This window comes from Corvus kubaryi, unplaced genomic scaffold, assembly GCF_017639235.1.
Source record: "Corvus kubaryi isolate FWS band 111438036 unplaced genomic scaffold, C.kubaryi_AGA036_p1.0 37391, whole genome shotgun sequence".
NCBI lineage: Eukaryota > Metazoa > Chordata > Aves > Passeriformes > Corvidae > Corvus > Corvus kubaryi.
The window spans coordinates 7,381,839-7,436,851 of NW_024581130.1; the positions used below are offsets into that span (position 1 = coordinate 7,381,839).

The 55,013-nt window shown below is 46.5% G+C and overlaps 1 protein-coding gene across 4 annotated transcripts; it reads right to left on the reverse strand.

Moving 5' to 3' along the window:
- Positions 1 to 7,058: 7,058 nt before the first annotated feature.
- Positions 7,059 to 46,499, reverse strand: ILDR2 (immunoglobulin like domain containing receptor 2). Of its 4 annotated transcripts, none has more exons than XM_042038109.1 (10): positions 46,357 to 46,498; positions 37,325 to 37,657; positions 36,120 to 36,239; positions 25,945 to 26,001; positions 21,177 to 21,323; positions 20,271 to 20,447; positions 14,965 to 15,081; positions 13,339 to 13,549; positions 11,725 to 12,418; positions 7,059 to 10,853 (listed from the first exon to the last, which is right to left on the reverse strand). In XM_042038109.1, the coding sequence occupies exons 1-10, from the start codon at positions 46,400 to 46,402 to the stop codon at positions 10,818 to 10,820; spliced, it is 1,938 nt and encodes a 645-aa protein (XP_041894043.1). In that variant the 5' UTR covers positions 46,403 to 46,498; the 3' UTR covers positions 7,059 to 10,817. The 4 variants fall into 4 exon arrangements, with proteins under 4 accessions (XP_041894043.1, XP_041894045.1, XP_041894047.1 ...); XM_042038111.1 differs by lacking the exon at positions 46,357 to 46,498 and adding an exon at positions 44,363 to 44,722 and having other exon boundaries at positions 11,671 to 12,418; XM_042038113.1 differs by lacking the exon at positions 25,945 to 26,001 and having other exon boundaries at positions 14,965 to 15,078; positions 46,357 to 46,499.
- Between the last annotated feature and the right edge of the window lie 8,514 nt (positions 46,500 to 55,013).

A 55,013-nucleotide genomic window follows, 5' to 3' on the forward strand; every position in this document is an offset into this window, starting at 1 on the left:
TGCTGCTGGGCAGCCCCTGTGCCCTCACTCTCCACTCCGGCCATGACAAGCCAGGGCACTTTGTGCTCTCTCTGTTCAGTCACTACAAACCCCATAGTTCAGAGCCCACTGCATCCAATTCAACTTCATTGCATGGTTAATTCAGATTCCCTTAGCTGGGAGCCAGGGGGAGTGGGAGAATTACGAACATCTGAGGACATTTTCTGTCCCACACTTTCCGTGTTCTCTCTTAGTCATTCATTGAGGTACAGGAAGAACGGGCAGCGGGCCATTTCGGGATCAGCCTCTTTCTAGAAATGACAAACAAAACTGCTGTGAGGACTTGCCTGTATGCCTGGTGCATGACTCCTCAGAGAGTTGGCTGTCAGGTTCCCAAAATCCCAGGTTGCCACCTAACTGTGGCCTGGACCACATGGTGGTTTTGGTGCACCTTGTGCCCTGGTCTTCTAGACTTGTAGCTCTTGCTGCAAGTGCCCCCATGGACAGCCTTGTTCAGCTGGCAGCGAGAGTGACTGAATGTGGGCTGTGGCAAACAATTTTACTCCAGAATATACAGTATATATAGAAGAGAGTACACTAATCCCTTACGCAGAGCAGATGGGCAGGGACAGCACCCAGGTTCACTCCTTGGGGCTGTATTACACACGGGTGTAGACAACATAAGGGTCCTAATCAGCTAAGATGTAAGATGATCGGTGTCCATGCAGCATTTTTGTGTTGCCACTCGATGTGCTGAAGCACACCAGCGTGTTACCCTTCACTTCGCTTGAATTTAGTGTTAATCTGCAGGCAGCTGTTTTCCTTTTCCAGGCGCTCCCTACTGGCCGCTTCACAAACACCAGTGTTCTTCATTCTCCTAAACAGTTCGTCCAGTATTTTGACCATGATTTTTTTTTTTGTTTTCCCATTAATCTGAACACGTTTAATCATGAAACCAAATGTCACTGAGATGCTCAAACAGGAAATCAGTTAAGCTTAGCTGCAAGGGCAGCTTCTTAATTGATTTGCTTGCAAGTAAGGTTGAGCTTTTCACAGAAGTGTGTGGATCTCAGATCTTCCCAACAACACTGTGCTGCCTTTCAAAGATCTTTGAAGTAGTACAAAACTAGGCTTCTGCTCTTCAAACACTTTTTTGAAATGTGTTCTCTGCATGCTGCACATGCTTGAGTGTTGAACTTTCAGACTTAAAATTCTCTTGAAATCCTCTAAAACCCCTTGTTGTTGGGAGCTCTTTAACTCCAGGCTCATTGATATGATGAGGGAAGTTGGTACACTTAGGAATTGTTTCATCTACAATGCAGCATCTTCTCTTAATTAAGAAGTGTCTCTCATCAGGATGACAGGCTGTCCATAGAGACCTCTTGATTACAGAGCTCTGCTACAGTAACTTTCCTTTTACAGCTATTCACAAGAACCAGTCTAGACTGCATTTTACTGAAACTGGGGAGTGAAATTTTCCATTCAGGCATCATACTGGCCTGAACAGAAGGCAGCCTCAGATCTCTCTTCTGAGGAGCAGAGACAAAAATTTATATATATAAATATATATTTCTATTTAAAGAAAAAAAAAAACAAAAAAAACCCCCACAACTCCCAAACCCATTTCATCATTTCACTTCCCCAGTTCTAATTAAAACATACCTTGGGCTCAGAGGCTGCTACCCACTCAAGTTCTGTCATTCTGCCCATTGGGTGAGGGCCTATTTGTGCATGGGACCAAGTGCTCTCCAAGCCTTGGCAGCTCAGCTCCCCAGAGATGCAGGTTCCAAATTGCATCAGTTGGTTCTGGCTGCCAAAATTGCACATTGCAGTCTCTGTAAACTGGCTGCACTGGGGTGTTGTGTGCACTGTGGTTTTACCAATTTGAGTAGTTTTACTTTCTCAGAAATCCTGAATACTTGACTGTGCTGAAAGTGTCAATTCAAGAAACTGGGACTCCAAGTTCTAAAGAAAAATGTTCCAGGTACCAGGTCCACACATCATTTCTGTATTCACTCAGTAATTGTGGCCAAGTTCATGCATGAAGATTTGTAGAACCTGCATTTTAGACAGGTACTGCTCAAACTTTAACTGTGTAGGCCTACTCTTCAAAGTCTAACATGGCCAAAAACCTGAAAGAGAAATCCAGGAGGAGTTTACATAGCTAAGATAGCCTTCATTTTAGTGACCTCACCCTTCTTGCAGAATCAGTGATGCGAAGATGGTATCTTTACACTTTTTACACACTTTACACATCTTTTATGCACTTCACACAAGGTAAAGCTTTTAGCTTTTTCTGCTACTGTTTTACCTGATCTCCACCCTACTGGATGTTAAAAGTCCTTGCGAAAACTTGTAATTCCAAGGTGAGCAGGCCTGAGGCCTGTAGAAACACACATTCTGGTTTTGCCAGGAAGCAGAGCACTTTGAGAAACTAAATGAATTAATCATTTAGCAGGCTCTTGAGTGTAAAATGCAACCAGTTGGAGATCTGCCTCTCACTACCCTGGAGTACCTATTCAGACACAAGTGCACTGAGTGATCTTTTGCTCAAAGAGAAGATCTGATAACTGGGACAAGAAAATCACTCCCACCTGCTCTGGAGAGGCTGATGGAAACGAACGTGACATGTTAGCAGAAAGGATTTCTGTCACACAGCAAGGACTAAATGAAAACACTACACCTGCTGTAGTAAGTAGTGCTGTGCAATTTTAGGCAATTCTTTCAGACTCATTTCTCTAATTCAGAAATGGCCCTGAATCACAAACCTGTATCCATGAGCCAAGTGCTCATGGGTAGCTGAGCATGGAAGAGTGCAAGTTGTAAGCAGGAATTACGGTGGGAGCTGTAGGGCACCTCTGCCTTGCTGGCACAAACACTTCCCCACCCAGAAGTGACTTCCTGCAGAGCTGGGTGACCTCTCCCTGTTGCTGTTGTCAGGTCTTCCTCACCCCCATTAGTCTTTAAGGTAGGGATGGGCACCTTTCCTGCTCCATGTTGGCTCGGAGACTTCTGCAGAGGGGGAGCACTGAGGGACAGAGGAGTGCTAAAGAAGCCCAAAGAAACACTGAGCACGTTGACAGGTGGTAAAATAGAGGATGAGTGACAATTTTCAGAGCCAAGAGATGCTGTGCCTTGCACAGAGAAATACAGAGCAGAGCTGGGAGCTGCTTCTCTTGCACCTGACTGCTGATAACACCTATCAGACACAATCTAAATGTGCAAATGCTGTTCAGGTTACACCTACAAACAGTGTGAGTCTTAATCCATTATTTACAACACAGAGACAGGATCTGAATGAAGTTGCTTGTTTATGACACAAAAATCATCAGTCCAGAGTACTGCAGACTTTAGGACAAAGAGGCCAAAAGAAAAGAACATGTCTGTACTAAAAAGATAAAAGATTTCTGAATAAAATAAAAAAAAAGTTTTACATCTGTAAGACCAGGGGAGAGTTTATCCTTTCTCTGAAGGAGTGTGGCTCCATAGGGTACCTGCATGGATTTTTTTGTATGAAAATGCTGGGCAGAATATTTTTGTATGGTATCCTGTGAATGGTATGAGATTTATGAAGGGTCTGCTGCTCCACTGGAAAATGTTTGGTTTATTGGCCATTAATCAAAAAAAATGGGTTGAAAACTACTCATGTAAACTGCTCATATCTTAGCAAAAATTGGGCAAATTATTTGCCTGCAGGATAATAAAAAGGCAGATTGGTGGTAGCTTTTCCTGCTTTTATTCTCCATGGTGACAACTCAAAAGCAATGACTTCGATACTGTATGCATGGCAAATGTATAATGCTTGGTAATTGGGGATGTGGATGTGTCCCAAAAAGCTATAGAAGTGTTACATTTTCATTACAGAGTATTGTTACGTCCTTCTCCCCCTCATATTGAAAAAGTTCATTACAGGGGAGGACAATCTAAGTAAAATAGCAGCAGCAAAGAAAGCCACTCACTCACTGTGTAATGGCTGGGAAATGGCTGTGGTAGGCAGCAACAGAGGCAGGGAAAAAGCCCAGCTCATCTGTAAACAGCAAGAGGATTGTACCCCTGGGCCAGGGCTCAAGTTTCCCTGGACTGAATTTTGCTTTTAAGCCAAGCCTGTCGACTTCTAGTTCACACTTCTAACTCACATGTCATTAATAGCACCTTGGAACACTGTTTGCTTTCTGACTCATTAAATGCTGCTGCTCTCTGCCACTGCTCTCACCAAGGACAATGCAACCTGAATGCATTTGCTCCTGCGGCTTGCACTCCACAGCTCTGACTGCAGCTGCCCTGGGGTTGAAAACAATACCGACTCGTTTTGAAATTATGTTCAGCTTTAATTTTTAAAATGTTTCCAGTAACACCCCTGCTTGGGCTTGAGAGAGTATCTAGAGGGCTTGGGCTTTTGTTGCGGGCATTCTGCAATTTTTGCTTTTATGGGGGTAAAAATGCCTTTTTTACAAAACACCACCCATTCTACATCCAAGCTGTCTGGAACCCCTAGGCACAACACTGAAGGCTGACTGGAAATAGCCAAAGGAAAGCACAGGGGTCAGAGAGGCATTACAAGCATGACAAAACATGACAGGCAAAAGAGATGGTAGCCTCCTCCCCTGGCAAAGGCCCCTGTGCAGGCAGGGGTGAATACCAGAAAGAATTATAAAGGTTACAAGAGAGTTCATATGGGAATCGTGGCAGGTTCCTTCCTTTAGTATTAGCTAACTTTATTATTTAGATTTTTGCTGTTTCTAATGCTGGTAAATCCAGCTGGCATTTCTGAGATCACATCAAAATGATAGCTGTTCCTTCACATTATACAATGGATACTTTTTCTGATCTTCCAGGCAATGGGAAAGGGACTTCAGGAGCCCCAGGTGACTATGAGGGTGGTTTCGACATCACAGCTGTTGTAGCAACCATGTACAGCCAGTAGAGCCTGGAGATGCTGCACCACAGAGATTTCTGGAATTATAGGGGCAAATCTGCAGCACCTGGCAGATGCCAAAGGCATCTTTGCTTCTGGATTCTACTTTGCTCCAGTAAAAAAATGGGCTAAAGCCCCTTTAGCTCTTATTTCCACATGTCCCAAACCCTGTACCTAGTCACAGCGAACGGATCGTCACCCACATCTTGTGTGAAAGCTACCTGGACAAAAAGACAGCTCCATGCAGTTTCTCAACAATCTCCACATCATTAAAATTATTTTCAGAATAGCTCAGGCATGATAAAACACCATGGTGCTGCATTTATATACCTGGAACAGTTTGTGGCAAGGCTTGACTCCTGAAATATTTTGTGATTGCTCCTTCTCAGGGATCTATCCCAGGGGCTGTCCTTTATCTCTCCGAGATGCAGCTCTGGGGTGCACTGCTGATGGCCACCCCTGACCCAGCTCCAGCAACGAAGGTGGGGATGTTACAGCTCCAGTCCCCTGTACCATATGCCAGCATAAAGACCTGAGTAATTCTGACTGCCTGTTTCAGCTGACAAATGCTGGGAGTTTCTCTTAAGTATTCAAAGTGCTAATTTTGTTAATTTTCCATTTCAGTGGAAATTAAGTGTTCTGAAGATATTCACACTGAAGCCATCCACTGGAACTTTTACAATGCACCTTAAAGGAATAAAGGGATTGATGAGAAGTCATTACCATTGGTATTTATCTTCCTAGTCCATTATGTCAAAATCTTTTTTTTAGTAGCCAAGATCACTTTTGTTGACAGCACAGCCAAATCTACTGCTGATGCTCAATCCTGCTTTTGCTCTAGGGGCTCTTCTAAATTTTTACAGGATTCTCTCATCATCTGTTTTCTTAGCAAGTCACCATTGTGATGCTATGATTTTAAGACCAAAAACCCTCCATGTCCTTGACATGACCCAGACATCCATACCCAGTAAGAAAAGGATTTTAATTTTATGCCAGCAATAAAAATTGATCACCGGAAAACTTATAATTTGAGACCACATAATAGCCAGGCTCATTATTATTTCCCAGTGCCAGCATTCTGCAGGTGTTCTGAAAGATGGCACAGACACAAACCATTACTCCTCTCTTGAAACATGAGGCTCCTCTCAAGCTGTCTGTCAGTCTCTGGCCCCCTGCTCCCCTGCTGCAGGAGTCACAGGTCATTAGGGTTGTGTAGCTGTGCAGGTACTCTACATCACCCCTCGCTTCTTGATTTGGTCCATTGGCTGCTGCTGCAGACATATTTCTAATGGGAAAAATAAAGATGGCCTGAGGACAGACAAGATCAGTAGCTGAAAATTCCTGGAGATTTGTACAGCAAAATACGAAATCTAAAACTTTAGAGCAAGGTTGCTGCTGCCCAGATCTGACTTCAGGTGATGCCATGATGATTTTTTGCCTTTTCTTTTATACCCGTTATACCTTTTTACAACTTCTATATTCTTAGTGCTTTTTGCCTACAAGCTGTCTCTTGTTCAGCTAAGAGACTAAACATTTTAGAAGCTTCGTAGTTAGGGATCAGTGTGCCCCAGACCCCAAGGTCCTCTCCAGAACACATTCTGTAAACTGAGACAGAACCATCCAGGGGAAGCTTCCTTGGGGAGGGGGGACTCATTCGAGCCTCTCATTGGGGAATTTTTGATAGCTATGCTAATTAGTAACACCTATAATGTTATACCAGATCTTTTGGGGGTGTGCATTGCGGTGTGCATTTCAGTGCATTCGACCTGGACATGTGTACCTATGGATCCTTAAAATAAATACCAAAGTAAAACCCCTTTTTCCCTTCTAACTGTGTTTGACTCTTGATTTTAAGACCAGGAAAAGGCATCACAGGCAATTAAGGCCTCCTTTTTTTCTTTTCTGCAGCTGAAACTTTTATCACCTGATAAAACTCATGGAATCACTAGTCATAAAATCTTCAATACTCTTCCAGGTACTTGGATTCAAGAGACATTTCCAAGTTCTCACAAACAGTTGTTTCTACAATCAAGACAGTTTTCTTAAAAGAATTAGCTTGCAACTACTTATTTATAAGCTAGATACACAAATGGCAACTTCTTACACACAGTGTGCAGATGCCCTAAAGTACCAGCACTGAACAAAAAAAACTGACTCAAATAAATGAAGACTTGTATTTTTAATACACACAACTCATTCCTGAGGGCTTGATCAAATAAACTACAGTGACTGAGATAAGGGACAGAACATAACTGATATGAGAAGATTGTAATGCTCAGGCTTTCAGTATGATTTAAAAGACAGTAAAGATTCAAAGACTGTAAAATCACTGGTTTGGCCCCTTTCTGGCATAGTCAGATGCACTTTCAAATTTCAGTGTCAACTGTTCCCTGGCTCTGCTGGATGTCTGATGGAAATGATAGCAGGCTAAGCTCCCTTGAAATTCATGGCATATGGGTTGCCAAGGTTTTCAGACGAACAAAACATCAACTTGCTAGAATCCTCATAGGTCAGGAATGAAATGTTTGATTTACAACAGCATGTAGTGAAGCTCCATAGACTTCTCAAGGCCCCAGAGTCCTCAGATGGCACCCAACTGCCCACCTCTTGCTAACTGTGCTGTGATTTTCCTAAAAACACACATTAATGATAAGAAAAGATGAAAATACTTAAGATGTTCATCTCTCCAGCCATAACACAGGGAGATGGTAAAGGCAGTTGCTAAGTTGCTCTCCCTGTTTGGAAAGTCATGGTACTCAGGTAGTCAGGTTCCCAGTGACTGGTGAAAGGGAAACATCCCACCTCTTTTAAAGAGGAATAAAACAACAGGACCCTGGGAACTCTTGACCAATCAGCCTCACCTCTGTGCCCTGAAAGATTCCCCTGGAAGCTATCTCAAGGTATATGGATGGCACGGAAGTGATTAAAGACAGCTGGCATGGCTTCACCCAGGACAAATCATGCCTGCTTACTTGGAGACCTTCTATGAGAGTGATGACATTGTGGATAAGGAAAATCCATCTGATGTCATCTGCCTTGACTTTCTGTGAGGCCTTTGACACAGTCCCACACAATACTGTAGTTTCTAAATTGGAGAGAGATGGGTTTGATGGATGGACTTGATGGACACAGAATTGGCTGGATGGACACGGAATTGGCTGGATGGCCACATCCAGAGCATCAGGCAATGGCTCAGTGTCCAAACAGACATCAGAAACAAGTGGTGTCCCTTGTGGGCCTGCACCAAGCCTGACACTGTTCAATCCTCATAAATGGCACAGACAGTGGGACTGAAGGCCCTCTCAGCAGTCTGTGGGTCACACCAAGCTGAGTGATGCCACGGAGTCACTGGAGGCGAGGGATGCCATCCAGAGTGACCCTGGGACAGGCTTGAGGAGTGGGCCCATGAGAACCTCATGAAGTTCAACACAGCCAAGTGTGAGGTGCTACACCTGAGCCAGGGCAACCCCTGGTACTGATACAGACTGGGGCAAGAATGGACTGGGAACCCTGAGAAGGACTTGGGGAACTAGATGATCTTTAAGGTCCCTTCCAAACCATTCTATGATTCTATGATTTTATAGTGGTAAAGGTTGGACATGAGCCAGCCACGTGCTCTTGCAGCCCAGAAAGCCAACCATATCCTGGGCTGCAGCGGGTGAGTGACCAGCAGGTCAAGGAGTGGAATTTCCCTCTCTTCTCCCAAGACCCCACACAGAGTGCTGTGTTCAACTCTGGGGCCACCAGCACAAAGACATGGACCTGTTAGAACAGGTCCAGAGGGACACAAAAATGGTCACAGGGGCTGGAACACCTCTTCTATGAAGACAGGATGTTCAGCCTGGAGAAGAGAAGGCTCTGTGGAGACCTTAGAGCAGCCTTCCAATGCCTAAAGGGTCCTACAAGAAAGCTGGAGAGGGACTTTTTACCAGACTTTTTTACTTTTTTGCACTGATTTTCAACTAAAAGAGGGCCATTTTAGATTAGATACAAGGAAGAAATTCTTTACTGTGAGCGTGGTGAGACACTGGAACAGGTTGCCCATAGAAGCTGCAGATGGCCCATCACGGAAGTGTTCAAGGTCCGGTTGGACGGGGCTTTGAGCAACCTGGTATGTGGAAGATGTCCCTTCCCATGGCAGAGGGTTGGAACTAGATGATCTTTGAAGGCTACCTCCTGCACAAAAAACTCTGCAATTCCACAACTGTGTGGTCCTGCTGGCCAATCCCTCTCAGGCCAGGAAGACCCAGGACTGGGCTTTCCAAAACTACAGTCATCACTAGAGGAGTGTGGGAGAAGAAAGTCATCCTTTCACCAATGCACTTTCTCACATGAAAACTGTCATCAAATCTACGGAGATTTTTTTTGCTCTCCCCTGACCATCCCTGGTGGGTGAACAATCTGGCAAAGGAGTAATGCAGAAATTAATCTATCATTTTTATGGAGAACTGCAGTGATGTTACTATACCTTGTGTTCCAAACAGTACTGCCAGTATGAGCATCTGAGGCCAGACAGCTTCCCAAATTCCCACAGGAGCAACAAAGATGTCATTTCAGAGGCTGATAAGGTCCGTAACACAACAGGGCACTAAGTTGTTTCTAGGTGTAATAGGGATCAAGATACTGGACCTTAAAATGTTCCCATCATGTTCCCTCACATGATGATTTTAGCAGCTAAATAAATGACTGCATAATACCCTATGAAAACCAGAATGTCAGGCTTCCAAATGGTGTGAAGCACTCACTTCTAAATAAAGCTATTGCTGAGACAACAGCCACTAATACCACATCCCAACCAAAGTGAATGGAATGGTTTTAACTGAAAAGGTGACTTTCAAAACTTGTATCCATCCACAGTGCTAATTCTTTTCCCACTGCTGTTCGGGCTCTCTTCAGTGCTTGGAAACAATTCCCAGAAAGGAGTGATACCAGTGGCACAGAATGAAGGTCTGCAGCTGCCCTCTCGCTGAGGCTGTCCCCTCTTTGCTTCCTTGAAACAAAAAGGCCACTCACTGGAGTAGCAGAGGTGTCTGGTGGTGCTGGAAGCAGAGCACTAGGAAGGCTAGAGCACTGCTTTTAAAACAGTGGAGTAGGTACTCCAGCTTGAAGCTCTACAGGGTCACAGTTCAGCTGCAAGGAAATGCAACTGCATCAAAACAAAACACAGTTGGAGGCAGGGGGGAAACAAATCATGCTCTCATCACAATAAAAGCTATTTTGACCCACTTTTGAAACAATACATCAATCTCACCTGCAACTCTCATCACACAACGAACAGAACTAAATATATTGAACAAACCAGCTCATAATTGTCTCTTTCCCCATTCAGCCCTTATCAAGGTAACATCTCATCAGTCATTTCTTACAGTGTCTGAAAGGATGTAGATTTTCTTTCATGATTTAGGGCCTGATCAGCTGGAGGCAGTCTGCAGCTGTAAGAACAAGGCCTCCTCCCAGCATGGGGGTGATACAGAAAAGGCTTTAAGTATGGAGACAATTTTGATCCAAACGGAGAACTGAGGAGACAGAGAGAGCAAGAGGTACACAGGCCTCCCTCTGCACATGAGACAGGGCAAGAGGCAAAAAGGCAGCCTCACTTGTAGTTCAGGGCTGCAGGGGCAGGAAGGACGTGGCTGCCGTCCAGTGCAGAATGGAGGGCACTGGTAAACACGGTGCCAAAGAGAGCCCCGGCCTCATTTTCCTGGCAGACTCTCAGAGCCGCTGAGATCGAGTGCTGTCCATGGCAGTCTGTCTCTTACAAAAGCCTCAGCTCCCCTGGATGAAACAAACAATTGAAACAGTCCATGGCTGATGGCTGCAGATGTTCACAGAGGCTTGTCTTGCTCGTTGCTCTGCATCTTCTCCACTGCAGTCACCTCATGATTGATATCCAGCCCATCAACATGACAGGTCCACAACAACTTCAAACCACAAGGGACATCCTTGTTGGGAAATCATTCTGGGAGGAAAGAGAGAAGATTAAATGTCAACAGGAAAGCACTCATTGGAACAGACAAAGGGACAGACAAAGCTTTGACAGAGACAACTAAACAGCAACGGCTTTGTCCACTCACAATCCAATCCTCTCTCCCACAGCTAAGCTACTCTAATGATAAGATCTCCCTCATGGCGAAGGCTTCCCCAGCTAGGGTAGATGGGGAAGATCCCCTTCCCCAGCAACAATGAACTCATCAGTCCTCACTAGCTTGGACCACATGTGGCAGGATGTTTTGCACTTGCTGGTATCCTGGGTGAGGAATGCCTTTGGCATGAATGGCCCCTACAGAAGCCCATGTACCCACAGGAGTCTGTGATCTCACCCCATTCAGGAAGATGTCTGTTACGCCATCCCTTGCTACCAACCCAGAAGAACAAGAGCCTCTCAAACCTTCCTTAACAAGGATTAAGGCCAAAGCAAAGCCCTATAATTTCTGTAAGGCCTGGGTAACTTCCCTACCATGATCCCCCTGAACTCTAGATAAATTCCCACCACCTTGGATTTACCAGGCCACATATGCCAAAGACACCCCTTACCTCCCCAGTCCCAGGCACATCTGGCTTTCCCCTCCATCATGGACTCCTGTGGAGGAGCTATCACCCTTTCTGGCTTCCTACACCCACAGTTCCTTTCCCCCTTCCCACAGGGAGTGACACCCAGACTCCAGGTGTCACCCACAGTTCCTTTCCCCCTTCCCACAGGGAGTGACACCCAGACTCCAGGTGTCACCCTCCTGGAAAACCCCCGTGGCCCATCAACTCTGGTTAGTAACCCCTGCCTGGTGGCTCTCCGCTCAGCCTATTTGGACCAGGACCACCAGACATGGCCTCACTGTTTTCTTGGGGTCCTTTTTCCTCTTCTTGTCAGAGGCATTGAGGTAGGCCTGTTCCCTAGCCCTGTAGGAAGGGCCTCGGCTCAGCTCCCTCTCGCTGTAGGGGGGCAGGCTGTCCTCCTCCTCCTCGTCCTGCTCAGGGGACGATGACTGCGGCGGTGGCGGCGGCTGCGACTTCTCAGCTTTGTAGGTGGAGGGTGGTGACCAGGCATAGTATGTGCTCCCTCCCCTCTGGCTGGGCTGTGAGCTCAGCTTCGAGGGGGTTGCACAGTGGTCACCACTCTCGTCATAGCTCCGGGATTTCCTCTCCAAGACGCTGCTGAGGTAGGAGTGATCATATTTCTGGCTGCCTCCGGGCGTCCGGCTCACCAGCCTGGGAAGGTGCTTCTCCTCGTGGGCCCGTCTGCGGGGCGGGCTGTAGGACCAGCCCCGATCCGAGTCCGTCAGCGGCTCCCGATTGCCCCTGCAGCGCTTGGTGTAGTATTCCTCCATGGAGCTGTCCTGGTGGGGCAGCCCCCCGCCGCGCCCGCCGTGCGACTCGGAGCGCTCGAAGCGCCGCATGTCCTGGCTGTCCGCCCGCCGCGGCCGCTGGCTGTAGGACTCAGCAAAGGCCGCCAGCTCATCCATGGACACGGCCGGCACTCCCACGGAGAAACTCTTACGGGACAGCATCTCTGACTTGGATCTCTGCTGGCTGGAAGAGGGAGGAGGTAGAGTTAGAGGGCAGGATCCAGCTGCACTCATCCCCTCAGCTGCCTGCACAGACAATGGAGGGAAACAGGCCCTCCTGGGAGCGTGAATCATCTGAACTGTTTTCATCATCTTTCATCGTAGGAAAAGATCTATCACATCCTTGAAACCCCGGGTTCTCTCTGCTGTCTGTAAAGGCAGCTTAGCACAGCTCAGGTTCTGCATGTCTAATGTTACCTGAGGTTATCCCCAGTTGCACCTGCCCTGTCCTCCAATATGCAGGGCTGCACCTGCTTCTCCTTCATCCTAGAGCTTGTAGGTGTATATCCTGCTGGAAAAACCCAAGAACCCAGCCATAGAAGCTCACAGCAGGGCAGTTTTGAAGCAGGTTTAAAGACAGTGAGCTGGTACAATAGCCCACTCCTGAAGGAAGGAAATCCCTGCCACTGCTTTTGGAACACTGGACTGCTTGTACATGAGGGAAGGTTGTGCCATCTCTCTTCTAGGCACCAGAGTGAGAGTCCTTTAGGCCTTGGTGCACCAAAGCACCAGGGTGTGACTCCTAATAAAGCACACCAGCACTGGGAAGTGCTGGAGGAATCAGGTACAAATTTCAAGAGAGATTTGCACCTTCCCACTTTGGGAAGGGTGGCCTGGTTCCCTATTGATCTCACTTTTACGTCCCACTGGGACTACTAAAGCTGTACCTAGCTTTACCCAGCTGGGTAGGCTTCAGCAGGTTTGTGGCAATCAGCTTCATTCTGACCTCATCTAATGACATATCCAGATTTCCTATTTCTTTCTAGCCCCTCTCCCCTGCTAAGCAGAACAAGAGCAGAAGGAAATAGGGGAGAGCTACCAGTCCATCTGTCCCTTCTGCTCTCTTTGCCAGATAGAGCTGCTCCACAACGTGGTGTCCCTCACCTGTGCCAGTAGCTGTCCCGCTCATCCCTGTAATCAGATACAGCCTGTGATCTGGAGGTGCTGCCCCCGCCCACAACTCCTGCCCAGTACTCGGTGTCGCCGTCCATGTCCCCCGCGGGGGGCAGAGGTTTCCTCCGCGCCTGCCGGTAGGGCTGGCGGAAGTTCAGGTCCTCCTCGTGCAGCGAGCTCAGCTCAGACACCGTGTTGTTATCTGCAGGGGAGGATGGAGGAAAGAAACGAGATAGGCATCACCCGACGGCCGCCAGGCGGGGCTTCTGAGGGTATCACACATGGAATGAGATGCCTGCGTTCCAGATAACTGAGTTCAGCCTTCAGGAAGAGCTTACCCTCAGTAACACATGTGAGCTCCCCACCCTTGTCAGGTGGGCACCAAGCTTGGTGGGACACCACTACAGCACAGAAGTTGTGCCACCTCCCCTTCTCCTGGTGTGAGACAGGCTGGCTCTGGATTTGGCCTGACTTGCCCAGCTAAAACAAAAGCAACCCCCTCAAAAAAAGATTAAGAAAAAAAGTAAAAGTCTGTCTGAATCACTGTCAGTCTCTACCCCATCAAGCACACTGACATCTGTAGGCCTGACATACCAATCTGCAGAGGTCTTTTTATAGTAAATCTTGTGGGTGGAGAAGACAGTGTGCTCAGCAATGACTGTTTTAGAAGTATATATAATTTGTTCGTTATGCCTAATCTGTACAGAGCTTTGATGTAGTGCCATTCCTTAAAGCTCTTCCCTTCAATGATTTTCAGGATCCCACATGTCTGTTTTAAGTGAGCCTCTAGCAGTGCCTAACATGGCTTAGCTCTGTGCTGCCCAGAGGAACTGAGCCCCCAGCCTGCCCTGTCCTCTGCACACAGCAGCCCCAGGACAAGGAACAGCACTGCAGGCCCTCCCCACACACCTTGTCCCACTCTGTACCTCTGCCTCCTAATGTGGGAAGATCCCCACTTGGGTTTGTGTTCTGACACACATTAAGTGCAGCCTCAGCCTTTATTTAAGGAAATAAAGCTTACCAGAGGCTATGGGAAGACAGTGAGGAGTTCCACAGAGAAGCTCAGTTCTGAGTTTGCACCACGTCCCTATTCACCACCCTGCTCCTCCTGCAGGGCAACAGCCACTCCAGACAAACTTCCTGCTTCCTTCAAGCCACACAGTGGTCACTGCAGGCCACAAAACATCCTTTCAATAAAATTACCCCTCTCCTATTTTGCTATGCTGGGAATTTACAGACACCACACTCTTAAGAAATTGTGAAAACAATATCCCAGCTATTATCACACCACAGGTTGTAGAAGGTATGGGTAGGGACTTGGCTTTTCAGATACTGATGATCCCAAAATTTAATTATATGAGTGGACAATTTTCATGAGCTTTTCAGCAACACTCACTTTGCTCTAATTAATAATGATTAGGCAAGCACCAGACCTTTAAAATCAGAACATACCTGTAGATACCTAAAATCTAGACTTTATCTGTCCCAATTACATATCCTAAACATCATATCCTAAGGGTTGATGCTGAGGCAAACCAAGTGAGCTTCTAACTATGAATTTGCAGTCTTTCTTAGGTCAGTGGGGGGGAAAAAAATCAAACCATGCTTGTTTCTCACATCGTTCTCGCATCCTTCTAGCTGGGTCAAACTGAGCCAATTCTTTCTCGACATAGTACAGCACCTTCATGGAGTCCCTGTCCTTGTCAGTCTGGATCCTGTACCCTTTGCGCACTGCTAGGGAGAAGAAAAGAAAACATTAGAGGAAAATCCATGTAAGAACAAGGAGACTTTCCCACAACTCTGCTTCTGTAGTTGAGCTCACGTCTGCAGGCAGGTAGGCTGCGTCAAAACACACTGAGTCAGTCGCTGCTTCACCAGAAATTCATCTACAGTGTGGGATGTGAAGTTGTAAGCACTTGCATCATTTTAAAAGTTTGCAGGAACAGCAAAAACGGCTTGGAAATGCCCAGTTTGTACAACCCAATACATCTGGTGATGGACACTGAGCATGGTGGGACATCCTCACAGCACAGCAGCTGTGCCACCTCACCTTTCCAGGTGGCTCAGGCTGGCTCTGGAGCTGGCTAGACTTGCGCAGCTAAAACAAAGGCAACCCCTTCCTTGCCACGGAGTGATTCCACCTCCCACAGCTGATGGCAGAGAGAAAAGCAGAACTCATTTCTCCTTCCTCAGCACTACTGAAAAGATTCGTCATGGTATGGGAGAAACAGTCCCAGAAGATCAGGCTTCCTCTAAGCTCCCCGTCTGCAGGAGAAGCAGGTGGCTGAGCATTTGGGAGCTGTCACTGTGCAAGACCACTCCACCCTCCCACCTCCATGAATTCTCCTCACATAGGTTGAAGAGCGTGTGGCAGAAGCTCCAGAGAATACAGAAGGAAACACAAAGTCCCACAAAGCACATCACACTGCTTTGAGATTTATACTGACTCCAGGGATGAGGCAAACCAGGTCACTGGTAGCTGTGAAACTGTCTGCTCTGAGATTCTCTACATGCTTTACTTTACAGAAGAGGTATGTATCTTAGACATACATGAAATGCTTGACTTCTGGGAAGTCTGGACAGCTTTTTGACTTGTCCATGTTCCTGTGTGTAGAAAAGAAGACCCTATACAACTGGAGCCAAAGCAGCTTTAATTCTGGCAGGATGGCTCCATGCACACTTTACCTGCTAACAGTAGCTACAAACAACCTGACTACCTCAAGGCAACTGTGGCCAGCAAGCAGAGAACTCCACCTTTCCACTCGTTCTTTGAAGAAAATCAGGTTTTTATAGCAGATTATTCAAGAAAGGTCTCAGCCTGGAGCTATTTCAGGATGGACAGAAATTCAGGTCTAGGTACAACAGTGGACTAAAACCCTCAAATTCAGCCTCATTAGAGAACCATCCTATGGACAATTCACTTAGCACTACAAAATGGAACCTGTCCGCCTTGCATGGGGTTAACACGTTCCCTTGAGGGAATACTGCAGTGTTGCATGAATGCTCCTGCTGGGGAACAATTTAAATACTTGGACAGTGGTTTTGAGCCAACCTGTTCCTTCTGTTTTATCCCTCACCACCGCAACACATCGAGCTATTAACATATGGCTTTGGTAGTACGTCGCATAGTATGTGCTGTGTGGGCTGAGCAAGGACTTGGCAGAGGTATTCTTAGGCACCTTCTGTCCTAAACTGCTGTGCATGTGTCTGCACAGTAGGAAATAACCATGTTCTGCTTCAGGAGTGCCTGTGCCATAGAAATGGGTAGAGTGATTCCTCTCATAACCCCACAGACTGCTTCAGAAGCAAAGTGCTTTACTGTAGGTTTGGACTGTGCGTGTGTAAAATAAGTGATTACATCCTGAAATACTACCTTGTGGGTCTGCACTTGGGAATGGTATAGGATGCAAAAACACAGTAGGGGTCTATCAAGGCCCTTCTTTTAACGTGCCTCCAGACAGCTCAGCTGACAGCAGTGTGTTCTTTATTATCCCCGTGAGCGAATGCACAGTGCCTGGAAACGCAGACAGTGGTTTACGGAACACAAGGAATCCTGCCTCTGCCCCCCGAAGTGGAAGCACAGCAGGTCTCCTCAAGTGAGGCTGGCCTGACTGGCCTCAGAAGCAATGCCTCTGGCTGCACTGCATGAGCAGCAAGGCTAGTTCTCCACCTCACCATCACAGCTGGTACCTCCCTTCTGTCTGGTACCATGCCAGGAAAGAGGCCTCTCACTATTCTTTCTTCTAATGTGCCTATTAGGAGCTCAGCTAAGCTGCCACCTCATTTATACACAGGCCACCAAACCACTCTGACCTACTAATAACCTTTGGGGAACTTGAACAGGCATCTTCCAGACTCTGTCTCCCCAGAGCCACTGCTCACACTGAGGCTGTGCCAAACATCTATTTGGGCAACATCTATAGCACCTGGAACTGATGGAGAATTAGCTAGGCTTCGTGCTAGCTTCATACTAAACTTGCTATTGCAGCTGTGTATCAAAAGACAAATTAATTTCTTGGTTAATTCTGCAACCATCTAGAAATTAATTTTGGATTTAAATCTGCAAAGATGACTGTGAACAGCTCATAAAAAGTATTTTCCATTACAGAGGAAGCATGTTTTGTCTCTATGTTTGTTTATTAAATACTTCTCATGATACTACATGTTCAACTTACTACATCGCTTCATTATTACTTCATCTGAGAACCAAAGATATTATAGCTTTCTCCTCACATTCTTCTTCATCTGTAAATTGCCATAATCCTTTAATCAGGTCTGAATAATTTTAAGCCCATTTTAATTATAAAGAAATAAAGATGCAGAGATGTTGCCCACATGTGCAGAACCATTCACTGAAGTCAAAAGGAATGGAACATTCTTCCCTGTTAGACCATATTTTCTTCTTCTGAACAGTTCATAAATTTCTAATGTTTAATTTGTATTTAACTGGACACTATTTTTATTCTTCTGTAGGTGGAACCAAGTCAGCCAAAACTGTAAGCAGTCTCCCTCCTCAGAAAGGACACCACTACCTTTTTTTCAGACAAGTATGTTTAGGAAGTAAATTATGTCTCATCCTTATACACTTCCCATGTTAAAGATCTAGGACCAAAAGCTTCCCTGTGTGCAGGGTTTAAGGGATCTATGCAAGAGCCTCTAGGCAACCACTGCACTTAAAATAGAGAATAAATCCTAACTTATGTGTTGTCAACACTCTTCTAAATAAGATAGCTAAATGGGTTTTTTTTTTCCCCTATTCAGTCCTAAATTTAATATAGAGTTCCTAAGCTTAATCTGAGCTTTGCCACATGGCTTTTATGTAAGCCTAGACAAATTTTCTAAATATCCTCATGCACAAGTTTGCTCACTAGATCCCCTCACAGGGGTCATTTATAAGCACAGAATCTATCTAGGGCAAAGGCTGTAGTTTTTAGATAGAATTACAGAACTCTCCAGTCTCTGTTCCCCAGCACTTCTGATCCCATTTTTTTAAATGGACTTGACAGAAAGGTTGAAGCCACAAAGATAGAAGGTTTCAGATCAGACCTATGCTGGCTGTGTGGAGGACACAGAGGCTTTTTATTGCTCCTTCTGAGAAAGGCTTTTATTATAAACTCAACCATTACCTGTTTTGTTTAGCTTGCTGCCTGGCCAACAAGCAAATAACTAGCTTGGAAAAGCCACACAATGTTTTCTCTTCTACAGCCTGCCATTAGGGGATATTCTGGCATTGTGAAGGACCTTAAAAGAACAGAGTACAGGCTATAACTCTTCCTCAGCTCCACAGTTTGAGCACCTTGAACAACACGTTCATGATCCCGACTAAGGGTTTGTCCACATTATTGTAAAAAAGTTTAACTAATTTTAAAAAAACCTGAAGAATCTCTGTTGTCTTGCCACAAAGGTTAGAACTCAGTGATAATGTTTTTATTTGCCATACGCACTACTTCCTGTAAGGTCCTGAGGTGAGGGATTGAATCCAAACACCTGATTTGGATGCATCATATATTAAATACATCTTTCTGTGTAAGGATCATGGGATCCTAAGAGCCATTCCATTTGGTTACCAAACGTATCCACTGGTTTTTATTCTGCACTTGTGCTCTGCTAGCAGAGACAAGACTGGGAGCTGTGATCTGACTCTTAAAAAATCCCTGGAGTTCCCACAACCAATACCACACTCTATGTGCAGTGACATTTTTCACAGGAGAAAGAACTTTAAGCACTGGGGTGTCATTCATCATTTTCTGACAAAGGTTTTTGAATTGGATACGTTCTGCGTTGGATCAGTGATTGATTTATTTCCTATTTCAAAATGCTCCATTCCAGAGCTCTGTTTTGATTCCAGTGGCCAAAAAAAAGTACGATTGTTGAAAAGAAAATACTTTTTGTAATTCCAGAAAGGTTAATATACTGACTGGGGCAGCGGAAGCATGTGTAGGGTTGTTCCAGAAGCTTCATTAATTATGCTACTTAATCTTGTCTTTTAGATGTGTTTTATCAACACACTGTCTGCTGTGAGTTAATTTAACAACTGATACTTAGTGTGGTGCTTTGAAATCAGACAAGTAGCTGGGTCAGTGATGACTCTACATTGGTGAGAGTCATTTCTGCTGCATAATGTTTGAATTTAGACAGCCGCTCTGATCCTGAAATGCATGTGGCTAAATAACTGCCCCCTTTTTTCCTTGATGGCAGCTTCCTTTGAGGCAGCAGAAGTGACCCTCACCAAGACAAGAGGCATCTCACTGACACTCTAGGTCTGACACTGATCCACAACTCCTTTCTAGTCAGAAGCCTTTCATCACTCACATTTCACAAATGCAAAGGCTGAACAAAAAAGTGACCTACTGACTTCTGTAAAGTAGAGGACGGGGTCCAGCCCCAAATGCTCTTGGGCAGAAATATCAAGGGAATAGGTTACTTTGCCCAAAATGCCATGGCAACAGTAAAACATGCTGCAGCAAAAACTGCTACCAGAGGCCAAGCAGCGCCCTACAGAGGCTTGGAAGGACAGTTTACAAAGAGAAAGCAGCTTGCAAGGCATCAGCTCTAAGGGGAAAATGGCTCCTGCCTCTGCTCCCCTGAAATCATCTTTGTCCTTTTGTCCTCTGCAAGTGAACATCTGCAGCAGTAATGAGAGGGGTCCTGTACAGGAACTGGGCCTCCCATTCCCTGCTGACCTAATTAGGCACCCACAAACTGACTCTGTGTTGATCCCACAAACTGACTCTGTGTTGATGGCCCTAGAAAAGTTAGACCATGTGGCCCTAATGCAAATGTCATTGTCAGAGACAAGATTAAAATGCAGTTTCCCTGTGTTTCTTCTCTTCACACCACTAGATCAGTGACAATTGTTTCTCCCCTTCCCAGCCCTACTCCCAGTAAGAAGACTGAATGTTGTGCCTGGCACTGCAAATTACCATTTTGGCTTCCTGCGCTGGCCTCACTTGGGGCTAAGGGAGGGGGGTGTGACTTATCCATCAGCACAGCAGGAGATGGGACACCAGCTACAGGAACACTGGGGATGTAGTATGGACCTGGCATGGCAGAGACTGCAGGAGGGTACCCAGCTTTTGCTGCTTTGCCTGCTACATACACTGAAAAAGAAAAAGAACAAGAGTTAGCATCACAGACCAGCCCCCCACAGACTCACTGGACACATGGATGAAACCTGCACCAACACTGGTGGCAACTCCACAGGAGACAACCAGACAAATGAATTAACAAGGACCAACCTGAATTTCTCTAAGCCTTAAAGGGCACTGAGGGGAGTTTAAAAAATGCACACAGCACTGTGAGATGCCCAGAAAGACACTCAGAGTGTTACAGCCAGCACTACCGCTGCCATGATCTAGTGGCAGTTCGGCTTTAAAAATAACTGATGACTCAAGCAGCAGGATGAGGCTCATGGAACCTGACAGATCTGACTGAGCCTGACCAGGAACCTGCTGGGTTGCAAGGATTTTGCACTGTTGTAGAAGACAGCTGATTTGCATTGCCAGGAAGAAACCTCCCAGGATGCTCTTAGCTCTGACCCACAACATTCACTGACACAACAACAACTTTGGAACGGGAGCATGACACTTTGGAGAAGCAGGCACAGCTGCCAAGGCAGGGAGGGCTTGGGGAATTACATTTGTAATTAACTTTGAGCATTCAACCATTGAGTAATAGGTCAGATGCTTCACTCCCTAAGAACCAGTTCTTTAGCCAAGCAAAGTGCTCAGGGCAAAGGAAGCAATATTAGCAGATTCTCCTCCTGTTCTGCCAGGGAGCAGAAGTAGTAGGGCAGAAGATTTGCACCAGGCTTGGAGAGGGTCACTCACGTGCCCGGGGACAGCAGCAGGACTCAGGACAGCAGGGGCAGCGGACGTAACAGCAGCAGCTGTGTGGGCAGCATTGGCACCAGCAGATCCCCACCAGGAGGAAGAACAGGAACGCCCCCAGGATCACCAGGCCCACAAAGACCCACTCTGGAAAACAAGGGGAGAAAGGGAGATACTTACAGGACTGCACACTGCTGTGGAAGGGAACGTCAGCAACATCCTCCCAGCGGAGAGCACAAGGACAAAACACACAGGTGAATAACAGAAGTGGACCGACTCCCCATGGGTCCAGGACTAGGTCTACTCCTCCTCTTGTGTCGAAGCAGAAATGGCAGACGACAGTGAGAAATGAGCTACACGAATGTGGTCCCTTCTGGCAGCATCTCTGGCTGGCTGAGAGGCGAGCAGCACAGAGGCAGGAGCTCTGGTTCCCCGGCCAGAAACCCTTCACCCCACAGCAGACCTGAGCCAATGCTGCAGGACGTGCTCCATTAGCATTTGGACCTCATCAAAGACTCATTCTTCTTGGCCATGTTCGTGCCCTGCTTATGTGTTTGTTCCCTACCCGCACTCTGGTTTTAATGGGACATACGATGGTGAAAAGCAGGCTATAAATAGCCCAGTAAACGAGCCAGGCCTGCCCCTTCCCAGCGAGGCCTACGCATGCAATTATTCTTGTGAATGTGCCGAACGAACACCCTATTCAGGCACCACAGCCAGCCAGGAAACCTAACAACCACTTTTTTTCTCCCCCATTGAAGCCTCAGATGATGTGTGCCAGGCCCCAAAAGGGAGCGGCTGAAAAACACCCTACAAATGAAAGCATGCAAGAGCTGGCTCACAAAAACCAGGATGGGGCTTGAAGGGGAAGGGGAGGGAGAAAAGCTTTGCTCAAACTTTGCTACTGGAAAATCTGGTGGGAGATGGGGTGGTGGGAGCAGGGCTCAGCCTGTGCCAGGGCAGCACCTACTACCACATAGGAATTCCACAGACTAAGGGGATGATCTGTGAACACATCTGGACCAAGAAATTGCAAGACTCTGAACATACAGGAGGCCTGGGGTTGGTTTTATGTCAGAGAAATGCACCAACCTATCTTGAAGCAAGACTGCTGGTGGGTAAAGACTTCAGGTGTACCCAGGTGGTTACTCAACCACCCTGGAAAAACGGCAAAAAAGCAAATAAAGATGTGGTGGGGCTGCTTTGCAGTGGGAAAGGGTTTATCCCCACCCCAGAGGAAAAAAAGCAGCAGACCACTATTTCCAAAGAGAAGTCCAGAGTTCACTAAAGAGTCTCCTGGTACATTATTATTTGAGATGAAGAGGTATTGATACAAGGATTGCAATGTGCATGAAGAATCACACTGGAAAAACAGTGCAGCACCCTCACCTGTATTGCTAAGTTAAAAAGTCAAGGAAAAATGTTTCCCTTGGACCATTCAAAATGGAATTTTTCGTCGTTCTTAATACAACACAAAAATAAGAAGTGTCATTTTTGATCCATCCACAGCATTTTGTTTGAACAAAAGTATGATTCTTTACTTTGTTGGAATTCTCCTTAACTCTTTTACAAACAATTCCCCTTTTTTAAAATGACATTTTAAATCTAGAATTTAAAATTTCCTTTAAAAAATATCAGTCAAAGAGCTGGCATCTACAAATCAGAACACTTCAGAAGTGTGAATTTTTTTTTTTTTTTTTTAGTTCTTTATTTATTTTTTGGCTGACACAGATGACTTTCACTTAAATTTGCAGTTAATTTTGGTCCCTGTGGAATAATTTTTTGGGGTTGAATTTACTGTATGCCGAGAAAAATTCAGGTAACAAGTAAGGAAATGGCAGAAGGGAAGCATTCATGAACGGGAAAGCAAGAGGTGAGAGATTGCTGACACAGTCCCTCAAGTTCTGCTTCTAGCAGCTGTTTTGCTTAATAATTTCATTAATTATCTTGACACAGAAAATAAGAATGTGTTAATAGATCATGACAGTAAGCAGTAGGGATGCATTGTCACTAAAGGCTGGGACATATTACAGAAAGGCCTACGGTAGGAAATGTGAAATGCAGCATTCTCCTGAATTTGAAGGTATGCAGCAACACTTTCAGAGTCACAGGTTCAAAGACGAAGAACAATTTCTGTTCCGAACAAGACTTCACTGGTTGAAAAGAACAAGAGAAATGATCCAGTATACAAAGGATTACTGTCACCACTCATGTAATACAGCCACCAAAAATGACAAATGTCATCCTAGGTCAAATACGGGAAGAATTTCCAGTAGCATTAAGGAAATATCAATGCCATCACATAAGGCCTCCTTTGTTACAGCAGGGATACTGTAACACGCCTATACCAAAGCAGGAGTCCGGTGGGAAGGCAATCTCTAGGGAGGGACTGTCGGTAGGTGTTTGAGCGCTGCTCATTTCCCCAGCCGCGGCCGGGGCTCTGCCCAGGAACTCTCCCAGTGCCGGCCCGAGGGCCCTTCCCGCGCAGGGAGCACAGAGCAGCCAATGGGAGCGAGGCTGAGCAGGGGCTGCGGAAACCCCGTGCCGCCCTCACGGCCCCGCGCCCGGCGCTGCGCCATGGCGGCGGGACCAGAGCCCGACACTCCTCATGAAGTTACTGATGTTTAAGCTCTGGTCATCTTTGCAGCAGAAAAAATGAATTTAGGTCAGAGCCCATGGAAAGGAGGGATTTGAGGGATGAAGGGACTCTGGAGCCTGCCTGGCAGCAGGGGAGCTTGAAGTTACTCTGTTAAACAGAAGGTTGAGGGCAGATGTAGCTTCTGCCTGTAAATATGGTAGGAGGATAAATGCAGGAGGAAAAGCAGGTATTGCAGTTAAAGATCTTACATAAATGGACATAAATAGATGATCAGTGATGTAGAGGGAAGCTAAAAGAAACCCATCAAAGAAAGTGATCCAACGGGAAAGGCAAAACCCAGATTACTCCTAAACTTGCTAAACTTTCAGAAAGGATGAAATTACATGGTGCTGGGGATAGAATGCAAGACAAGGAGCCAGACTATCCGTTCCAGTCCTGCACTTCCTAATCTATGCCAATCTGAGCAACAGCTTAGTGGCTTTTCTTTTGTTGTGTTCTCATCTTGTTTTCTACAACCATCATGGACACAGAGAAGGAGGTGAAACAGTACTGCGGGACACAAGTGGCCAGCCACAGCTATCTGATGAAACTCAGATGTCAGATCTCCAGAGCTGTTAGTGAACAGTTCACAACCACTCCATAAAGGATAAAAGCCTGGTAGAGGAAAAAACAGACAGCAAGTCCATTATTAGTGTATCTGTGGTCTTCCTGAAAATATTCTAGGAGTACAAAAGGGGGTCAGGTTAGCGTGTACATTGCACATTGCAGGATACTCACTCGGCATCTAAAGTGGATGCTTGAAATCAGTGTCCCAGCCACAAGGACCTGTGAGTCAGAATTTTACTTCAGAGGAAGTCAGACCATTTCCTTCTCTGATGAGGGTAAGGAAACAGCTAAAAGAGCCTGCTGGTTCTTCCTTTATGCACACAACTAGGATTCAACCAGCTCCTGATACAACTGTGTAATGCTGAGATCCAAATGATGAGAAAGCTGACGTGCTCTGTGTCCTCACTGTCTGGAAACTATTGGTGTGTGCTTGCAGAAGTATCTGCCTTTGTTTACTCAGATAGCAGGCAACACCAACAGCTGAAATGTGGTTTGCTGCTGCATCTTACACTTTCTTGTTGTCTACCCATGCAGTGAGGGTACCAGAAAGCTATCTGCCCAACACACCAGAATTTTATACCCGTTCAGTAAAATTCTAAATAACGGGAGGAAAAGTGTTAGGCAATAGAGAATCAACTGTTATCTATGCTGAAAAGACCAATCCCTCTCCTGCCATGCAGGAATTCTTGGGAGCTTTGGGTTACACGGGAGGTGGGTGAGTGTCTGCCTTCTCTCCGTTTGCATCTCTGGGACAGGCTCGAAAATAGCTTCACACATTTATGTGGAGTTGCATTTTTGCACGAACGTGTGAAAGAAATGCTCCTCGGGCACCACCAGGGAATGATCAGATGACTCGAGGGCTAAATATTCTCACAGCTTTTCCCTTTCAAAAACAATCTGTTGCACTCTGTCTCCTCTGCAAGGAGTGCCAGAACTGGTGGCTCTCACTAGTTTTGGCTAGCAAGGGATTTATCACAGGCACGGAGCTCTCACATCGGGCCCAGAGCTCTCGCGTCGGGCCCAGCCACCTGGTGTTACCAAGATCATGGCCTGGCCATGCAGCACAAGAGGAGCTGTGCCACTGATGGGTTGCTAGCCAATGCTCCATTCCTAGCACCTCCTGTGCTGCCATCTGTGGTGATGGTGTAGCAGTAGCACGGGCCAGGTCTGGGGAGCTGAGTGGCTGCACAGGAGCAGCTGACACACAGAGCCATGAAGGGCTGTGAGGTCTCACAGGCTGCAGCACAGCTTCCTTTGTGCTAGCAGGGGGAGACCAGAGAGCTTGATAGAAAACCTGCCCACAATAGCTCTGGCATTTCTGCTCTCACACTGATCCTGGCATGACATCAACCATCTCTGTGTGCTGGCTCCCAGCATGGCCCAGCATCAGCTCTCTCAGATCCGAACCCAGAACTTTCCCAGTTAAGTGATAGGATTTTCTCTTTAAATTCTCAGATAAAACACACATACAGGTGAAACATAAACCACACAAAGATGCTGCAGAAGGATAAACAGACAAGATGACAGAGGAATGGATGATTGAAGGGTGAAATGACTGAATACCTGGCATGATCTCCACAGCAAAACTGGGCAAGAGATCAGCAAGCAGCCCTGTCCTGCCTAGAAAAGACGGAAGGAGGAGAAGAAGGAGAGAGGTTACTGCAAGGAAAACACACTCCCCAGCCCCTGCCTCAGCCTCTAGTTCCCTTCCTCATCAGCCCACTTGCACTCTGCGTTATGTGAATTCCTATCAACCACAGATGTCATCCTGCTCGATGCCTGGTGTCTGCCTCTGCACTTCTGCCATTTCTGTGTCCTTGCGTTTTATCTTTATCAGCAGAGCTGGAGGGAAAGAATCTGGAACAGAGCTCCTCCAATCTAGGCACAAAACAACAAGTAAAAGGAGTCCCTTTAGCATGGTTACATGGTAACATCTTTCTGGAGTTATGCTCTACACATGCAAAAGCTCCTGGAAATGCACAACAGCCCTTAAACAGAAGGACACAGCTTATTTTTGAAACGTACTGATGTAGTTTCTACAGATATGAAACATCTTTAACCCAAGGCTATTGATAAATCAGCCACGTGCTTCCAAAACCCGTGAATGCTGCTCTCTGTGCGGGGCTCTGTGAGTGCACAGACAACTCCAGGAAAGGAGCCTCAAAGCAATGCTGTGCATACATGCTAATTATTTGGAGATGCACAAGCATCTTGGTGAGACTGTGCGACGAAGGCCAACTCTCAAGTGAAGCAAACCAACCAGGGAAGGATTCGTGTAGAAATTCGTGGGATCACTTTGCAAAAGAAAAAGGAAAGAAAAGAAAAAAAAGAAAAAAAAGCAAGTCAACTTCGAAATTTATAATTTACAACCAAATACAAACAAACAAACTCCAAGCCCAAAGGCAGCTTGGTGCCTGTTTGCTTTGGCACAGAATGTCTGGGATATTTCCAGTACACAGCAAACATCCTGCACAGGGCTCAGCTGTAATTTACACACACCTGCGCATTGGCAGAACAGCCCTAAGTGCAGCTGTGCTGTGAACTCTTCCATAGAGCCCCAGGATCATGCCGGGATTTTTAAAGACATGCATATGGTAGGAGAGCTGCACTCTGAAGAGAGACACACAACAGGAGCAGCTAAGGGTAAGCCAATGCAAAAGTGGCAGAAAGCTACCTTTAGCCTCCCCACATGCCCTTCAGATCCTGCACTACACAGCACTCAGGCACAGTGATGAAGTGGATCCCAAGTTCCTTGGCCTCTAGTCTATCCTTGAAGCTTATTACAATCAAATTCCCACCATCCGTTTTTTCTCAGTGCTTCAGCAGAGACTCTGTAGAGATCAAAAATCCACAAGGAAGCCTGCTGGAGCCATAATGAATATACTGTGACTGCAGGCAGTGCTTTGCAGCCAGTTGCAACTCATCAAAGCTGACTAGTACTCACAGGAACGCCCATCCTGATGAGGTGGTCCTGAATCCTTAGCAAAAGATAGCATGGTGATGCTTCACATAATTGCTCCCCATCTACCATTTTGAGGGAGGAGACTCTTGCCACCAGTCTGCTGCAACATTTTCATCTACATTTACAAAGAGTTCCGTGATGTTCTTTGCAGTCCATTTCCTGGAAGGATCAAGTGTCCAAGCTGCTCACAATCAGCACGTTATGTTCCATGTGCATATTAAACATATTCCTTATTTTGATAAAACAACACGCAATTCTTTCGCAGTCCTGTGTGTGCCTGTGTGAACAGCACCCACATGAACCACATGCATGCAGAATATGGGCAGACATGAGCATGTAGCTCACCCCCCAGCCGTTATTACCTCTGCACGAGCTCACATGCAGCCCTACTGGGAGAGCAGATGCCACTGGATAAATGGCTGGAGGGATACAGCTAATTTAGGGCTTCTATTTGTGGTAAAAAAGGCAAGGAACAGACACCTTTAAACAGCAGAAACTCCTCCAATGGTCACTGACAAAATAGGTGCCCACTTTATTTGAACCTACCTGGAGAGCCTCGAACCCTGCTAGTGCTGGGTACCTTCTGATCTCCAAGAGGAACCACATGTCCAACAAGGAAAAAGCATCCCTTAATATAACAGTGCCTGAGAACTTGGTAAAAACAAAGACAACCAAAGCAGCTCCTCTGTGGTATCCACAAGCAGCCAGTAGTTCCCTGCTCATGCAGCCTCACTTGGCTTGTCAGAGTATCTGCCTAGGGAATTTGCATCCCTGCCCTACCAACAGGACTCACACAGCCCTGGAGGCCCCAGAGCCCCCAGCAGGGATGCACAAAGCCTGGGAGGACCCAAGGCAGCAGCAAATCCCACCACAGCTCAGCCTGAACTCTGCCTGCCTTGCCAGCCCAGCTGACAGCCAGCAAGCACAATGCCCACCCCTGGACTGCCGTGGCCCCAGCAGCTTTCCACAGCTCGGGCCCCTCCCCACCCTGGGCTGGATTAATCCCCTGATAACCCTTCCCCACACCATTCCTTCAGGGAATCCAACAGGCTAAGGCTGCCCGCGGTTGCCGCAGCAACGGGAGGCTCCCGCCACTGTCCCTCATTGAAGGCGACTTTCTTCCCTCTGCCTTTCCTCCCTCTGCAGCTGCTGCCAGCAACAAGTGGAGCAAAACCCCGTCCTGCCAGCCAGCGGGCACAGGGACAGGGTGGCTCGCAGTTTTTTTCAAGGAAATTTTAAAGTGGAGGCTGGGGCTAGATAGCAGTTGGTGGGGAAGAAACAATTCAGTAAAACATCCTGCCAAGAGACCATCTGGCCACACCACCTCTGCACAGCAGCTCTGCCCACCTGAGAAAGGGCTGCAGGCACTCCAAGCCATGGCTGGGCACCACTGCTGAGTCACAGATCTGTGCCCCCACCCAACAAGAGCTTCATGTCCTCTGTGCAAGCTCTCACCACCAACGGGATAGAGGGAATAGACAATGGCCCCGTTTTCCAGGGTTGTCCCGGGTGACTGTGTCAGAGTTAGGAGCTTGTCCTCATTCTGCAGGGATCTGGGACACGTGCCATCCCTATTCCCATCATGCTGCTGAAGGGTTTTACCTGCCCATAGTGGCCTCTCACCAGGCACCTCACATGCCCCAGGCCCCAGCGAGCCTTGAAATGCAACGGAGCTCACAAGCTCCCCATCTGCATTGGCAGAGCACAGGAGGAGGAATGGGAGAGAAAAAGCTGAGGGAATGCAGAGCAGCTCCAAGAGATGCAGACACACAGCAGAGGCGAGCGAGGACAGGAGTTAATACACAGGAGGCAGGCAGGCGACAGAGCAGTGAGCAAATAGCAGCGGAGCAGGGAAGACCTGGAGTCAAGCACACAATTAGCAGAGAGTCTGCAGAGAAGAGACACAAAAATAATTAGGGTAAGTGGTGCAGCTGAAAAGAAATGGTGGCATGAATAAAGTAGGCGCAGGTGCAGTCAGAAACATGGCAATTGGGTAAATGTGGGAACATGGTAAATACTGGCAATTGCATAAATGCGATAAATATTGGGTAGCTATGGCAGTAACTGCTGAACTGTTTTCCTGTTTGAAGGCTGCTTCCGCAGCCCGACCTGCTGCGGTGGGATCACAGGACACAGCAACTACAGAGGGAATTATTTCCTTCTCAGTGGTGGAAAACTTTGCCAAGCCATGCCACAGCAAGAGGGCCCTGGCAAGGGACACTGCCCTGAGGAGAGGCTGGAAAGCATAGGAAAGGAAGTGTGGCCCTTGTAAATCAGATACTTTTCCAAGGCAGCTGCTGTGAGATTTATTGGGGGAGCATGGCTCTGCAATGATTTCCTCCGTGCTCCCTCTGCTCGGAGTAAACTTTATCCTTTCTTCCCATCCTTCTCTTCAATTGGACGGAGAAACAGCAGCAGCCCCTTTCGGAGATCAAAGTTTTAGCAGGCAACAAAGACCTCCAAGGAGGCTGTTGCCATGGCTACCTCAGTAACCGAGGTCTTTTAATCACACCAGTCTCCTTTGTGACCAGCGTGTGGCTGTCGCTGGCAAATAAGGAGGAAAAGAGGGGCAAAAAACCTTGGCAACAAGTAGCACTTCTAATCGGTGTGAAATAAATAACCAGGAGTAGGCTGGGCTAGGACGAGGGGACTGGAAGCAGGTTACAAAGGTGGCAGCACAGTGGTCTGAGGTTGTGCATCAACACTTCCCCAGGATTTTTAAGAGGAAGTGTGCCAATCACTTCCTTCACCTGCTAGCACTACCCACCTTTGGTCACAGCTCAAGGTCGGCAAGCCCTCTTCGTGGAGTTGCTCACATTTTCCCAGCTGAGATCTGGCCCAACACATCCCCAGCACAAGGCCACCAGCACAACTCTGCCAACTCCTGTGACCGAGCACTGGCTCAGATGCTACTGGCAGCTTTTCAGCAAATCAGAGCAAAATCCTAAAACCAACATCGTGTAAGGGAAAATTTTGCCAAGAACTTTTCAATCTCCAAAATCATGTCAAATTTTATAATACAGTCTCTCCTGGCATAGAAGAGACTCCAAACCTGGCTATATTTATACCAGTTATTGAGTCACTTGGCTGAGTAAGAACTGCCTTATTAGCATTGCACACCATACACACGTGTCCCAGTGGAGATTCATCCTCCCTGAAAGTCAACACATGTCTCTATTAGTGCATTAATTACTGTACAATATGCTGTGTGTACATGTATCTACATTCTTTACTTTACATCCTTTACTACTTTTACTATGGGTGTTAGGCTTCTTAAATTCTGCATTTAGACTGTATGGATACTGGCTGGTAATACAAACTACCAAAGATATGAGTTTATCAATGTTAAGTGCCAATGTTAATTTCTGGAGAGAAATTAACACAAACCTCAAGTGCTAATTGTTGTTATTTAAAGCAAAACAATGGGAGAAGCTTCCGTTTCTAAAAGATTCATTTGGGGAACTTCAGGCCTGTCAGACTGACCTTGGTGCTTGGGAAGGTTATGGAATAGATTATCTTGAGTGCGACCACACAGCACATGCAGGACAACCAGAGGATCAGCAGGATCCAGCATGGGTTTAGGAAAGCCAAGTCCTGCTTGACCAAGCTGATCTCCTTTACAACCAGGTGACCCAACTAGTGAATGAGGGAAAGACTGTGGATGTGTCTTCCTGGACTTAATAAAGCCTTTGAGAGCGTCTCCCACAGCATTTTCCTGGAGAAGCTGGCAGCGCTACAGGCTGGGGAAGAATGGCTGGAAAACTGCCTGATGAAAAAGGACCTGGGGGTGCTGGTCAAAAGCGCTGAACTTGAGCCAGGTGTGCCCAGGTGGCCAAGGAGGCCAATGGCATCCTGGCCTGGAGCAGGAATAGTGTGGCCAGCAGGAGCAGAGCAGTGATTGTCCCCCTGCACTCAGCACTGGCGAGGCCCCTCAAGTCCTGTGTTTATGTTTGGGCCCCTCACTCTGAGAAAGATGTTGAGGAGCTGGAGTGAGTCCAGAGAATGAAACAGAGCTGGGGAATGATCCAGAGCACAAGTCTGATGAGAAGTGACTGAGGGTGTTTAACCTGGAGAAAAGGAGGCTCAGAGGGGACCTCACCACTCTCTGCAACAGCCTTAAAGAAGGGTGTAGAAAGACGGGTCGACCTCTTCTCCCAGGGAAGAAGTGACAGGATGAGAGGAAATGGCCTCAAGCTGTGCCGGGGCAGTTTCAGGTTGGACATCAGGAAGAATTTCATCACTGAAAGGGTGGTTAAGCACTGGAATGGGCTGCCCAGGGAAGTGGTGGAGTCATCATCCCTGGAAGCTTTCAAGAAACAACTGGATGTGGCACTTGGTGCTATGGTTTAGTTGAGATGGTGGTCTTCAGTCCAAGGTTCAACTCAATGATCTTGAAGGTCTTCTCCAACCTTAATGATTCTATGATTAACTATAAAATAATATTTCACTGATACACAGTTTATGTAATATTAGCTGCCGAATTGGATGGAAAAGAAAGCAGGCAATAGCTGTCTAGCAAAGCACACGGATCACTAACCAAAGTGTCAAACCAACAACTGGGATTAGTGGAGTACTTTCTGACCTCTTCCAGAAACTTGACAGATCCTTGGGAACAGAGCCACTGTTTTGTGAGGCATGTCTAAGCTATGTAAAACCTAAGAATGCAAACATCACTGAGCTTGCACAGACCTATGTGTTCCAGGTCTCAGCTGTCCTGAGCTGTAGGTACAGGCACTGCTCCATAGCTATTCCAGCTTGGGAAGGAGCAGTGTAGCAGCTTCCATAGGTCCCTGCACCTGGTTAGCAAATTCTGGTTCTTGGGAAGGCTTTTTGGGTTGTATGCAATGCCATGCAATGAAGCTGGACTGCTTCCTGATGTGAGCTGGTGACGTGAAGCTAGGATGGGGTATCTGCTGACGCTGCCCTGTACTTCTGGTTTGAAGGTTACTCCAGGCACGCTGCATCCCTGCACTGGTACACGTGCAGCTCCCTTCAGAAGGACTGCAATGAATTACTTTACTGAAGCCCATTGACATTCTCATATAAAAAGCAATACACAGGGGCTACAAGTAACAATATGATTAATAGCACTGTCTGCGTTTCCAGAAGGAGGACATTAGCTGCCACCTACTATGACAGAAACGTAGACTTCCTTCAATTTAGGATTCAGCCTTTTAGATTCAATCACATTAAAAAGTTTAAAAAATAAAATGTATAAAGTTGCGAATGGATTCATTAGCCCAGCTGTAATGTCAGCAAAGGTTCTCCTCTTCTAATAAAACACATGAGTGCAGGGAGTGTCACTTGATTCCTGCTGTGGAATTGCTAAGCTTTGGACTAGTCTGCAGCAGAAGCAGAGTTCATACAGTTTCCAGCACGCTACATCCTGTTTGGAGATTCCAGATGCCATAAAAATGCACATGTATCACAGAATCACAGAATCATTTAGGTTGGAAAAACCTCTGAGATCATTGCGTCCAACCTGTGACCAAACACCACCTTGCCAACCAGACCATGGCATTGAGTGCCACATCCAGTCTGTCCTTAAACACCTCAGGGACAGGGACTTCGACACCTCCCTGGGCAGCCCATTCCAATGTTAAACCAACCCTTCTGGGAAGAAATTCCTTCTGATGTCCAACATGAACTCCCCTCCAGCACAGCTTGAGGATGACCCCCCACCTTGCTACCAACGTCCTTCAGGCAGTTGTTGAGAGCAATAAGGACTAAAGAATATTTTTTTAAATAGAATAAATGTGTAATAGTATTTTTTTAATCTAAATTCTCTCCTTACCCTTCAGGAGGTTCACTACCTGCCCATCTCCTGTGTTTCTGAGGCAGAGGTTGCTACCCCTCTTCCCTCACCTCCACTGATTCCCTTAGAGAGGGTTAAAGTCCCTGACTAAGCAAAAGATACTGGACAGTCTTTTCAGCAAAGTACATAATAAGTACGTGCTTAACATCAGGTATGCTTTACAAATCCTATCAGCTTTGCTGAGGACAAATGGATATAAATAAATGCTTAGATACTTTTCTGAAATAAGAGTGACATGAGGACAGCAAATGGGGTCTGATGCTACCCAGCAGCTCTGCGTGTCAACATGACACACCCAGGTAACAAAACCCAACATGCAATCCCATCATGACCCAGGATCCCTGGCTACTTAACAGTTTGCTGATAGTCTCAGTGATTGCTTTCCTAAGAAAAAAGGAAATACTGTAACTTGCCCAGGTTTTGGATTTTGCTCTAAGTCATGATAAAGTGCCTTTTGACCATCTTTTTTGTGGTGCAACTCATTGTATAAAAGCAGGACCCTCCACTTTTAGCTAACTAAACTTCCATTAATTTATTGATGCTATTAGTACAGTATCTACCATTTTTGTCTCTCAGTCCTTTCACGGTTTCAATGTGATATTAAACTGCCCTTTCATTCCAGCATTAATATGAAACCACTAGAAAGGATATTTTCTTATTTCCTTTTCTGTTCTGATTCCTCTGTCACCCCAATGATAACGTGAGTGGGTAGAACCTCTGCTCTATTCAAAATTCTAATTTATGCTTAAAGCATGCAGCAACCCCAAAAGAAGCAATGTGAATTGTATCTGAGAGACCACTGTCAGCAGGGAGCAAACAGCAATGTGCTCTGGGAATCGTGGCATCTCTTGCACACTGTCCCTCTGCTGCTCCAACCTCTATTAACAGGGAATCTGGGTTCCACCCAAAGAGCAGCAAAACAACAAACAAAACCCTTTTACCACGTGTCCCCTAGGATGGTGGAATTGCTACAATCTACATCTGTATTTAGTGTCTCCCTCCGAGCAGTGGGATGGAACAAAAAAATATCTCAGAATATGCAGAATATTAAGAAATGGTATTTTCATCACTGGCTGCTTCATCCTTTAGCCATCAATGGAGAGAGATAAACAAAAATGAAAAAAAACCAGCAAAGCAGAAGGAAAAGAATAAGGCAGAAAGGGGGAGAGAAGGAGGGAGGAAAACTGGTAGGTAACCCTGCAATTGCACCAAAAGCTGGAATGTTGCCTCTACCCAGGAAAAGCAATATACAGAAGCTGCCTAACAGCATGAGGCAGAAGTATGCCCACGACAAGTCTGCTTTCATGCTGCTGCCAAACTTGGCAGAGAGCTGCATAAAGTGCAAGGTCAGACCCAGAGGCCAAACACAAAAGCATATGTGGTCAAGGGTGATGCAGCCTAAGCTACACATGCCCCCCAACATATCCACAATGAACTGGGGGCAGAGACATCAAGCCAACTCCAGAGGAGGGGATTTCTATGTTTTCTCCCCACAGTCTTCTGTACACACTGAAAAACCAGATTCTTCCTGTTACCATGGCACTATTTCATCACTGGTGTCTGAGTACAGTTGTAGATACACAAGAGGAAGACACCAAATCCTAGACAGGAAGGTGAAGAAGGGACAAAAATTCAGCAACTCATCACTACACAACCACACACAGGACCTCAGGGGAGGATTTTAACAGCTACCACTGCCACCTGGCAGAGATAACCTCACCTGAACTCACACAGGTCAGTCCTGGGCCTGTCAGTAAATGGCAGATGATACACAGTCACACTGCGGATTTATACAGGCACGTGACACTGTTTTCTGGAGTGACCAGACTGACCTTCCACTTTCTGACCTTCCCCTCCAACTGTCCATTGCTTGACTGACATCCAAAGGGGTGAGGAGAGGCAATGGCACTGTGACAGTCACTCACCCATACAGCCTGGTTTACTTGGTGATGATAACTACAGCTGCAAGTATAAATATCAATTAAACTCTGACCTTAGGCAGGAGAGCAAGGGAACACTTGACAGATGTGTTTTATTGTACACCTCCACAGATCACCTACAGACTTTCAACCCAAGCTTTTTAATATTTCCATCACAGGATGCACAAATCTGTACACACAAGAACCATGGTAAGGTCTTAAGGTAAGTCGGAAAAAACTCGGCTTGCTCTCCTGGGGTATCTACGGCTGAAGTACTACAGCTGGCTCAAGGCATGTCAACAAAAGTCCCTGAAAGGCCCATTCCATTCTGCTTTTCTCCTCTAGCTGGTATGGCTGCTTTTCTGACCTTTACAGTGAGCTGTATCATGGAAGCCACCACTGAAAGCAAACCCTGCAAATAGGGAAGAAGCTGATCCTGCTCAGCACAGTGCTCAAGGGAGTTTAACAGAAACAGAGCCAAGCACACACACCACAGAGAGGGTAGGTCCTGTTAGTGGCAGCACCAGCTCAGACCTGATTAGGCTGACTGTGAAACTGCACCTCTAACTGGACAAGTGTTATTGGGCACACAAAAAAAATCTCCCAAACTGACACATTCAACACAGTGCTTCTTGGCATCCTCACAGGTCAGAAGAGTGGGATGAGGACTGCAAAAATCACACGATCTGATGTCTTCTGGGTGTCTGTCTCAAATGTTCATTTTGCTGCAAGTTTATTGTTTTATCCCTTAAAAACAAGGGTTCTGCCTTTCCACAGCCCTGCACTTTCTGCAGTCATTTACGCCTGTGTAACGTGTGAGCAGTGTGGGTGTAAACATTACTATTCTGGTTTGGTAGCATTTGCCACCCACTTTGCCTAGGTGTGAATGACTGCACAAGGTGCAAGGCAATGGTGACAGCGCTGCAGGCACTGTTTTACATAGCTCTTACACCCATAGTAATACAGTGCAGAGATGGAGAGAGAGCAGGAGGAGAGATGCATCAGGTATCTGCTGAAAAAGCAGCCTGACAAGAGGCCTCACCAAGCACAAGCAGCTCCACTGATTCTTCATTCTTGCCCTCTACATCATCTGGTGTGATAATAAGGCAGTAATAGAGGCCACTGTCTCCCCACATCAACTTCCCAATCTGCAGGTCTGCATCTGGAAGGCAAAAAAGAAAAGTCAGGCTTTCCCTCCAACACTTACAGGAAGGATGGAATGTTAAATGCACTGGGTCCATCTCTGTGTCCCAAATCAATTTCATTTCCTTATTAAGAAGAGGGGTTAGCCTTAGCCAGAATATGACAGTACTCAGGAAAAAACAACATGCTCAGGACTTCTGGCTGTAGGTGGGAAGACAGACAATGCTGCAGAGGCAGCTCACTCTGCAAGTGCCAAGAGCAGAAGGGGTCACTAATGTCTCTGTCCTTCCTGTCATCTAAGGCTGGGGTCCCAACACTATTCATGTCATGAAGAAAGGGCTTAGACAGTGTCTCCGCTACAGCACCTCAGTCATCTGCAAAGAGGCTACACAAAGGAAAACACTCCCTCTTGCTGAGGCTGATCACATGCTCTCCACACCAAGGAGTCTCCACTTCTGGCTAGGTGGTATCCCGAGTCAATCAGACACCTTGTACTTTTGAGGGACAAGGCCTCTCACACAGCCTTCCAGGCAAAAATGTTTAAGGAGCCTGCCATCCCTCATCTCCACCCAACCTGACTTCACCCCATGGAAATCTCTTCCTTTCACTCTGCTCAAGGCTGTGTGGGTTTAGGCTCATGACAGGGTAAGCCGGTGAAGTCCGGGGCTGAGCAAACATGAGGTGTAGGATAATCTTGGTATTTCAGAACAAGGAAAACATCAGTGGCATTTGCAAGGAAGAAAAATCTATCCTGCAAAGACTGAATTTGTATCTCTCTTGCTGCCATCCCCCTGCTAAGGAAAATCTATATACACGGCAATACGCAGAATTCAGGAATAAAAACCTTCTACTTCATGGAAAGGAAAAAAGGATACTGTACCTGAGTTGAAGACCTACATGCAGTCAATTGAAGGGAAGTGCCAAAGGAAATTACCTTTGGGTCTAGGGCTGGTTGGCTGAATCCTAAATGTCTGACAAACAACAGTTCTCTTCCCACAGCCTTTTCTAAGAGTCAGCTGAACAATTAGTGCCAGACTCCAGTATCCCAAATTGCTAAGGGTCCATTCCAGCCCCCACCAAGCATCACTGGGGTAGGAGACTTACCATGGACGATGCTGACATCTCTTTCCTTATAGAAGTCTCCTATGGTGATGGCAGATCCCTGCTTGGAGGCCACGACACGGACCGTCCTCCTGCTGTCCACACAGTCCAGGTAGGGATCCCAGTCCAGGTTCCTCTTGCTCATTGTTTGCAAACCAGAAGTCACCATACCCAGAGCTTCTCCCATCCGGTCCTGGCAGTAGGATTTGTACCTCCACTGTACCACAGCTGGTTGGGTGGAAGAAGTAGAGAAATGGCAGCGAAGCAAAGCGGGCTGAAACAACATGGCCACCTTCTTCTTCTCAGGCACAGTGACCTGCAACCCTTCCACCTCAGCTAGAAAACAAAAACATGAGTATCATATGCCATGGCACTGCTTGAAGAGGGAGCTACTGCATTTCATCATAGCATCATTCTCCCCACATAAATAGGTAAAACTGTCCATCCGTTCCAGGTGCTAGGGCGCAACACTCCTCAATGTACGTAAGCGCAGATGTTGGCAGCAGAAATAAGTTTGCTTTTTCATAGCTTACAGTCACAAAGAAAAACACAGCATGATGGGGCTGAAGGCTCAAATGTAGCATCCTCATGCTGTAGGAGACCTAACACAATGGTGTGATGATTCATGGCTTCTGGGGCAGGTTCAAACATAAGGAAGAGGTATTTTAGGGATGGCCGTGCTCCACTTGTACAGCAGGTCAGCAAGGGGCCAGATCCTGAGTTCATGACAACCCCACTGCAGAATAAGTCACCTCCCTCCCATTTCAGTGGCATCACACCTCCTCTTTAAAAGTCAGGCAACACACAGTGCCTGGACCAGCACATTCTGCACTGGTGCCTAGTTAGTGCTGCCTGCTCTGCCAAACCCTAGAGATGCACGAAGGAGTGGATCCAAATCACAGAGCTCTTCCCAGGGCTGGCAAGTAACACTGAGAGAAATTGCTCCATGTGGGAGGTGTGGAGAAAAATGGCCCAAACACTCAAGTTTTTCACATTCCCAGGGAGGAGAGGGATCTCAATACATAATGTTTATCTAGCAGCTGACAGGAGAGCTGTAGCCTGGACCTGATGCATTAAGGCTCCCGAGAAGATGCAGGGGACTGCTGCTACACCCTTGTGTAGCTGAGGGAGAGTCAGAATGTCAGCAGAGAGCACTTGGGAGAGTGAGGCACTCCATACACCCACAGGGACAGCCAAAACTCCCCCACATGCCCTTCATTGCTTCCCTCCTTGTGCTGCAGGCAGCAATGTCTGAGAGCACTCATCCAACACTGGAAAAAGGGAATCAGGCTCAGTATGGAAAATGTTGGTGTTATCACACACCTCGCGCAGAGCAGCACACAGGGAACAAGAGGAATTACAAGGAAACATTCAGGACAGCAAAGCAGAAGAGAAAGTTTACACAACATCTGGAGAAGGGAATGATGGACCTGAAGAAGCTTAGTGAGGAATGAAAAGACTGAGGACAAAGAAAGGCTTCCTGATATCAAGAAGCAATAGAAGAGAAGGGAAAATGCAAGAAAGAAGAAAACAGAGTAAGGATAAAGTATCAGAGCAAATACAAGAAAGAGAAGGATAAGCAGGATGACAATCATGGAAGCTTGCATTCAGCTGGAAGAAGCTGGAGAAGGTGTCTCAGCCCAGGTCAAAATAAGTACAAAGGGCTGCAGTCAGGTTGCAGGAGATTCAGAAATGATGTAGAGAGAAGAAGAAATGGAGTCAGCAAAAATAATCCACCCACTCCAGAACACAGAGATGAAAAGGAGATGGAAGTTGGCAAAAGAAAGTGAAATGACAGGAGATATCTTTAGAAGGGGGGGGGAAGGGGGGGAGGAAGGCACAGACTAAAGCACTGGAGCTTGAAGCAGACGGAGAGCAATAAATGCATCAACTGTGTAACAGCAGCAGGCATGAAGAGACAAGGTCAACCTGGAGACAGCTGCAGACCTGAAAAGCAAAAGCAAGAGGAGATTGCATGATCAGGATTCAAAACCAAAGGAAAGCGAAGAGGCTGGAAAAACAGTGAATATTAAATTCAACAAGTTATCACTGTCTGAACTATAAAGCATAATGAAGTCTATAAATCCCAGCTGGAGAGAAAAACACAGTATAGCTAGAACCTAGGGGAAAGCTTATTTCAGGTATGCAAGATGGTCACTGATACTAACAAAGAGTTACTGATCTAGGCAGGATTTGACCTTGGGGACTACTATGTGAAGGCTTGAAGAGCACAAGGGTGCTCTGGCATTTGCACAACAATGCCAGATTATGCATACAATGAATGCAGGACATAAGGCACATTGTACTTGCACAGGAGGTTATCAGGTCTGCCGGAAGTGCCCAGACCCAAATCCAAACACTGAAGTGTGGCTGTTCTCCAGAGTACCACCAAGCACAGCTGAGGTCTCCCACAGGACAGGAAGGGGAATGAAGCAGCTCCTGCACAGGCAAGGAGATTATTCAGGAAGTGGCAGCTGGGATGTTTCTGCCAAGCTTCTTTTACCCAGGGACCAAACACAGGGGCCATGTGGCACTAAGGGAATGCCACCACTTGCTTCTCAAGGTGAACCAAGTGGTGACGTCTTATCCTCTCCTCTCCAGAGATTTGTGCTTTCTGGGTTGCATCTGAATGCAAGAAACATGAAGAACCCCTTGAAAAACAAATGAGTCCATGTCAGACATGTGTCTGGCAACCCTGTGCCTGACCCCTCACAGTCTGAGGCCAAAGCCAGCATGTGCATGAGCTGATCAAGTGACTCATCACGTTACCTCAGCTCCAGGGATAAAACAGTGACACACTGAATATTTAAATCTTTCCCTTGTGAACCAAGTACGCTGCTTAGTAAACACAGTGCTCTCAGATAACCATGCACCACAGCCCTCCTTCCCTGTTAATGAGATTAATGAGTTTGGCAAGCCAGGGACTGCTTTAATAAATGATTAGCTGAGCTTTAGCAAATTCTCATCTGACTAACTTTCCCCACCCTACCCCCATGTGAACGCCTATATCAAGAAAAGAAAAGCAGCTTTTGGGAGAACGCAGGAATTATTTTCCTCCCCAAAAGCATTTTGGAGATGTGCAGAAAATTATCTGGCACCTTCTATATCCTATCTCAAGCTCTTTATTAACTTCTTAAGTATTATTTTCGGATTCTTTCCAGGAATAGCACTTAAGAGCAACACAGTGCCTCAGATTGAGAGACTGGAGCAGAGGAAACTTTAGATCTATTTAAGTCAAATTATATATAATTATATATGGCTGAACTGGGAAATTATACACCTGTTATTTCCTCTGCCAAAAAAGAATTATTGGAATTGATTCATGCAGTACGTCACTGCTATAACAGTGTCCACCAAAAAGGCCACCAGGATGCTTGACTGCCTGAAGACAAGATGGTGGCTCTACACTGATCAGTTATGTCCAAGCATGGGAATTATAGGACTTCCTCACCTTCAAGAAGAAACTGCTGACCTGAAAATGTAATGTAGCCAAGATAAGAAGAGCCTCAGACATATCAGAGTACAGAACTCTGGGTTGTTAATACATCAGAGAAAAAGGAACGAAATATGTGAAAAATTATGAGAAGCTTAGTGACAGCACCATGTTAGCTCTTTGTCTAGCTTAAGACAAACAGGACTAAAAAGAAACTGAATTGTGTTGTGCTATGTTTTGACTAATGCAGACAGAGCAAAATAAGCCCTTACTACAAAACCATCATGGAAATGCAATTCCTGCACTCTAGAGAAGGAACCTGTTCATTGTGAATGTTTCAGGTTTCACAAGAAAAAAATGTAGCTCCTGGGAGTCTCAAGACTATGTGACTATTTTGCTTTCCTCCCTTCTTGCTCTCCTAAACCCACAGAAAAAGGTCTGAAAATATTAATCAATTGCATCTTACAAACACATTTATCCTTACTCTTAGAAAATAAAAAGAACCCATGGTTTTGTGTGTCTGTACAAATATATATATACACACACACTCCCGGAGAAAGAGCTTAAAAATAATCACACTTCCGAAATATAATTGTATGGGGTTTGTCTGTTTCAATTGGCAATGTGCATTTGTCTCCTTTCTCTGATTCCTTTCCTGAACTATCCTCAGATTATGCATTCAAACTATGCAATCAACACTACACACAAGCTATCACTAATACATTTCACTGGTGATTAAAGAAAATTCCAGGAAGTGATTACAGAGGGGATATTTGTAAGGGCGGGTTTGAGCCTCGTGAGCCCGATCTTCATAACCGCCTTCCCTGAGCAAGAGAGGGAAGGCAACTGAGAGGTGATAACTGAGGCTCTTGCTTTGCCATTGACCTCCAGAGAAGGCTATGCCTCCCTGAGGTGAAATGAATCCCAGGAAGATTTAGCTTCACTACACAGCCTCTAGGAATAGAATCACACAATGGTTTCGACTGGAGGGGACCTTAAATATCAACCAGTCGGAATAAAACTGATCTGAAGCACCAAACCCTGGAAGTAACGGCAAAGCCAAATACTGTAGTTCAGTGGAACAGGTCTTTCTCTCCTTCTGGAATGCAAGAATTGAGTCCAAGAGAAGACAGCACACATTATTCTTCAGGTCACATGGGTCTCCCTCCCTATCTGTGCATACATCTCATCTCCTTCTCTGCAATTACCTGGCTCGCGCTACTGCTTGCCTGAGGTAGTACAGCTGATTCTATGAAACTACAAAAATTGCCTCCCCCATTTTCATGTACCTTTATTGACAGGAGTGGCAGTTGTGCACACAGGAGAATGGAAATCATTGGGTCCTGAACCAGGCACCTCAGGAAAGCTACTCCTAGACTTTACCTCAGGGCTTTGGCAGAAAAGCATCTGTTCACAGGTGAGAGACAGTGCCCTTAGGGTAGCTTATACCAATTCCCAACTAAAGTAAACTGTTGGGCAAAAGGATCATTGTTTTTGGCATCTTGGATACTATGCATCATTACAAAGTGTTCTTTCCTCCACTGCTGAATACTGGCACCCAGTTCCACCTCTCAAATACGGATCAAGCCTGAATCAGAAAGTGCAAGATCTGGGCTTTGAAACCAGAAAGTCAGAGATAATAAAGAGCTGCGTAAACAGATGAATGGAGAGCCAGTGGGATCACTGAGATTGTATTGTACAGGTTCTTGCCTACTCATGTTGGACTAAATCCAATCCATGCAATTTATCAGCAAAAGCCATCACCATCAGATCGTGTGGAGTGCCTTATGGGAAATTAATAGGATGTCTTGGTCTGGTTCCTATCAGACTTGTGTTCTTAGCAACGTGACCGCTAATTGTCAACTTTTTTGGAAGGAAGAAACCAATGCCTGAACAGGTCAGCTGCAGCTGAGGTAAAAGCATGGTTGTTTTTCACAGCTCCATGGCAAACCCCAGGAATTTCAGCTCTCAAACTGCTTAACCTGGAAAGGGAAAAACCCAAAGCAGCTGCAGAAAAGCGTGGCCTTGCACATCCAGCACTCAAAGGACAGAACCTCAAAAAAAAACCCTCCATGCAGGACAGCCCAGGCTGTGCAAAGTGACTGCAGTAGACATTGGACTATTTCTTGCTCTTCACCATTCTCTGTGGTGCTCTCCCCAGGCACCCCCTGCTCCTCACTTCATTCTCTTCACCAGCTTCCCTGTGCTCCTTACACTCCCTTTCACACATTCACAAAAGTCACCCTGGGTGCTCTCAGGTGAATTAGCTCTGGCCACCAGATCGAACCCACCCTTACTACTGTCTGAAAGCTGTTACAGTTGTCAGATGCCTCCTGATTTAGACTTGGTTCAGCATCCCAGAAATCATTCCCAGAAATATCACTCCTCAGAAGCCTGAGAACAAAGCAAAAGAAATGCGAAGAGTCTCTCCCAGCCTTGTAACACCAAGCTATAATACCTGTCCTTGGGATAGCATTGGGATTTCTACTCCTCACAGGCTTACTCAAGGTGACCTCACAGGAATAAAAAGTAAGAAAAACATGAGATTTCTGCCCAGTTACATTACACTTATGCTCTGTGAAGCCAGGCAAGGGAAGTCAGATGAACACTTTAAATCAAGACAAGTAAAAGAGTCCATCCATTTCCCTGCCTTCCCAAGAAGTGTGGTCAGCTGGCCAGAAACAGCAAAGCACAACTGTGCTCCAGCAGGCCCCCTCTGCCTGCCCTCCTGAACTGTGGCTGGGAAAGAACAGGTACAGCAACAGTATACAGGGACTGAGTGCTAAATTACTGGTGGAAAAGTACTTATCAGGACAAAAATATCCCATTTTAATGTGGACAGTCTTCTAATTGTAACTTTTCCAAGCTTAGTCCAAGTTGTGAGGCAGAAAAAATTTGCTCTGCTTGTTCTGTACTAAAACTGGAGTTCAGTCTCCAGTCCAGTACTTTTCTCTAGTTTTAAATGCATCAGAAATTACAGCATTAATAAGAAAACAGTAAACACGACCGGAGGATTCATTCCAGAATCAAGCTGCACTTGGTAATTTACAAGAACAGGCTTTAAACAGGGACTAAGGATACTTGGCAAATGGGATCTTCTTTTTATAGAATGAGAGCACAGCCCTACACATATCTTAACCCGTGTGACCTCACAGGAAGGAATAAAGAACAACCTGCTCTTCATCCATTTGCTGTTGTTATTAAAACATGAGCTTTAGGCACGTGGGAGAGCAGGACAGGAGGGGGAGAAGCCAAACCAAATCCATTGTACCTCACACAGGATTTTTTTCAAATTGCCATAAGAACTCACAGTGTGCAAAACCAAACAAAAGATAAATGCAAGAGCCAAAAATTAAAGACAAACAAAGGACAGAGAGGAATTACTGCTGGGAGGAAAGGGACTGAAAGTGCTGATTAGAAATTTCTCAACCCACCTCGAGGAGGGAGGAGGGGAGAGAAGGGAACGAGAGCCTTCTCTTTCGTGCTCCCTTTTGTCTCCCTGCTTCCTCCCCATCTTGCACTCTGTCTCCTGGCCCCTCCACCTCCCAGCCCCCACTTCTCTTTCCCAGACCGGAGTGTACCACTCTGGCTGGATTAGGGCTCCTTACCTTGATGCAGACCTTTCATTCCTTTGCACAGCCACTGGGGAGAGGAAAATCTTGAATCCACGTTTGCTAGCCCCCCTCTTCCTTTTCTGTGCACATACACACACTCACATACCTTTGCTTATTTACTTTCTCTCGGCTGTGAAAAAGGACATCAGCACCTGATTTACGGCTGGGCAGCAGCGGCTGGAGGGGAGCAGGCGAGCACTGACTGCCTCCATCCCTCAGCACACAGCTATGGATAACCTGTTGCCTGCCGGAAGCCTGTGCCTGCCAGCTCTCCACAGCACCAGCAGCACGCAGCCCTGTCTCAAAATCACAGGGCTAGAGGAAACTGGAAGGTCTTCCCACTGCAGCGGTACCTCTCTCTCTGCATTGACCCTGCATGCTCCAAACAGCACTCGCTGCCAGGAATCCTGAACTGCCCTCGGTGGAGGGAGAAAAGTGTCAACAGCCCGGTCTTTTAGCTTGATAAAAAAGTCCTGATTAGCCTGACATGTCCAGATAAAGAAGCTCTTCAAAAAGAGGGAGGAATGTAATGTCATGTTTAGCTACACCCTGTACTCCTTTACCGGCCTCTGGACGCTATTTATCAGCACACTACTATGGCTAGTAGGAAAGGAGGGGTAGCTGAGGGTGCGCTGGCACTCCAGACCAGCTCACTGAAGTGGGATACATTTGGAAGCAGCCAAATGGCAGGGAAGGAGGAAGGGAGAGAGGATGAGCTGGAAGCTGCTGAAGCCCCAGATGAGGCCGTGAAACCCTGGAAGGGAGCAGTAGGCAGGCACCGGTGTTGAAGATGACTCAGAGTGAAAACGCAAGGAAAGGGGTGGGTGGGTGGTGGGAGAGAGGTGTTATGACTAAAAGCCGAATTTACTGCTTGTGAATCCTAAATCTGAATAGGAAGAGGGAAGAGGCTGAGGTCTTTTTTGTGGGATACATTGGTGACAGGGGGAAATATATGCCACTTAACCCAAGTGTCTGTTTCTTCTTTCAGCCTGTAACCAGCCCGCCTGGCTAAGTCATCCTACTGCAGCTTTTCTTATAGCCTGCTGCTCCTGTGCCCGGCTGCTGCACCGGCTCACAGGAGGCAGATCTTGCCCCGGACCTGATAGGACTTTCTCCCCGGTTCCCGGCTGCCCCGCCGCTCACACCCTGCTGTAATCCCTACCCCCTCCTTTCCTCGCTGCCCAGCTCTCAGACCCAGCCCCTATTCAGTTTGTCCCCCTTGCCCTCTCCCCATCGCTGAGCCCTCTCTGTTCGCCTCTCCGGCTCCCCTCCCCCTGCCCTAGGGGGGGGGCTTGGCTTGCCCGACCTCTTCAGGAGCCGGCGGGGCAAGCGGTGGTCGGCGAGCTGGGCTGGGGGGGCAGTCCCGTCCTGCGCACACAAAGGCCTGGGCTCAACTGCACCGTCACGGGGAGGGCCCCCCTGGAATTCTGCCCCCCCTGGAAGCCGGGGCAGAGGCAGGTCAGCCCCCACCTCTCACACCTCTGTTGAGACGGCATGTGCGGTCAGGACACCGGGTAAAGGAGAAGTTCCTGCAATTGTTCCCGGCCCAGCTCGGCACGGGCGGGCGGGGGGAGCCGGGGGTTTGTCGCCATCCCTCCCCGCACCGCGGCCAAGGACACCCCGGCCCCCGGACGGGCTCCCCCTTGCCCGACACGAGCGCGCTCTCTCCCCGGCGGCGAGCGGGGGCCCAAGCGCCCCGCGGACCACGCGGAGAGAAGCGCCGGGGGCCCCTCGGACCTGCCCCGCGGCCCCGGCCGGGCAGGAGGCACCGGCTGCCCCCCCGTCCCCAGCCCTCTCCGCGAAGTCTCCGTAAACTGCACCGCGGGACGTGCCCGAGCAGCCCCCGGCCCCACGCCGGCTCCCTCCGCAGCATCTCCCCAAAACGTCCCCATTTTCGCCCTCAGGAAAGCCGTGAAGCCCGGCGGGCTGGGCACGGCACGGGGACGTCGGGGCCACCGGGACACCCGTGCCCCCGCCCGCGGCCCTACCTGCGAGCCACAGGAGGACGATCCATCCCAGGACGTGCCCATCCATCTTCCCAGTGGTCCAGGCGGCGCGGGGCGGCGGGAGAGGCGCGGGGGCGGCCCCGCTCGGGCAGCCGCCTCCCCGCAGAGCCGGCCGGGCTGGCGGAGCGGCCGCGCCGTGTGGCTCCGCTCCGCTCCTCCCCCGGGCCCGCTCCCCGAGGCCGCCCCCGCCGCTGTCCGGGCGCGGCGGCGGGGCTCGGGCGGGGGGCGGCGGCGGGAAGGGGGACGCGGCTTCCCGAAACTGCTTCGCTTTACGCCCCCCCTCCCCCCGGCAAAGGCGCGTTTCGGTTGCCTGGTGCCTCTCCTCAGCCTAAGGACACCCCGGCACGTTCCTCTGCAACTCCTTCAGCCCCCGGCATCCCCGCTTCTTAGCGGGGTTCTTACAACTTCTCTAGTAAGCGCTTAAAAATGTCCCCGATGATCATCTGTCCTCCCCAAATTAGCCAAGTGTATACCTTGGGAAATGAGCGTAGACGGTTCCTGTTCTAAATTTCCAGCATGGGCGCTGCAACTAGTTACTGGAATTTTAGATAAAGTGGGAGTATAATTTTAGGTGAGGAGGTGTTCTCTCTATTAACAATGGGCAGCCGAGTTGCGGGGTGTTAAGTTTTCGTGCCAACACCCCGAAGAGATGAGGATTTTTTTTGTTTGTGTTTGGTTTGTTGTGTGGTTTTTTTGTGAGAAAGGGGTCACATACAGCTAAAACCGACATTTTAGAATATGGATGTTGCTTGGAAATTAAATGGTCCTGGCCGCAGCAAGCCCACGTGGTTACACGTTAACTGTACTTAAAACTTTTAAAGTTTCTGTGAAAATAAGTCAGTGGAATTATTCATGGACCTAGAGCTGGCTAAAAAGCATTCTAGAGCTGGCTAAAACAGCATCGTGCATTCTTTTGTGGCTCAGCACCAGAGAGAAGCACCTTGCAAAATGGCACTCCCCATTCACAGCATCCAGCACAGCTTCCCTTTGAGTGTTGTTCATCCTCAGGCACTTCTCTTAAAGGGCTTGGCTTGTGTTTGTAACCGAAGCTGGGATGGTGCAGGTATCAGTGACCCACATGAGAGATGGGAGTAGTCTCCAACTTTGTCTCGTCTGGAATCTGCCAAAAACCATAAACGATTCTGATTTTTCGAAAGCAAAGCGCTTGGTGGGTCCTGCTGCTAAAGGCAGGGGGCACAGGGATGGCTGCAGTAAATCTGTACGAGCTGTTTACATTCTAGCAGGTGGTTTCCAGTTGCTTGTAGATTCCTCATAATTTTGCCTTTCAGACTGAACTTCTCTACAGGCAAGATAAGCTTTTCTTAAAAAGCGTGAATGAAAAAAAAGATCAATAATTTCTGAAGGAAAAAGCAAACCAGCATGTTTTCTGTGATAAAAGATGTGTTGAAACATCTTCGGTTGTTTTCAAACAGGTGTAGTCCCTCTGTTAGTACAGTTAAAATGGAATTAAGCAAGGAGACAATCCCTAGGCAGTTAATATGTTTTAAGTGTTTTATTTGGAGCTATTCAATGTTATTTAAAAATATTTTTCACATGGAAGTTTATTTTTATTCAGCATTGCTTTAAAAAAAAATACACACCCACCCCAATCAGTGTCCTGATGTTCCTCTGGCCTGATACATTATGAATTTAACTGTTTTGCAGTACTAGCTAACAGTTACTATTAAGAAGTAAGTCCCTGTTACACTAAATAATGGATATGTGCAGCAGCCCACAGTGATGTTCTCCTTCAGCACACTGATCTGACACCCCACAGCCTTCGTGCATACTTGCAGGTGGAAGACAAAGTAAAACTCCCTTTAGGGCCACAAATTTAGCCTCCAGCAATGTGTGGTTCCAGAAAATTCAGATGGAACTATAATACTTTACATCAGCTGAGGGCCTGCTTCACCATTGTTACCTATCTATAGGATATAATCCATGGAAGTTTGTATGGGCTGAACTAAGACTCCTAAAAGGTAAATACAAAGCTGTCTTTCTCCCCCTTACCATTTTTCCTGATAAACCTCAAAATTTCAAGTGAACTCCTGGTTCCTTGCCTTTTTGTAACTTAGCTGGCCAGGATTCTGATCCAGAGTTTCCTGAGACAATGTTGATAACATCTCATCTGTTTAACACTGGGAGCAGTACAATCCCTTATGCGTTACTATTGCTAGCTTCTACTGGGTTTTTTGTTGTTGTTGTTGTTGGATTTTTTTAATCTACTCCAGCTTTTGCAAATAAATTTGGCAAACATCACTTTTGCTAAACTTTTGACTCACGACAAAGGAAGGAAAGCTTTTCAATACAAGGAAGCACCATTGTTTCGCATGTAACGTTGGATTTACATCTGCTTTGAAATTCTCATAAACTTACTGTACGGTCCTTTCTCATTTAACAAGAGCTGTCATTTGTATATATCCACGTTAGATAGATGCCCAGGCCCTGAATAGATGTTCCAGATCTCTGTAGACCTTTGATCTCATGATTGCAACATCTGAGCTGGCTTAATAGTTAATGTTAGGATGTTGTCTTTCCTTTTAGCCCAAGACCGAAAGCTGCATGACTGCAGTTAGCCCCACTTCACCTTCAAACGGTGAGTAAATTCCTATGCAATTAGCCAGATGGCTTCAAGCCACAGCCCAGCTGGGATTCTCTGTCCTTTGAAAAACAACATACTGGTGGCCTTAAACCTCCATCTCCCTCGGTCAATTGACAACCTTGATACCGGATGAGCAAATTCCCAGTGTTTGCCCTGTGTAATTTAGTCCCGGGCGGAATCGGAGGAATACCACACTTCAGCAGTGTTTGATCTCACTGCTGATACCGCGACTCCACCTGAAGGAGTTCTCTAAGCGATGGGATCGTGAACAAATTCAGCTGAACAAGAGGGAAACAAACAAACAAACAAATTTTTACTCATGCTGTAGCAGCTGCTGGCTCTTTTCTCTCCTTGCCAAGTACTTAATTCCTCCCTCCCTCGTCTCATCTTCCAGTACCAATCTTTTGTGGTCATTTCCTCTGTTGATAAGCAGAGTCAGCTTTTTAAGTTACCACCACATGGAACGATTTATACCAGCACTTCAGTCAGAATGACCCATCTCGACAACACCCCTGAAAACCCACTCTGCTGCATGAAGATTTTCATGCCATTCAGCCCCCTGGATTTCCCTTGTAGAAATTTCCATAGAAACAGTGATTTCAACAGCTTTTCTGGGATGCCATGCTGGATTCAGCCATTAGACACTGCTCTCTTGATTTAGTACTGAGATCAGCACATCGCAGAACTTACTGGGTGACACAGCATCAGTTCATAGCGTTTAGTGAGTCTCTTCAGATAGCTACCGAGTAAAACTTTTCCTCATTTGCTGTGTTACCCTGGAATCTCTTATTAATCCTTGATAGCTTCACAGCAAGACACTGCTGAAATATGTGTACTCTCTGTATATGTTGGTTTTTTCCAAGCTGCCTGGCTACATTTGATAGCACAATAATAAGAGCTTTTATGTCCTATTAACATCAGGAGTGAGTGATGTGGATATATAAACTGCTTTTGTAGTTTTATACCCAGATGTTTGTACCAAGAAATAGAATATTTAGAATATTTAGAATGTTTAATGGAGAAATTTGGCTACAATGAACCTTCCGGTCTGTAATGTAAATTCAGCATTAGGAAGAACCCAAGAGAACAGCATCCTCCTATAGTATTTACTCCTCTGTGTAAATTTCCTATGCTGCTCATGACTCTTTTTTTAGACACCAAAAATCATAGCATGGCTTTGCTACACTTACAGAGTGAACCTGAAATTTTCATTTAAAACACTAATGGCATGTAAGCAATAATGTTTTGTGAAGTTATTATATAGGTACAAGATCACGAGTGAATCATCCCAGCTCACCATCTTTTGTGTGTCACAATAGGCAAAAATACACAATAGGACAAACCCTGCTTGCCTATCTACAGATAGCCTAGGAGATAACAAGCTGTTAAACCCTCTAAGGTTTTGGCTGTAGAGAAACTGTGGGCAGCACAAATACCTTCAGGGACTTGGAGTTCACAACCTGGACTTTTGTGACTGTCCAATCCAGCTTTCTTAATAAAATAGGCCACATCACTTTGCCACACTACATCGATTAGTTTGAGCTACAGCCCATATGTTACAAAAACGAATCATAGATTACTTTGGGTTGGAAGGGAGCTCACCCTGCCCCTAATTTAATCTAATTTCACATTCTAGTACTGCCAAGCCAGCAGGCAGGGCACTCTTAAGGCATTTCTGAAGAGGTAACACAGCAGGCTGTGATCAAAGCACCCTTAAGATCCTCTCTGGAAGTTCAACAGACTGTTAGCTTGCTATATTCTTATGCTAACTTCAGAACCGGAGAGAGCCTCCCAGGCCCAGCTGCTAAAAGCATAAAAGCAGGAGTACTACAGCATCATCATCCCTACTTAATATTTGTTTATCCTTCCAGGGAGCATACCAGCTGCTAGTATGACATAGCATCACATAGGAAGCCTCTCTTTGGTGGATATCCTGCTCTCTCACCTACCTTATTAAGTATTCCCTCAATCTTTGTATTTTTTGCAAGTAACTGTGATGACTGTATGTTTCCTAGAAAGGTACCAACAAGTATTTAGTAGTATGCAGCCAAGAAACAACCTAAGAAAGATCTTAATAAAAAGTGTGATTACAATTCCTTATTTAAAATTACATTTTGGGACATCTTAAGCCAATGCTTTAACCAGGGACTGGATGGTGTCTGTATCATAAATCTGTATCCTTGATTCAGTGTTGTGTGGTCGAGTCACGTGCTTCACGTGTCTGAATGTGTTACCTTTAGTAACCACACTTAGTATCTTTTTTTGATGCAATTACAAACCAATGTGACAGAACCGATTTGCTGCAAACCCACGTTGATTGGCATTAATTACGTTACTTTAATTAATTATTGAAGCAAATCCTGTGTCAGTGATTCTATTCTTTTGCCTGGGGTCCCTGTCACTCTGACGGGTCTGTAATTACTCAGGTCATCCTACTTAGGGCCAGATCCAAAACAAGACTTTGGAAAATTTTTGGTACCTAACATTTAGAACTCAAATCTAAAACACCCTCATTCAGCAGCAGATTGAGACTGAAAGCGCACATGTACTGTCAAAGTTGCCTAAAGGCTTCCAGTTTTCCTTCTCTGCATGCCCAGATAGTTCTGAGCACAGAGATGTCTAACAAACACCCAAAGGCAAGGCATTTGGGGTGTCACAGCCAGGTCCTTGTTTCCTACCCTGAAAATCTGGTCTTACCAGATATTAAGGATTTCCCAGACTTTGTCCAGCATATTTGGAACAATGTGGTGGTTTCCCTGGAGCCATGGCATTAATGATAGATGAAACTGATGGCATATAGGGGATGTAGCTGTAGCACACATGGACAGCTGGTTGCCATGTATCAGGTTTAGTGGTTCTGGGATGTGCTGGTCATCAGGGTTACAGCACTTGCCCAGCAAGTCCCATGCATCCCACAATTCCATGACCTGCTGCACTGCAACCCCCAACACAAATGCTACCATTTCTGGAGAGCAGACAGAAGCATTATCAGCTCTCATTTGAGTTCCCTGAGAAACCTGGAAGAAAGGTGCTGATACCTCCTGGGACGCCTGATCCAGGACATTCACAGTAGGTCCAACACTCAGCAAAACCCTGCAAAGACAGGCATGGGAACAAGGCAGGGTGATATGGCTTAGCTTTTGTAAAAAGGCCTCCTGACTCATAGGTGTTCAAAGTCACATCCTTGATCACACAGGTGAGGTGTAAGGCACCCTGCACTCCTCTTGCAGTCGTGGCACTGTTCAGAAAGAAACCCCAGATTCACTAGGTCAAAAGAGAAAGCTGGCAGCTGTAGCTGACTGATTAAATCATTCACCTGGGGAAGGGAAGCCTGCAGGCTCTCATCCCTGGGATGTTTATGTGTTACATGTGAAACAATAATAATTACTGGTTTCCGCTTTGTATCACTCTCCAGAGAATTTGTAGGTTTCAAAATCTCCATAACCAGGCTGAGAAAGAAATCAGCTGTGCGATTATGTGACAAAACCTTGCCTCCTAAACACACAAAGGAGTGCTCAGAGACAATGCCACTTGGGTGGTTTGTAGCCCAATTAACACCCTGCCCTGGCTCCTCCCACACCCATCACAATAGCCCATCAATGGCCCATTTTCTCAAGTCCAAAGAGCACAGGGACAATTGGCAGATGGGAACCCTCAGATAGGAACTCCGAATAAAAGAAAACCATTCCAGGCTCTTCCCAGGGCTGTCCCAGGAAAGCCTCGGCCCCAGAGTGCAGACTGGAACCTATCAAGATAAGTCAACACCACAGTAACTTTAGGACTGAGGGGGATTGTATCCTATGGATATAGGACTCGTTAGAGGATGCAAGGGAAGAGCATTTAAGGATTGCATAGGACTCTTTGTGGGATGCTTACTGGAGGAATCAAAGGGAAAGAAAGAGAGATCTAGGTGATTTGGGAAGGAACAAGTAATGGAAATGGATAAAGGGATAGAAAGTACCAGTTGTGTGTAAGAATTTGCTGGGTGATGTACTTATCTGTCATGCACAGTGCATTCCTTTCTTCTTATTAAATTTCTTTATAACTTACAACAACTCTCTGTTTTGGGTGTGTCCATGTGTATGGGGGTCTGGTGCCAGTCTCTCGTCAAGCCATGCACTGGAGAGTCCACATGCCTGGGTGACAGTGACCAGACAGACAGGAATAACTCAAATGCCAGCACCTGGAGTGGGACTGCAGGTAGATAGGGCCCCTACGTGTCCCTGGGGCTAGGAGCTGTAGTGAATGATGGTCTGGGTGCCAGCAGCTGGGCCAGGCACTGGGGTGGCTGGGTGCCAACAGCTGGAGAGCCCCGTGGGAGTGACCAGGATTACTGTCCCCTAGAGCAGACCGGCGGGCAGAAGTGGTGCCAGGAGGGAGAGAGTGTGACAGCGTTAGTACCAATCCAGCTGGACCTCTTTGTGGGAAGGTGGTGTGCCCTGAGAGCCCGGGAGGGGGAAAGGATGGCTCATCTCTAATGGGAAAACCACAGGAGGAGCTGGGTTAGGCTGGGAATACACACTTGACCTCCCTTCACTTAGACCTGGGAGCAGGGAGTTGCATCAGCTGCGCCTCTCCTGGGCTGATGGATGTGGCCTGATTCCTCCAACATAAACACCAAATATTTCCCTTTGTGGGAGAGTGCTGTAGCCCCAGACCAGCAGGTAAGGGGGGAACAGCAGATGTAGCCACTGCCATGCTTTTTAGAATAACTTTGCACATTCTTTCTGACAAAAAACTGCAAGGAAAGATTATAGCCTTGAATCCTGAATGAATGAAAATACATTACTGGCAGAAAACTTCCAGATAGTTTTTCTGTCTATATAGTACTAGGGTACCTAGACCCTATTTTGAGCCACTGGCAAACTTCATTCATTGATGGAAAAGCACAGGCTGGCAGAGGAGTTCTCTGGGCCATTAATCAAGGCCAGGTACCTAGGACTTAAAGTGTTGGCATAGTAATTAATTAAATTAAGTGCTTAAAAGAAAAAAAAAAACCAACAAGTAATATATAAATACTGGCACAACACTTGTTGTTATCTGTTGGAATGGTCCCAGTGCTACAAATGTTATTTTCAAATCAGTGTAAATGGTCCAGAAAAGTCCTTCACCCACTAAGTTAAACAGCAGACAAATGAAGATTTAAAACATGAGTTTCTTCAGAGGCACTGGGCTCTCCTCAGCACCCTGGGGAAGACTATTGATCATATGATGTGCTGAAGATGATCTGTTCCCTGTTTTTTTAATCTGATCCCCACCCCACACAGGAAAATCCTTTCTCTCTCTACTGCTTATGAATTTTATTTTCCAACCACACCTCTAGCCCTAGGAGAGCTATCAGTGGAGCCTTGTGTTTTTCAAACAGTTGATGCACACATTATCTGAATTTCTTTAAAAGGAAGGGCTGCTGAAGGGTGGGTCCCAAAGCTGCACGAGAGAAAAGAATATGATGTGAAGAAAAATAAAACACAAGTGCACAGATGCACTCCTAGCAACAACTCTTACAGTAATATAACAGGAAACACTTGCCTTTCTGCCTGAAAGAACTAGGCTCTGTGCAGATGTTTGTATTTACAAGATACAAGTCATTTCTTGCAGTCTCTCCTTAGAGACTTAGCATTAATGTATCTGGAACTAGACTGGAATATAAATTATTTTCCACAGCAGTTAAAGTGACCTTAAAAATGCTTACCTATTCTCATTGAGGTTACATCACGATTTTCTACATTTGTTAATGATGTGATTGACTCCTCCTGTGTGTTTAACAGCAAATTGCCAAGTGGAACACAAACCAAAGTGTTTCACAAGATTTGAGCAAGACAGAACAGCCTCCAGAATGAGCCAGCATTTTTTAACCCTCAGAGAAACCAACCACCGGGGAGATGCCAGAGCAATCTGGTCTGACCTTACCTGACAGCAGTTCCACCACTGACAAACATAATCAGTTAAGTCAAAGATTTAAGCCTAACCACCAGCTACCTGCTTTGGAGCTAAGAAGACTTACCCAAAGATGAAAAAAGTGGCTAGATTGAGGAAA

Coding starts and splice junctions, on each gene's coding strand:
- ILDR2 (XM_042038109.1), bottom strand. CDS start 46,402: ATGGATGGGCACGTCCTGGGATGGATCGTCCTCCTGTGGCTCGCAG. Junction 37,658..46,356: donor CGTCCTCCTGTGGCTCGCAG/GTAGGGCCGCGG, acceptor TTTGTTTTCTAG/CTGAGGTGGAAGGGTTGCAG. Junction 13,550..14,964: donor TAGAAGGATGCGAGAACGAT/GTGAGAAACAAG, acceptor CCTCCCCTGCAG/ATAACAACACGGTGTCTGAG.